We start from the raw sequence: 72089 nt of genomic DNA, 5'->3' as shown, positions 1-72089 counted from the left end.
ACAGAGGCAATAAATAGAATTTAGAAGCATTTCCTGCAAGCCAATATAAGCATTGATTTGCCGTAGAAATAGTCTACATCTCACCAGAATGCCTGTGTAGTGGGTCTCTCTGAGCATCCTTGTTCAATTATTTATAATTTTCTCTGTTTGTAATTGTAAGCGATCTGCAATTCTGGTCACTATCTTATTTCAGTTCTCCATATTTACTATTAGTTTAATGTACCCTGTCAGTTTGCTCTCACACCTCATCTTACCACTGTTAATCAATATTTCTGCCCTCTTTGGCTGAACTCCGAACTGCCCCCAATCCTCAAGCGGCTGCTTTTTTTGGTCTAATTCTGTGCCGATTTTCCCCCACAGGGTTGACCCTTCTTTCCTTATGTCTGTTTATGTCAATCAGGAATGGACATATTGTTGTAGTTCATTCTTTAAATATCATACAGTGCCCATTCACGATCAATCCATTGAATAGTTTGCCAATCAATTGGGTCCTCATAATTTCATTTGTTCAGATTCACACCCTTGATTTCATTCTGTGACTTCACGCAGCATATTAATGAAGAATTCTAATCTGTTATGGTCACTCTCAAACAGCCCATGCAGGACAAAATCGTTTAATTACTCTTTCTCACAGCCACAATACCCACTCCATGATAATTTAGTCTCAATCCAGTCCAGATCCTGTCTCATCTGTTATTTGTCTTAAAAATTGGCATCCATGTGTTCCTCTTCAACAGTATTACTGTTATACGTAAACTTGTGGTGACATTTGCATTGTTCTGAAGCACGTTTCCAATTTCTTCCTGCATTCCATCATTGTGTGTAAAAATGCCATGTTCTCTGCAGTTTTCAAGTGGCATTGATATTCTTACAGACAACGATTGATGAATACCCAGCACAACATTCAGCCGACTGAGGAAAATGTACAGTTGAACATTCACTTTGAACATTCCTGATACAATCATGTTGAGTTGAGAAAGCTCACTAATGCAAATAAATCTGGCAGTTCCCTGTGCACTCTGACAGAATTTTATTGATGCACCATTGACATCATTATATCTGGCCGCATCACAGCCTCTTATGACAACTGCTCTGCACGAGACCACAAGGAAATGCAGTTGTGGACACCCCTCAGCATATCATGGTAACATGCCTCCTCCCTGTGGACTCCTCAGTAAAGCAGCCAGCATAATCCCCTCCGGATGATCTTCCTTCTCTCCTCTCCCACTCAGCAGAAGACACAAACACCTGAAAGCATGTTAAACCATGCTCAACGGTACCTCTGTCCTGCTGTTATCAGGCTCTTGAATGGATCTCTTTTACAGCAAGATGGAGTCTTCACCTCAGAATATAAGTGATTATATTCAGCAGTAGAAGTCAACAATAACTAACCCTACTCCCCATACACAACAGCTATCATTGCTGTAGAGTGAAGGCACTTTGCAAATTATCTCCGTATTGCAGATGCAGGATTGGGTCTCAGTCAGTTGTCGTAAGTGGTAATACATCCAGGCACAGTTTCCGTAGGAATTAATATTTATTCTTTCCCTAAAATTTTGAACTGCTTCTTTGTAGTTGCTTTGCAAGTGGTTCACAAAATCAAATTGGCTCTGAGGCTGGTCTTGATTTTCCCACCAATCTTTCTTGAATCTTGTAATCTGTGTTTCACATCATCTAGGTCAGCGGATTCCAACCTTTTTATGCCATGGTCCAATGCCATTAAGCAAGGGTATTGACCTTTTGCTGTGTGCCTTCACCATGCCCACTGGACTGATATCTAATGTAAAAATCAGAGGCACTATTGTTAGACCTGCTAATTAGTAGCATAGTAGTGATGGGTATGAGTGTATTATTAGAAAGTATTCATATACTTTTTCCTGAATCTCTTGCACTTTAAAATGATAAACCTCTGGAGTTATGTCCTCAAGTTTTGTGAAGTAGTGTCCCATTAGATAATTAAATAGGAAATAAACTCCCAGTCTTTCCAAAAGTTGTAACTAAAAGACTCCAGAGACTGATTTGGTCTGGCTTTACTGGTTGTTAGATTGATTAAGAATGTATGAATGATACAACTTCTGCCAAAAAGAGATGTTAAAATACACCTGATGAAACAGTTCTTTCAGAAAGCAAAATAACCTGGAACACTGTCACCTCTCATTGGCAATTTGAATGAGAAAGATTGTTTTCAACTTTATAGTTGTCGCACACATTGTTTCTATGTTTCCATCTCTGCACAACAGAACACTGGACCTCCATCTCTGCACAGGAGAATATTAGTACAACAGCATTACAGAGTTTGGAGTTCAATCTGGGCATCCCTGTAAGGAATTTTAATGTCATCCCTGTGTAATGAGTCGGTTTTCTCTGGCTGCTCCAATTTCCTCCAAACATCCAAACACACACAAGTTAGTAGGGTAATTGTTCATCGTAAATTGTGCTGTGATTAGGCTAGTGTTAAATTGTGAGTTGCTGGACGGTATGTCACAAAGGGCTGGAAAGGCCTATTCCATGCGGTATTCCTAAATGAAATAGTCTTGAGTCCTGCAGCTTGCCTTCTTGGGTTTTTGAGCACCTTTATTTACTAATCAGTATCTTAACTAGAGTGGTTAAGCCCTTGTGTTTTTGATGTAATTTTGTCAAGTTAATTGTGGCTGGAACAAGTTTCCTGCAGTCTAACTTTATTTAAAGAGGACTCTCAGTTGTGGCTTGGTGGGGACATTGTGTTGGAGACGGTGAATTGTCTCATGGTGTTGCTCAGTTGTCCCTCTGAAGCTCTGATCCAGGTCTAACCTTTTGTTTCCTTCTCCTCCTGGGGATCCAGCTCTCCCTCCACACCTGGTCTAAGTGAATAATCTTTCTGGTCAAATACAGCAATAGAAAATTTGTACTGTGCTCTCCCTGTTTCAATTGCCAGTTGACAAGATAAACTCCAGAAAATCATAACGTTGGCAGCAGCTGGAATGTGTGAATGAGATTCAGTTAAAATTTTCTGCAAGTGTTTAGTGAAAATTGGTGCACTTGTTTATGTTGACAGGAATAATGAATGTGGACATCTGGGCTCCTGTGTTCAGAGAAAGTTGGATGTCCAGCCAGATGATGCTCTTGGTGGGTAACATGGTGCTGGAGAGTGGCAAAATGTGTCTGTGCAACTCTGAAAGGAAACATGAAATATTCCCAATTAGGACTACAACAGCTGGAATCTACAATCATTGCCAGTGGTATTTCCGTAAGCAACATTGTTATAAGATGTTTAAGAAATCTGATCTTCAAAATCAGAAGACTTGTCTGCAGACCACTGGGATAGTGAGTGTAGTTTCCCTTTAAGAAAACACTCCAGCCTGGATGAGTTTCAGGTAACATGTGGCCCTGAGTTTCCAAACCCACCGTCTAATGTTAACAATTTGGAAAATAAAATTGAGAAACTCAGAGCAAGGTTGGAGTACATCAGGGATTGTTGTGTACTGTGCTTCACAGAAACATGGCTCACCTCTGGAACTCTGGACATAGTGTTTCATTCGAAAGACTTCACCTTCCACTGCATAACCGAGACAATGGCATCAGTTAAAGGCAGAGGTGACAGTGTTTGCTTCTGATTAACTGATTGTGGTGTACAGATGTGGTGGTTTTTCTCAGTCCTGCAAACATCAGAAACTATAAACTGTGCAAATACAGGTATAAATAAATAGCAATAAATAATGACCATGAGACAACAATATAACAGTCCTTACATGAGTGTAGTCATCCCCTGTTATTCAAGAGCCTGATGTTTGAGGAGTAGTTACTGTTGTGCTACTGGTCATGCCTCAACTGTGCGTGCCTGTGCTATTGGGGCTAGACTTCCAGAGCCACATTGAAAGTGGCATATGATGGGCCCCTCCCACCACTCACTGTCAGGAATCCTCAGTTTTGTGGGACTTCACCATATATCCCACTACTGACCACACACACACCCACCCACACATCCCACCCAGCACGATGCCGACAGCTGCGCCACTGACACCACTTGCAGCCTCTCCACCCTCAAGATCCCTCCCCCACCGCTGTTCGCCAACCTGACCCCCGACTGTAAACCTGTGGCAACTAAAAGCAGGAGGTACAGTGTGGGGGACAGGGCCTTCATTCAGTCGGAGGTGCAGCGGCTGCTCAGGGAGGGGATCATTGAGCCAAGCACAAGTCCTTGGAGGGCCCAGGTGGTTGTTGTTCGGACCAGGCAGAAAAAATAGGATGGTCGTGGACTATAGCCAGACCTTCAATAGGTTCACGCAGCTTGACGCGTACCCCCTACCCCGCATCGCGGATATGGTCAACCAGATAGCTCAGTACAAGGTGTACTTGACCATAGATCTGAAATCCGTCTACCACCAGCTCCCCATCTGCTCAGAGGACCAACCCTACACCACCTTCGAGGCAGGCGGCAGGCTCTATCACTTCCTGCGCATCCCCTTCAGTGTCACAAATGGTGTTTCTGTCTTCCAGAGGGAAATGGACCGGATGGTGAACCAGTGCCAACTGAAGGCCACATTTCCCTATCTAGATAACATTACCATCTGTGGTCACGACTGGCCGGATCACAACGCCAACCTCCAATGATTGTTCCAAATGGCCAAAGCCCTGAACCTTACGTATAACAGGGGCAGGTGTGTGATCAGAACCACCCGACTCGCTATCCTTGGGTATGTCATGGAGAACGGGGTCATTGGCCCTGATCCCGACCATATGCACCCCCTGTTAGAACTCCCTCTTCCCACCACCCTCAGACGGTGACTGGGCTTCTTTTCCTATTACGCCCAATGGGTCCCCCATTACGCAGACAAGGCCCGCACCCTGGTCAAGTCCACCACATCTCCCCTATCTGCCGAGGCCTGCGCGGCCGTCAGCCGCGTTAAAGGGGACTTTGCCAAAGCAACGATGCATGCGGTGGACGAGACCATTCCCTTCCAAGTAGAGAGTGATGCCTCCGATTTTGCGCTGGCTTCTACCCTCAATCAGGCAGGCAGGCCAGTAGCATTCTTTTCTCATACCCTTCAAGGCCCTGAAATTCGGCACTCCGCGGTGGAGAAAGAAGCCCAGGCCATAGTGGAAGCTATTAGGCACTAGAGGCACTATCTCGCCGGCAAAAGGTTCATCTTGCTGACAGACCAGCGCTCGGTTGCGTTCATGTTCAGCAACCAACAGCGGGGCAAAATGAAAAATGATAAAATTTTGCGGTGGAGAATAGAACTCTCCACCTACAACTATGGTATCCTGTACCGGCCTGGAAGGCTCAATGAGCCCCCTGATGCCCCTATCCCGGGGAGCGTGTGTCAGCACACAGCTCAACCAGCTATACGTCCTCCAGGCAGATCTTTGCCACCCGGGGCTCACCCGATTTTACCATTTCGTGAAAGCCCGGAACCTGCCTTACTCCCTTGAGGACATCAGGATGATGACCAGGGACTGCCAAGTCTGTGCTGAGTGCAAACCGCACTTCTACTGTCCTGAAAAGGCGTAACTTATCAAGGCCACCCGCCCCTTTGTGCGACTGAGTGTTGACTTTAAGGGCCCCCTTCCCTCCACCGACCGCAATGTCTACTTTCTCAACATTATCGACGAGTACTCATGGTTCCCCTTTGCCATCCCCTTCCCCGACACCACTGCCACGTCCGTCATAAAAGCCCTGCGCCAGCTTTTCACTCTGTTTGGATATCCCTGCTATATCCACAGTGATAGAGGGTCCTCCTTTATGAGTGACGAGCTGCGCCAGTACCTGCTGGCTAGGGGCATTGCTACTAGTAGGACCACGAGTTATAATCCCCAGGGAAATGGACAGGTGGAGAGGGTGAATGCCACAGTGTGGAAGGCCACACTTTTAGCCCTTAAGTCAAAAGGGTTGCCAGTCTCTCGATGGCAAGAGGTCCTCCCCGAGGCACTCCACTCTATCCGCTCCCTGTTATGTACATCCACCAATGCCACCCCTCACGAGCGCCTACTTTCTTTTCCCAGGAAGTCTGCCACTGGGACCACCCTACCGACTTGGCTGACATCCCCAGGGATGGTGCTGCTCCGGAAACATGCGAGGTGCAATAAATACTACCCACTGGTCGAGAGGGTTCACCTACTACATGCAAACCCCCAGTATGCCTACGTGGTCTTACCTGATGGGCGGGAGGACACGGTCTCCATCCGCGACCTGGCGCCCGCAGGAGCAGCAGACCACTACCCCGAACACTCCACGGTAACTATGAACCCTGTACCCGAGGTGACACCGCGCACACCGAGCCCTACACAGACTCCTCATGACACTCCTATACTGGGCATCTCGCACACGCATGTACCAGGCGCCTTGCACATGCATGATGGATCACTGATGTCTAGTGGGCTGACACCTCCAGTCAGGCCGGAACCAGCACAACCACCATCTCTGGTGCAATCACCACCGGCACCTGTGCAATCATAGCCAGTGCTACGTAGATCGCTGCAACAGATTCGACCACCTGATAGACTTAACCTATAAATATACTTGTAAGAAACTTCACCCCATGGGGGACTCTCTTTTAAAACAAATTGGGGGTGAATGTGGTGAACTGCATATACCTGTCTGGACACGCACCCCCCCCCCCCCCGCTAACTACTCCTATGGCTCCTCCCACGGACCCCGGTATAAAGGCAATTGGAGACACAGCCCCGGCCTCAGTCTCCAGGATGTAGTGTGGTAGTCAATTGCCGCTTGTTCTTTCTTCCAGCCAATAAAAGCCTATATCTTGCCTCATGTCTCCAAGAGTTATTGATGGTGCATCAGTGCTGCTGCACTTTCTTTGCAGTAATATTCATATGATGGGTCCAAGAAAGGTCTCCTGAGATAGTGACACCCAGGAATTTAAAGTTACCGGCTCTCTCCACCTCAGATCCTTCGATGATTTCTAGCTCATGGACCTCTTGTTTTTCTCTCCTGAAGTTGACAATCAGTTCCCTTGGTCTTACTAACTTTGAATGATTGACAGGAGCTGATGTGCTTCAACACCAGCCTCTCAAAACACTTCATCACTGTGGATGTAAGTGCCACTGGGCGATAGACATTTAGACAGGTTAGCACACTCTTCTTGGGCGGTATGATTGAAGACAGCTTGAAGCAGGTGGTACCACACACTGCTGGAGGGAAAGATTGAAGATAGTCGTGAATACACCCACAAGTCCGATGGCACAAGTCTTCAGTACTTGGACAGGTACACCATGCAGATCGGATGTTTCTTCTTGGATTCACTCTCTTGAAGGCACATGGGGGCGCGTGATGGTTCCTCGCTGTTCTGGTGGTGAAAGTGAGCATAGAAGGCATTGAGCTCATCGGGAAGCAAAGCTCTGCCTTCCCCCGTGATGCAATATTTACCTTTGTTGGAGGTTGTGGCACTCAAACCCTGCCACAGCTGTTGAGCATTCCTCATTGAATCCAGTCTAATTCAGAATCCCCACTTTGCTCAAGAGATGGTTTTCCAGAGGGCTTCTGGAAAACCCGGGACAATATTGTTGCGAGCACACTCATCCACAGCTGTTTTCATAAAGTCTGTAACAAACCTGGTGTAATCATTCAGGTCCTCAGATGAATTCTTGAACAGGGCCCAGTCCATGAATTTAAGATATCCTGCAACCATTCCTCAGCCACCCCAAACCACCACTTAGTTGTCTTGATATCTGGAGTCTTGCCCTTTAGGCTCTGCTTGTAGCAGGAAGTGGGAGTACAGCCAAATGATCCGACTTACGAAAATGCATTCTGGGAAGGAACGATAGGGATTCCTTATCGTAGTGTAGCAGTATGTATTTATCATAGTACCCCAGTGGTCTAGGGTATTGGGACATCTGATGCAACAGGTTTTGTGCAGGGCATAATTAGGAAGATATTTCTTCAAACAGGCCTGGTTAAAGTCACCATCTGTAATTTGAAATGCATTGGGATGTGCCGTTTCTTGTTTACAGACAACATAGAAGGCATTCAGTTTCATGAGTGCTTGCTCATAATCGGCCACTAGTTGTACAGTGGGCAAATTTTCCAAGCATCTCTTCCCTTTAACTTGGTTTAATTATATTCAAATCTTCCCAAATGGCTGTTTCTTTGTTGATTTTGAGATTCTGGCAAGTTGCCAAAGATAGATGTTATTCTAACTAGCACTCCTCACTTCATTATTGGAATGTACCCACAAAAATTGGATTCACTTTCAAGGACACTTCATCTCATGTTCTTCGTATTTATGTATTGTTACTTATTTTCTCCTTTATATTTGCCAAGTTTGTTATCTTCTGCAGTCTGGTTGAACACCCTAGCTGGGTATGTTTCATTAATTATGTAATAATCGTTATTTTAAAGATTTATTGAGTATGCCCACAAGAAAATGAATCTCAGGGATGAATTTGGTGACATACATGTACTTTGACAATAAAATTCACTTTGAACTTAGAACATTGAACGGGAACCGGCCTTTTGCCAGTTCTAAACCGCAGAACTTACACAGTGAACATTAGATCACTGAGGAGCGTGGTAGAACAGAGGAATCTGGGAATACCCATCCATTGTCCATTGTAAGTGCTGTCACAGGTAGATGTGGATGTAAAGAGAGGTTTTGGCACATTGACCTTCATAAATGAAAGCACTGAATTCAGGAGTTGAGATGTTCTGCAGAAATTGTATAAGACGTTGGTCAGGGCTTATTTAGAATATTATGTGCAGTTGTGATCACCTACCAACAGGAACAATATCGATAAAATTGAAAGAGGACAGAGAAAATTTCCAAGTTTTTTGCTGGGTCTTGAAGAACTGAGTTGTAGGGAAATGTTGAGTATGTTTTGACTTTATTCCCTGGAGCATAGGAGAGTTAAGGGAGATTTGATAGAGGTCTATAACAGTACGAGGGGTATAGATAGGGTAAATGCAAGTAGGCCTTTTTCACTGATGATGGGTGAGACTTGAATAAGAGGACATGGGTTAAGGGTGAAAGGTGAAATGTTTAAGGGGAACATGAGGGGGAACTTCTTTACTTTGTCACTCAGAGGCTGGTAAGAATCTACAACAACTAATAACCAGTTGGAGCAACTGAGAGGGTGAAGAACCATCTGTGGAGGCAAAGGGATAGTTGTCATTTCAGACTGAGGCCCTTTATCAGCACTGAGAAAGAGCCAGTATAAAGAGAGGATAGGAGGAATGAGATAGGATTTGGCAGATGTTAGGTGAAACCAGGTGAGGAAGGGGACGGTGGACAGATGGAACAAAATGGGGGAGGTTTTGGGTGGAGCTGGGAGGATAAGTAGAGACAGTTTGAGAAGAGAGGTAACAAAGGGGCAATTGGAGTCCGGTAGTATGGAGTAAGGGTGGGTGTCTAGATTCCTGACTTAGTGGATTGGGATATATCTTTACTTAGTGGTTATGAACAGGCAATGTCCTTTTTACTTAAATAAAGAATTTGTATTTTCCTTTAAGTTTGATGTAAATTAGAATATGTTTCTTGTGCAGCATTCAGAGGTGGTGTGGGTGCCAACATGGCTCTGTCCACAGAAAGGGTTAGTGCTGCCTCTTATAGGAACTCATCAGCTTCACTTACCTGATGTCCATGTCACGGAGGAGGCCACATTGTGACCCGCAAATTCTATGCACGAGTTATGTGGTAGTACAAGGAAATTACAGTTTCACCAAGATAAAGGGATAACTTGAAAGTCAGAATGAGAAGTTGGAATGAATGTTGTTGGAACTGCTGAATGTTATCAAGGCACAGAGAGGAGCTTTAGGAGCTTCTGTGTGCCTTGCCCATGCTAACCATGAAGAACGCATCCAGACTGATCATTTTCACCAGGACTGTCCCTAATTTTCTGTGCCTTGGAATTTTGAGTACCCACAAAACAATAAACCCAAAAGAACCCAATTAAAGAAAAAGAAATAAAAGAGAATCATCCAATGTTCTAGAGAATAAATAACACAAATCGTGAAAACTATTCAGGCGAACGACAACATTCCAAACCAAACTGAGTCCACAGATCCAAATCTCGGAGCAGCCTGGAGTAGACCCAAAGACTCGCTCAGCATATTAGCAGACATGCAGCATAGCAGCAGGGCCTGGCTTCATAGCCTCAGTGCCAGGGAGAGGGGAGTGACCATTGCAGAGAGCGACTGAAATCTGCTCTCACCTTGCATCCCGACAACCTGCCTTTTCAGTCTATCTGGGCCAGCATTAAAATTGACCAAACAATGGAGCACCAAAAGGCTCTGACACCCAGGAAAGAGTGAACATTGAGGCAAATGAACGAAATCAGCTCTCGCCTTCGATCTGAACCAGCATTTAATTTGAGTATACAGTAGATTATAACTCACACTAGAAACTGGCCACAGCGAAGGGCTCGGGCCTAGACCACGCAGACCAGTGACTCACTCCAGTCCCAGAATTTCCCACCCAGTCTGAAACCGCTCTCAAGCTCTTCAAGTCAGCTTGGCGCCCAGAGCGATCCATCCTCACACCGTGGCCATGAGAACTCCACTGCCCCGACTCACCTCTCCGAATGGCTCACTCCATCTACACTGATTCTGTAAAACACCGTCCCAGCACAGTGAGTGACACGTTGAAAGTAGGTCTTTTTGTTATTTTAATATTCATTCTCTAGTGTTACATCTTGTTAACAATGCTGATGAGGGATGGTATATATACAAAATGAAAGTGAATCTTTAGCTATAAGTCTCGTGGAAAAGCAGATGGCTTGTACCTGGAAGAAAAAGGAGAATAACCTCTCTTAAGCATTCTTATGTTCATCGGTACGTTGGGTAAATCAGGATTTCACAGACTTCCTGCATGTGGTGGCATTTTCATATTGAAGGTATTAAATTGGGACTTCCTATTGTTTGCCGATGGAGTAGCAACTTTTTGCAATGGCTCCTATCTTACTTACTTTACTGTTTCCAACCTGTTCTGAAACCTTACTTTTAAGATGATATTGTTTCACTATGACTACAAGGGGTGCCAAAGGTACTAAAAAAGAAGATCCTCCTGCATCTTTGGAATCTATTATGAAGCTGCTTCGAAAGCACAAAAAAGAATCTTCCGCTGAAATTAAACAAATAGATGCAAAATCGGATTCTATTCACAAAACCTTAACTGAACATGATAAATGAATAGAAGAGAATGAAGCAACGCTGACAATTTTAGATGCGAAAATTGACCTGCAAAAGCTTTGTTAAAAACAATCAAAGTCGAATGAAAAATTAAGACAGAAGATTATCAATTTAGAAAATAGAAGCAGAAGAAATAACTTACAAATTCTGGGCCTTGAAGAGTTAATGGAAAGTGATCAGCCTACGGAATTCTTTGCAAGCTTTTTGACAAACTTATTCCTAAAATTTTACTGTCCCTACCTATTATCGATCAAGCTCATAGATTGCCTGTGCCTAGACCAGCTCCAGGAGCAATAATCTGTTTTCATGAATTTTGCAGCTTTTAATCCCCATCTGCTCAGCTCACTATACCTCTCAGCGACAGCTGTAAACTTTAGTCTCTCAGTCACTGTTCCTGCATTTCCCTGAATGCATCCGACTGGGAAAAGTCAGTTCCCAACTGCGGAACTTAAGAATCATGTCATCTATTCAGGGGATATGCTCCTTCATGTAATTTTCGCTTTCCTCACTCCCAATCAGCTCCCTATCCTTAAGTGACTTAGCACCACAGGCCTTGTTTCAAATTATTGTCACATCCTGGGATATCGAACTGAGTGCTCACATACTGTGGGATCATCCCACTCCGTTGGTCTCTGATCCCACTGTAAGGGGTTTCTTCATTTATGTTACTGCTAAGGCTACTAAAATGGCTTCTTTGTTATGTTAACAAATGAGAGAGTGCTTTCTCGCGCAGCTTGTTTAGGTTATAATTACTGATAACCAGTTAATTTACTGATTTACTGATAATTTGTTAACCAATTGGGATAGCTGTTACTCTTTCTAGTGGGTCTGTAAGCTAGTTTTGTGTGATCTTTTGAGGAGAAGGCGCGAGGGGGTTGGAGAGAGAAGGCGCAATGTTGTAAGCTGCTTGACGGAAAGGACCCCAAGTGGGGGTCCAAGGCACAGAGTGTTCAGCAAGAAGAGGAGACGAGGACAGATTCTTGTGGAGCGTCTTGTTGACCACCGTGGTTGGTCCCAGGCGGTGGGCTGAGGAGGTCGGATGGGATCGAATGGTAGGAAGAAGACTTTGTTAACTGATCTCCAATGGTTGTGCGCGACGTGGTTGGACTTCGCTAAGTTTGGTGTCTTTTACTTTTCCTTTTATATTATATCTCTATTAAGTACATAGTTCCAGTAAGATCTATAATGCATAATCATTTAATTGCATATGGTGTACTGTCTGTTATTTGGTGTGGCGGGGACACCACATCACATCACACATCACACAAGCTGATTGGCCAGTTTTGGCAGGGCCAAAGGCTGCTTTCCCCAGATGGAAGTAAGCTGAGCGAGCTTGATGCTTACCAGGGGGCTACACCAGGATCAAGGTAAAGTTCCCAGATCACAAAGTTGGGATCAGATCCAAAATCCTTATGCTGATTGTCCACCAGCACCTTTTCTGGTTCCATGTCCAGAAACAGGTCACATTAAATCTAACTGATCCAAATATCCATGCTAATGTCACTGTCAAATCGCCCAGAATTTGTAAACATTCTGTAAAGTGAAGACGTGACTCACCTCATGATGCTGTGCAGAATTCCAGCTGCACCTCAGATGGCTGGTCAGCTAAGTAACTCTGCAAGGTGTCGTTCTAATTGTTTATATAGTGTCTAGGTGGAGCTAAAATCTACCAAAATATTTGTCTCATTGTGGATCACGAAAGCAAAGCTGAAGAAGCCAGATGTTTTCTCCCTGGAAATTGTTTGTGTCATGAAGAAGTTTCCATGTTGAGCGTCTCAGGGGGCAGAAGTGAGTCTATTTGCTATTACGAAGGAGAAGGTTCTTGGGAAGCTGGGAGTTCTGATGATAGATAAGTCACGAGAACAAGGTGGACTACACTCCCGGGCTATACGAAGCAATAGTGTGGTTTTGCTTGTGGTCTTTTAAGAATCACCAGATTCTGGAATACTTCTGGAGGAGTGGAAAATTGAAAATATCATTGCACTCTTTAAGAATGAAGGGTGGCAAAAGCACAGAAATTATAAGCCAGTTAGCCTGACCTCAGTGGTTGGGAAGATGTTGGAGTCCATTATTAATGCTGACGTTTCGGTGTACTTGGAGGCGCATGATGAAATAGGTCAAAGTCAGCATGGTTTCCTTAAGGGGAAAACTTACTTCACAAGTCTGTTGGAATTCTTTGAAGAAATAACAGGCAGGATAGACAAAATCAGTGTATATTGTTTACTTGATTTTTCAGAAGTCCTTTGACAAGGTACTGCACATGAGGCTGCTTAAAAAGATAAGAAACCATGGTCTTACAGGAAAGATTCTAGCATGGAGATACATAATATTGGCTGACTGGAAAGAGGCAAAGATTGAGAATAAATCAGGCCTTTTCTGGTTGGGTGCCAATGACTAGTGGTGTTCTTTTCACAGAATATGTCAATGATTTGATGACAGAATTGATGGCTTTGTGGCCATGTTTGCAGACAGTCTGGAGATAGGCAGTGGGGCAGATTGTTGTAAGGAAGCAGGGAGCTTGTAGAAGAACTTAGACAGATTGGAAGAATGGACGAAGAAGTAGCAGATGGAATATAGTGTAGGGAAGTTATGGTCATGTATACTATTTTCTAAGTGGGGAGAAATTCAAAAATCTGAGTAGTAAGGGGACTTGGGAGCCCTTGTGTAGGATTCCCTAAAGGTTAACTTGCAGGTTGAGACGGTGGTGAGGAAGGCAGATGCAATGTTAATATTCATTTCAAGGGGACTAAAATGTTAAAGCATGTACTGTACGTAATGCTGATGCTTTTATAAAGCATTGGTCAGACCACACTTGGGGAACTGTGAGCAGTATTCTGCCTTTTATCTATGAAAAGATATTCTGGCATTGGAGAGTCTCCAAAGGAGGTTCATGAGAATCACTCAAGGAATAAAAGGTTAGCGTATGTGGAGCTTTTGATGGCCCTGGGCCTCTACCCTCTGCAGTTTAGTTGATGAGGTAGGGAGAATCTCATTGAAACCTATCGAATACTGAAAGGTCTGGATGGATCGGATGTAGGCGGAAAATTTCCTATAGTAGGGGAGTCACGGACAAGAGGGCACGATTGTGACTGTGATCAAAATGACCAGAGAAACACTGAAGCTAGTGATATAAAAGTCTTTGTTCAGCACTACAAGCTGGAATCATTCTGGAGTCAATCTTGGTAGGGGCTCACAAACCCAAAGATACAGAACATTTTTATACCCTTAAGCTCAAACATAACAGTGGTGTTTCATTACAGTTTCAACAGATACAATTACATCAGTTACTTCAATATTTTGGGTTGACAATGCTTCCTTTGAATTACATATCTGCAGTGGAAAAATTCTGAATGTGCAAATATCTTTGCTAATTGCAACTTTACTTGAGCCTATTTACAATGGGGCAGAGTACTTAACCCATAGTGAGTCATGAAGTGGGGGGGGGTAATCATAAAATGTCTCTGATTGTAAAATCAACTGTTTATTCATTTCCATAGATGCTGCCTGACCTGTTAAATTCCTGTAGCACTTTGTGTGTGCTGACCTGGATTTCCAGCATGTGTGGAGCTCTCATGTGTTTAAGCCCATAGCTGCCTGGATTGTTGCAGGCCAATTAACACAACCCCATTGTTTTAACTTCTGGCTGACGCATATGCAAATGTCTCACAGTCACCATTTTGGAAACCATGTCGCTTTGTCTACAGGCAGCCTATGCTCCACAGAGGGTACAAAGGGTACTTTCATTGTCAATTTACTGCTTTCAATTTGCAGTGCACATGAAGAAATGAAGACTGGTTCTTACATGTGCCTTTTCACTGTAAATTGCATGAAGCTTTAATTCATTAGTATGGCAGGGAAACCAATACAAATGTGCATGTTGCAGAGACTTCACCCTTAATATTTTTGCATACATACTAAAATTTGTTGGAATGGTATTACTGAGAGCAAATAATGTAAAAGTGTAAGAAAAGTTTATAGTAATCAATCACAAATTTAAACTGGAATATAGAACATTCCACGTAATTGGGTCATAATTGTTTGACTTGCAATCAACAGCAGCTTAAATTGGACCCATGGACTGGAAACTTACAGTTGTGTTTGCATGCTAGTGCTACTGATCTAGCCATAGCATCAGATGTACCTGAATAATGTCACTTCAACTCAGGTGGAAACAAGAGAACTGATAGGAGAAGCAAATACTGTAGACTGTATGGTCACAATATTCATCACAAAGCTTTCAGAAGATCACCAATGAGACATGAAGTCAATGTCTTTTGATTGATGTATTGCACATAATATCAGTCAACTGTAATAGTGAGAAATGGTTGAGGAAAGACTTTCCACAGTCAGTGTACCCCCAGATCTGTTTGGGCATCTGGAACCTAAGTAGAAAGGCATAATTCAGAAAGTGCATTGAGATATTCTTCATTACCAGGATCAAATTCCAAGGCCTTTTCAAAACATTCAACAGCCTCATCCTTCTCCCCAGCCAGCTGGTGCACCATCCCAAGAACACCAAAGGCTTTGCTGTTTCTTAGATTCCTCTCAACTTGTTTTCCTAAGTTCTTTCTCAAGTTACTGTTGCAGAGCTTCCATTGCTTACTTACATGATGGATTTTAAGTTCATCCAGAAAATAAATGATGGAGTTTGATTCAGATCTCTTGTGCTGCAGTTCAGATAATCCAACTTATTAAGTTAACGCTTGCTTATCATCTGGAGCAAGATCCTCCAAGCTCAGCAGACACTTGTAGATCCCCTTTGCTCAGTCTGCTTCTCCATTTTCTAAGCAGATTCCTGTAAAATCCAGTTTTGCAAGAAGAAATAATGGTTTGAGTTCAAATGCCTTTTCAAAGTGATATTTGTACTTACTAATCAACAGCTTTCCGTTGAAATACAGATCTGTTAGGATAGTTGATGTCTGCTTTCTTTTTCAGAGTGAATAGATTTCCCCTGTAATATATACTGATTTGGCAGTGTAAGAAAAAACAGGCCTGTTGTGATACTGAAAGCTCTTGTTATTCTGTAAAACTTCACAGTATAGTGAAGCACATATGGCAGATCTGGGTGATCTCACTGCTTCTTCATCTAATCCATTTACTTTATCTGCTTCATTGAACTCTTACAGCTTTAGGGCCAACATAACCATGGCCACCGTGTCATCTGGGTCGAACTCCAGCACTTGTCGCAGATACTTCACTGGCTGATTTCACTCCTGATTCTCTGAAATGCCAGAAATATTTTCTAGATCATAATGAGCAGTCATATAGCCCATAATCCATTCTACACTATCGGAATCTTCCTCCAGAGCCCTCTCAAATCATTCTTTTGCCTTCTCGTAGTATTCAGCAGCAGAGCTCAACAATGACCATCCCTTCTCCCCGTACACCTCGGGTATCATTGCTGTATAGTGAGGGCCATCACTGAGCAGTTTACAGATCATCTCCAGCTTGTTGAGATAGGACTGGGCCTCGGTCAGTTGTCCCATGTGGTAATGCACCCAGGCATAGTTTCCATAGGTGCTGATCTTCTTCTTTCAAATTCATCTTTGTGGTTCTCCCTCAGAATCTTTTCAGTCTCCTTTAAATTTTGAATTGCTTCCTCACAATTCCTTGCAGACAGTTTACAAAAGCAGATTGGTTGTAGGACTGCTCTGCATACTTCAAATTCATATGGTTAGAATCTTGCAATCTGTACATCACATCTTCCAAGTTAATAGTTACTTCTGTGGCCTCCATGTGAAGTGACACTGCAGCTGATCGAGCTTCTCTTTCAATAAATTTCCCGGTGTGTTGCTGCAAGAGAGAAAAAAAGTAATCATGAATTCCATCTCAGATCACTTGATGCAGGTCTGACCTGCAATCCCATAAAAAGCAGATTTACTGACTGTACAGAAGTTGCCTTCTAAAGAATTTTTTAAAATTGTGTTATTGAAAACCTGGAAATGCTCAGCCTGTCCATCAGTAAAATGTTTTATCAGAGAACATGCAAGTCACCTTAGGCTCTGTCAGTGTGCAGGAAGCAGGAGTATAGCCAAGTGATCTGACTAACCAAAATGATAGGAATTCCTTATTCCAGAGCCTTACTATCATGTGGATCCTTGCAAAGGTTTTTGTCAGTCCTCATCTCCAATTTATCATGACACTTTCTTCTATTCATTTGAATCATATTCAACTGTCAGTGCATTACGGAACAGGGTGATGGCATTTGATTTACATCTTCTCTGTTATAATTCAAATGTCCCAAATGTAGACATACTGTATTCTGTGCAAATTTTCAGGATGAATATCATCTAATTTCAAAAGATTACTGTAAGTCTTTTTGTTTTGGAATACTCTACATTTCTTACACTTATAACTGTAGAATCCAGTTGTGGTTCAATAGCTGATATTGGACGATGCGCAAATGCCTTTCCAAAGTGATATTTACATTGATTAAACAACTTTGCTTTCTGGTGAAATGCAGGATTGCAAAACTTTCATAGAAGTTCTGAATGGCTTCTTTATTGTTACCCTGCAGACAATTTATGAAAGCGATTTGGTTGTGACACATCACATGGCTTGATATTTCACACCAAGATTTATAGCATCTCACAGTCTGTACATCACATCTTCCGAGTCAATGGTTCCCTTCTGAGGGTCCCACGTGAAGTGACAGTGAAGCTGATTGAGCTTCTCTTCTAACAAATCTCTTTGAGTGTTGCTGCAAGTGAAGAAAATTCATGAAATTCATCACTTCATACATGATCATTTTTCTTCACATCATTACTTGTAACAAAGCCGAGAGTTACTGTATTCACCAAACTATAAACAGCACATGAATAAATTTCAAGTTGTACATATACCTAGCCCAAATGGAAGTTACTTTTATTTTATATGTACATTATTACATTCATCAAGTTGTACACTCTATTATGTACGCCTGTACACCCGCTCGTTAATGCAAATAGCTGATCGGCCAATTATGAAGCAGCAACTTAATGATGGGCCAAAGGCCTATTTTTGTCTGTATGACGCTGAGATTGTCTGATGTCTGACTCTCACCAGTCTTGGTACTGCTGAGCGTCCAAAATGGTACAGAGAGTGTTGCAGATACTTAACGTCTAAAAAACAACAGAAAGCACTGGATATGCTTTTTTGTGTGAAGTTGTTGAAACAAGTAACTGGGCTGTAATCTGTTTAACTGGGAGATCATTTTTTGCAATGAAAGCTTATTGGCCTGAAATAATAACTCTGCTTTACTTTCGACATAAGCAACCTGATCTGCCTTTAATGATGTGCCTATGAATGCGCAACACCAACATAGTGCACTAAATACAGTTATAGCAATGCATTCAGCATACTTCCATAATCAAGCTTCTGTGCAATGGTTAAAAAATAAATTTAAACACTTAAATTAATAAAATAAATTTAAAAATAAATTTTAATTTACAGTGCTCACTACCTCATTATGTTCTTTAGAAAGAAAATTCCTTGAATGTCTTTCACAGCTTCCGATGGACCTTTAATATCAATGGAGCAGGGTGTCCGATGTTCTGATTTCCTGCTCGAACAGATTGACTGCAACTCCCTGATGCTGAATAGAAACTTATCCTAGAAAATGAAAGCAGTATTTTCCAAGAAGTGATGCCACTGAAACAACAATACAGGCTGATGCAGAGCTGCCTGGATCCAATAACAAGAAAGGCTAGCAGAGCATAAGTAATAAATCACTTCACCCACCACACCCAACCTGATTGGTTGATCTTTTCTCTGCCTACTTAGCATACCTGTCAGTCATTGCAGACTGCCTTTTAACTATTTGTGTTTCCCTGCTTTTCCCCTTCCCAGAGTTCTGTGGAAGGAAGACAGAGACATTAGTAACAGTGATGTTCTCAGAGCCAGCAAGGGCTTCTGGTTTCATGGATACAGCTTTGCAGGTCTCCAAGTTGAAATCTGGACTGAATGAAGAAGGTGGTTGTAGCTTAAACCCCACACAACCCTAAACTATCCTTCCAGGTGAGCCAACACATCACCTGTGATTCTTTTAAGTTTGTTTACTGTGTTGGGTGCTCCCACTGTGGCCACCTGTACATCGGTGAGACCCGACACAGATTGGGAGACTGATTCACTGATTATTACGCTCTGTCTGCCAGAACATGCGGGATCTTCCAGTAGCCAGCCATTTTAATTCCACTTCTCATTCCAATTACCATATGTCTCTACTTTCTAAGAAGGCTGAGCAAAGTCCATCTCCCACCTCCCATCCTCACCACATTCTACAGAGGATGTATCGAGAGCATCCTGAGCAGCTGCATCACTGCCTGGTTTGGGAATTGCACCATCTTGGATCACAATACCCTGCAGCAGATAGTGAGGTCAGCTGAGAAGATCCTCGGAGTCTCTCTTCCTGCTATTACAGACACCTACACCACACGCTGCACCCGCAAAGCTAACAGCATTGTGAAGGACCCCATGCACCCCTCACACAAACTCTTCTCCCTCTTGTCATCTGGCAAAAGGTACCGAAGCGTTCGGGCTCTCACGACCAGACTGTGCAACAGTTTCTTCCCCCAAGCCATCAGACTCCTCAATATCAAGAGTCTAGACTGACATCTACATAACTTATTATTATATTGTAATTTGTCCTCTACTGTGCCTATTGTCTTGTTTATTAATTATTGTACTGCCCTGCACTGTTTTGTGCACTTTATGTAGTCCTGTGCAGGTCTGTAGTCTAGAGGAGTTTTTATGTTGTTTTATGTAGTCTAGTGTCGCCTTGTGCTGTCTCACATAGTCTAGTGTAGTTTTGTGTTGTTTCATGTAGCACCAGGGTCCTGGAGGAACATCACTTTGTTTTTATTGTGTACTGTACCAGCAGTCTGTGGTTGAACTGACAATAAACTTGACTTGACTTGACTTGATGTCCATCCATGGCCTCCTCCGTTGTCGTGATATAGACACACTTAGATTGCAGGAATAACACCTTATATTCTGATTGGGTGGCCTCCATCAATTTCTCAATTTTCTGGTAATTCTCCCCAACATTTCCCCCACTTCTCCATTTCCCATCGCCTTTTCCTTCTCTTACCTCATCTCACCAATCAGCTTCCCAGCTCTTTAATTCATCCCTCCCCTTCCAGGTTTCACCTCCCACCCAGTGGCCTCTCCCCTCCCCCCACCTTTGAAATCTACCCCTCAGGGGCTGGTGTAGACAGATTTTAATTGAGAGGTGCAGAGTGTGATTGATCTTCATCGTCTTGGGGAGCTGTACAGCACCAGGTTTACTTTCTTGAGGACTTTGAAAGGTGCAATGAACTTGTATGCCAAATTTCTAGACTCCTCCCGGAGAGACAAGGCCTGAGTGGACAGCCAGACATTTTGCGCAGGCTGCAAGGTGGTTCCCTGTCTTCTCCTTCAGTTTGCCTTGGATTCCACCTTCCGAGTAGAGACCAGTCAAATCCCTCTTGCCCTGGTTCATTTCTGCTTGCAGAATTGAATGAAATCTTTGGCTCGAGGAACCTCAACTTTGGCCTCCTGTTCTAGAAAGGGTGGTGGGTTATAACCAAATTAGCAGTTGAACAGTGATGTCCCCTGCCCTGAATGCTGTAAGGTGTTTGGGTGACCTCTGCTCACATCAATTGGTCGCATCAGTCGTCAGGTTTTTCTGAGGCCAGGCATCTTAGGGTTTGTTCCAAATCTTGGTTGACCCGTTTAGTCTGGCTATTTTCTAAATGGAGAGCAACTTCAGAAATCAGATGCAAAGGGACTTGGGAATCCTGGTTTGGATATAAAAGCAATGATGTGATGCTGAGTCCTTCTACAGCAACGGTCAGAAGGTATTTGGAGTATTGTGAGCAGTTTGGAACCCCATGTTTAGGAATAGATGTGCTGGCATTGGAGAGTGTTCCAAAGGGATTTATGAGAATGACATAGGGAAAGAGAGGGTTAATATATGATAAGTTTCTAATGGATCAGGGCCTGTACTTGCTGGTGTTTGGTTGAAGGGAGAATCTCACTGAAGACAACTGAGTATTGAAAGGCCTAGAAAATGTGGATCTGGAGGGGATGTTTCCAACAGTAGGAGAGTCTTGGACCAGATGCCATTGTTGCAGAAAAGAAGGATGCCCCCTTAGAACAGAACTGAGGAGGAATTTCTTCAGCCAGAATCTGGTGAATCTATGGAATTGATTATCACAGATGGTGATGGACATCAAGTTATTGTGTGTATTTAAAGTGGAGGTTGATTGGTTCTAAATTACTAAGGGTATCAAATGTTTTGGGGAGAAGACAAGAGAATGGGGTTCAGAGTGATAATGATTCAGCCATGATTGAATGGTAATTCAGGCAGAGTGATGGGCAGAGAGAGAGGAAAGAAAAATGAACAACTAAATATTGTCAGGAATGGGGTAAGAAGGAGAGCAGGGGCATTAACAGAAGTTAGAGAAGTCAATGTTCATCCCATCAGGTTGGAGGCTACCCAGACGGAATATAAGGTGTTGTTCCTCCAACCTGAGTGTGGCTTCATCTTGACAATAGAGGAGGCCATGGATAGACATATCAGAATGGGAATGGGATGTGGAATTAAAATGTATGGCCACTGGGAGATCCTGCTTTCTCTGGCGGACCGAGTGTAGGTGTTCAGCAAAATGGTCTCCCAGTCTTCGTCGGGTCTCACCAATATATAAAAGGCCACACCGGGAGCACCAGACGCAGCATACCACACCAGCCAACTCACAGGTGAAGTGTTGACTCACCTTGAAGGACTGTCTGGGGCCCTGGATGTTGGTAAGGGAAGAAGTGTAAGTGCCAGGAGCACTTGTTCCGTTTACAAGGGTAAGTGCCAGGAGGGAGATCAGTGGGAGGGGATGGGGGGATGAGTAGACCAGGGAGTCGCATAGAGAGCGATCCCTGCGGAAAGCAGAAAGAGGTGGGGGAGGGAAAGATGTGCTTGGTAGTGGGATCCCGTGGAGGTGGCGGAAATTACGGAGAATTATACATTGGACCTGGAGGCTAGTGGGGTGGTAGGTGAGGACAAGGGGAACACTATCCCAAGTGGGGTGGCAGGCAGATGGGGTGAGGGCAGATGTGCGGGAAATGGGAGAGATGCATTTGAGAGCAGAGTTGATGGTGGAAGAAGGGAAGCCCCTTTGTTTAAAAAAGGAAGACATCTCCTTCATGCTGGAATGAAAAGCCTCATCCTAAGAGCAGATGCAGCGGAGACGGAGGAATTGTGAAAAGGGAATAGCATTTTTGCAAGAGACAGGGTGGGAAGAGGAATAGTCCAGGGAGCTGTGAGAGTCTGTAGGCTTATAGTAGATATCAGTAGATAAGCAGTCTCCAGAGATGGAGACATAAAGATCAAGAAAGGGGAGGGTGGTGTCAGAAATGGACCAGGTAAATTTGAGGGCAGGGTGAAAGTTTTGTGGATCTTGGGTAGGAGGTAGAAACAGGAAATGTGAGGTGTGGGAACTATGAGGTTGGTGGCAGTGGATGGGAGATTCTCAGAGCTGATAAGGTTGGTGATGGTATAGGAGACAGTGGCCTGGTGCTCCTTTGTGGGGTCATAATCATGGTGTAAATAAGAGGAGGTATCAGAGACTTGTCGCTGTGCCTTGGCCAGGTAGAGGTCAGTACACCGGACAACAACAGCTCCCCCCCTTATCGGCGGGTTTTATAGTGAGGTTGGGTTTGATGTGGAGGGAGCAGAGAGCAGAGCGTTCAGAAGGAGTGAGGTTGGAATTGGAACAGGGTGTGGTGAAGTCAAGACGGTTGATGTCCCGTCAGCAATTACCAATAAAGAGATCCGTAGCAGGCAGAAGACCAGAGCGGGGTGCCCACGAAGAGGAGGAGGGTTGAAGATGGGAGAAGGGGTGTTCGGTTGGGATAGGACAGACTTTATCAAAGAAGTAAGCCCGGAGACGGAGTGGGCAGAAGACGAGTTCAGCATCATTGCTGAGGTGTGGGTGAAGGGGGACAAAGCTGAGGCCTTTACTGAGGACAGAGCGCTCTGCCTCAGAGAGTTGAAGATCAGAGGGAATGGTAAAGACCCGGCACAGATGAGAGATGGGATCAAAGGGGGAAGGAGGCTGGTAGTGTCTACTGAGGACAAAGCGTGAACAAATGTGTTAGAGAGAAGTGTCAGAGGGATATAAATCTGTTGGGAGAGTTTGGTGTCGGCATCAATTCAATGGGGTGAATGGCCTTCTTCTTCATAAGGAGCTAAACAGAAACATGAAATATGAAACACAACATTTCTAAGTGGTGACTGGCAGAGCACGGTGTGCATTATATTGAAAATGATCAAAGTACGGCTGAGCACTCAGCACTTTCCGATCAGTCCTTGTGTTGCTTGTAAACCGACAACAGCCTGCCCCTTTGTGGAAGTGGAGGCAAGGCAAGGATGGACAGCATGTCCAGGCACAGATAGATTGTAGATAGGCGCAGACAGCTTCGGCAAGAAAGGTAACTGATAATGTAGCTTCCTTTTTCACTGCTGAGAACTGGATCCATTTGGGCTGGCAGAGATGAGGTAGGAATTTAACAGAAGTATTCAAGGAGCACACACCAACTAAGGAATAATTGTGTTAGTAAATTCAAAGTATTGTCAATTGTTAGGTAATATTTTTATTGACTTTCAACTCTGTACTGCGAATGATCACTGATTTTGCAAGTAAGAATATAAACACACACAGCTTCATGAAATCAACACACATAAAATGCTGCAGGAACTCCGCAGGTCAGGCAGCATCCATGGAAATGCATAAACAGTCAATGTTTCTGGCTGAGACCCTTCTTCATGACTGGAAAGGAAAGGGGGAAAAAGCCAGATCATAACCAAGGTTTGGGAGGGAGGGGAAACAGTTAGAAGGTGTTTCGTGAACGTGATACCAGAAAGGTAGAAAAGATAAAGAGCTGGAGAGGAAGGAACCCGATCGGATAGGAGAGTGGACCAGAGGAGAAAGTGGAGGAGGAAGGGACTCAGGGGGAAATGATAGAGAGCTGAGAAGAGGTAAGAGGCCAGAGTGGGGAATAGAAGAAGAGGGAAGTGGGTGGGAATTTTTTCCTCCCCGGATGGAAAAATTGATATTCATGTCATCAGATTGGAGGCTGCCCAGACGGAATATAAGGTGTTTCTCCTCCATCCTGAGGGTGGCCTCAAGAGGAGAACACGGACTGAGATGTCAGAATGAGAATGGGAATCAGAATTAAAACATTTCACCACTAGGAATGGTCAACATCTGTACCTGCTAGTCAATTCTGTATGAAAATGACATTCCTCTGTTCAGACTTCAGAACAGTGTGGTGACAGGAGACACACTCTTCTCCTTGTGCACAAGTAAGTGTAGTTTAAGTTTTATTTTATTTATTTTATTTAGACATACAGCATGGAACAGCCCCTACTGGCCCAATGAGACACACCACCCAACAACACACCTATATAACCCTAGTTTAATATCAGGACATTTTACAATGACAAATCAGCCTGCTAACAGTTTTGACTTTAGAATGCGGGAGGAAAAGCGGAGCATCTGAAGGAAACTCACGTATTCACGAGGAGGAATGGAAAAACTGCTTATACACGGCATCAGAATGAAACTCTGAACTCCGATGCCCCAGCTGTGCTAACCACTATGCTACCGTGGTGACTGAGGAACAAGTATCCAGTTAATTGGCGATGACACCTTCTCTCTTTGTAATTTCAGATGATTGATCTGAGCAGGTAGTCATATGCTCTCTTTTCTCCTTTCTGCATCTCCCTTCTCATTATTCCCTAGCTCTGCAAATTTTATGGGACAATAGCTCACTTAAGCTATAACTAATGTATTGCTCCAGGGCGTTGATTCCTAATGGGGTTTTTTTGAAGTTAATGGTTTTCTTTTCCTAGTTAGATGGGGTTCTTTTTTGTTCCTTCTTTTCCTATATATAATTATTTTTTTCAATTTTTATAATTTAAGATCAATTTTGTTTCTTCAGCTTTATTAATTGTATACATATTAATCTGCTGAAGTTTTGTATCACTTTATAGCTGTTGAAGACTATATATCAATAAAAAGATTCTAAAATGAAATAAGCTATAACTATATCTGATCTCAATCAGCCAAGCCCATGCACATCACAGGAATGTCTTTTGGCTATCACTATACCAACACCATTGGTCAGGTCAAAGGCATGATCCTTGCATGATACCCTTCCATCTTCTTGTTCCATTGGCACACAAGATCTTGTTTGGAGCTTGGCAGATCCTTTGTCCTTGGCTGTTAATAATTATGGGTAAAAACTTAATTCCTTTTTCTCATTGAAAAATTTTTGAAATCCATGAATAATTCACAGATCCCCTCTACTGTAACTTGCCCATCATTCCCCTTCCAGGACACTCCTCCACCACATTCAGCAGGTTGGTATCATGCTGTTAAGAATTTGTTGCTTCTTTTCTTTGATTGTGTCAACACAAGACCAACCTCGGCTTTGAAGCTTTAATTACCAGAGGATATTTTACCAAGATCCTTAAGATTCAGTCATACCCGAAAAATCATTCCAGATTTACACTAATACAACAGAACATATGTGAAAAGTAAAATAAATTCAATGGTTAATAGGTCAAACAAACCAATGTGGAAAAATATTTGATTTCTCATTTAACTCCACTTGCTACAATATCCACATCCCATCCTTCCAAAGTCAAGAGAAGAGCAACTGAATTCAGATTGCTCAGGGTACTTGAGGAATTAGTATTTTTGTAAAAGAAACAGAAAAATTGGGTACAGTTGCAAATCGAACACTAATAAGTAAGAGAAGGTGCTGAGAGAGTACAACTAGTACAGCAACACCCCACCAAACCTATCCTCAGTTCAGATGGAAATGCACCTTTTAAACAAACCAGTGGTGCTCAGATGTGCAATTGAAAAAGAGCACTCACATATTCCTCATTACCAGGATCAAACTCCAAAGCCTTCTCAAAGTATTCAGTTGCTCCACCCATGTTCCCATCCAGCTGATACAGAAATGCTTTGACACCAAGAGCCTTGCTGTCATTTGCATTAACTATTAGTTTCCTATCTGCCCACTCCACCAATTTCTTGCGACATTTTTCCCGTTCTCTTGAGTTATATTCAATTTTCACTCCTTTCAGGAAGAGGCGAACAGCATTTGTTTCAGATTTTTTCTGGTGCAGTTCAAATAACCCAGCTTCCAGACAAATGATCTGTATATTCTCTGGACGAATGTCCACTAACTCCACCAATCTACGGTACGTCTCCTCTGCTCTGGAATACTCCCCATTTTTTATGCAGATGTCTGCAAAGTCCAGTTTAGCTTTAATAAACGACCTTGGACGGTGTTCAAAAGCCTTTTCAAAATGATACTTGCACAGATTAATCAACTCTGGGTTCTGCTGAAATTCAGGATTGTGAGGATATCTGCCACAAGAGTATTTCAGCTTACTTCTGTAGCACAATCCAAGTTGGTGGTGTAAGAAACCAGAGTGTGGAGTTAATTCTAATGCTTTTTTCAAGAGCTCGATTGCTTTCTCCACAGAACTCTTTTGCCTATAATATTTTGCAGCATAGCGAAGCACATATGCAAGATTAGAGTTCTTCTGCAATGCTTGTTCAACTAATTCATTTGCTTCCTCATTTTGCCCTAACCTCTGCAGTTTTAGAGCCAACAGCACCATGGCCACAGTGTCATCTGGATCAAGTTCCAGTACTCGTCGGAAATACTTCACTGACTGACTGATCACGACTCTCTGGGGTTCCAGACATTGATTCCAGGCGAGAAAGTGCGGTTGCATATCCCATTATCCACTCCGTGTTGTCAGGATCTTGCTCCAGAGCCTTTGCAAAGCATTCCTTTGCCTCCTCATAGTATTCACCAGCAGAACCCAACAATGACCATCCCTTCTCCCCGTACACCTCGGGTATCATTGCTGTATAGCGAGGGCCATCACTGAGCGGTTTACAGATCATCTCCAGCTTGTCGAGATAGGACTGGGCCTCGGTCAGTTGTCCCATGTGGTAATGCACCCAGGCAAAGTTTCCATAGGTGATGATGCTTCTTCTTTCAAATTCATCTTTGTGGTTCTCCCTCAGAATCTTTTCAGCTTCCTTTAAATTTTGAATTGCTTCCTCACAATTGCCCTGCAGGCAATTTAAAAAAGCGAGTTGGTTGTAGGACTGCTCTTTATACTTCAAATTCATATCAATAGAATCTTGCAATCTGAATATCACATCTTCCACGTCAATAGTTCCCTTCTGTGGCCTCCATGTGAAGTGACACTGCAGCTGAACGAGCTTCTCTATCAATAAATCTCCCGGTGTGTTGCTGCAAGAGAGAAAAAACGGAATCATGAATTCCATCTCAGATCACTTGATGCAGGTCTGACCTGCAATCCCATAAAACGCAGATTTACTAACTGAATGAAAGCTGTTGTTTAAAGAATCTTTATAACTATGGCCTTGAAACCCTGGAAATGCTCAGCCTGTCAGTCAGCACCTGAGGAAGGAGAATGTTTCAGATCAGTAACCCAATATGAAGAATTGATTCATGTGATGAAGATGGAAATGTGTCTCCTGAACAGCCAAGGCAGCTGATCTGTTGCTTTGTTACACTGATGGTGGACTTGGTGTTATTACCAGACGTCGAGCTCTCCCACTATTGCAGACTTTCGTTTTTTTGCCAGCAGCCTGAGCATAACTCCAGATCTCGGTACAGAGAAGTGGTGCTTTTCCCCAGACAGCCACTAGTACTCAGACTCAATGTCTAGAAGATTGAGAATTTCAATAACATTAGTGAGATAAAGTTGTTTTGTGAAGCCCACTGAAGTCTGGCAATTTATGAGTTACCAGACCAGTTCACAGAACAATTGCATGAGCAACGTCCCCTGATCCTGCTGCACTTTTCTGAAAGAACATAGACCAGCATCAAACATAGAACATGTTGTGCCAAACTTTAACCCCACTCTGAGATCAACTCTGCTTCCTGCTTCCTCCGAAAGGAGATGAATTTTCCGCACCGTGGATGCAGCTCCTCCATTCTGTCCTGAAAGCCGCTAGGGGCTGGAAATTATGACAGTTTAGAGTAGCATGTTCCTCTGGTGTATTACTTCAGTACTGAATGCAGCCCGTAGGCTCCAATGTACTCAAACCTACGCGGCTCTAGTGTATGGCAGAGTTGAATCACCTCCTATTTTTAAAGATTTGAAGATTAAAGATTAGCTTTCTTTGTCACACGTACATCAAGACATACAGTGAAATGCATCGTTTGGCATCATATCAGATCAGAAAGAATTTGGCCGGGCAGGTGACAAGTGTGTCACTATGTTTCCCGCATCAATTTGCATACTCACCCTAACCCGTACATCTTTGGAATATAGGTGGAACATCTCATAAAATTGCGGCAACTACACGACTTGCAGCTGATTCCTGTGAACCCAGAGGAAATTCTCACACACACAGAGAATGTTCACACTCCTTACAAATACCAGTGGAAATCAATCTGTGGTAAAGGGATTACCAAAGGCTCCAAACATGCTCAAACCTACATAGATATAGTGTATGACAGAGCTGAATCAGCTCTTATGTTTAAAGATTGAAGGTTAAAAATTAGCTGCCTTTGTCACATGTACATTAAAACATACAGTGAAATGCATCGTTTGGCATCATATCAGATCAAAAAGAATTGTGCAGGACAGATGACAAGTGTGTCAGCACTTCTCTGACACCAAATACTCACTAACCCTAACCCGTACATCATTGGTATATAGGATGACAGTCAATAATCCAGAGGAATTTCTCACACACACAGAGAATGGCCACATTCCTTACAAATTACCGTGGAAATCAATCCGTGGTAAAGTGATTACGCTGACTGCTAAGTTTACAAATAATGTCATTGTTCTCAGTCGTATTCGACTGAAGACCCCTGTTTGAGGAAGTCAAGCACAGATAAACCGACTTGATCAGACTCCTACTCTCCTACCCCTCTTGCCTCTCCTGCCGTGAGTGAGGATAATTTATGATCCCTTGAACTTACTCGTGGATCTGGTGATCAGAAAGAACAGAAGGCTCTTCAGAAGTCTGGAATCAGATGCAAATCTTGCGTTTAGAGCCATTTTATTGGATGTTAATAACAAAAAATAATAGTAAAGCACTGCAGTTCCCTGCACTGTTTACACCTCAGCAGAGTAACGTAGGGATCACCCGACAGTCTCGTCATTCAACTACCGTGTTAGCCCATGTGTGTTCACTTTGGGTATTTCAAACTTATTGCATTATGATCTGCTATTTTTAATAAACAATCTGCTGTATAATAATCTGTACATAAAGATGGACTGCAAGGAAATATCCTTTACCTCATGATGTTAGTTGGATGGCAGGTCCTTACTCAGGTTGTGCGGTTCTTCTTCTGCTGCGTCCACGATGTTGCGTTGGATGTTCAACCTGACAACCCTTTATACTATCCATTACTTCATCAATGTGAAAAGAAACTGAAATTCAATGTATATAAATAACACTGAAGCAATTAAAAGAATTTAGTAGCATTTCCTGCATGCCAATATAAGCATTGATATATCATAGATATAATCTACACCTCACTAGAATGCCTGTGTAGTGTGACACTCTGAGCATCCTTTTTCAATTATTTATACTTTTTTCTGTGTGTAATTGTAAGCAGTCTGCAATCCTGGTCATTATCCTCTTTCACTTTTCCATATTTACTATTAGTTTAATGTTCCCTGCCTGTTTACTCTCATACTTCATCTTACATCTGTTAATCAATCTTTCTTTCCTCCTTGGCTGAACTCTAATCCCAATTCTCAAAACTGCTGCTTTTTTGGTCTAATTCTGTGCTGAATTTCCTTCACAGGGTTGAATTTTCATTCCTTACGTCTTTTCGTGCCAATCAGGAATGAATCATTGTTGCAGTTCATTCTTTATCATCATACAGTGCCCATTCACGATCAACCCATTGAATAGTTTGCCAATCAAATGGATCCTCATAATTTCATTTGTTCAGATTCGCACCCTTGATTTCATTCTGTGACTTCACCCAGCGTATTAATGAAGAATACTAATCCATTATGGTCACTCCTTAAACAGCACTTGCAGGACAAAATTGTTAATTATTCTTTCTCATTGGCACAATACCCACTCCATGACAATCTAGTCTCAATCCTGTCTAGATCCCGTCTCATCTGTTATTTACCTTAAAAAATTGCATCCACGTATTCCTCTTCCACAGTATTACAGCTGTATGTAACTTATGGTTACATTTGCACTGTTCTGAAACATGGTTTTCAATTTCTCCCTCAATATCATCATTGTGTGTAAGAATGTCATGCTGTCTGCAATTTTCAAGTGGCATTGATATCCTTACAGGCAAATATTGACAAATACCCAACACAACATTCAGCCAACTGAGGATAATTTACAGTGGAACATTCACTTTGTACATTCCTGGTACAATCGTGTTGACACCACAGTCGGGAAAGCTCACTAATGCAAAATAAATCTGGCATATCCCTGTGCACTCTGATCGAATTTTATTGATGCACCATTGACATAATTGTATCTGGCCATATCACAGCCTCTTATGACAACTGCTCTGCACGAGACCACAAGGAAATGCAGTTGTGGACACAGCTCAGCATATCATGGTAACATGCCTCCTCCCTGTGGACTTGGTCTACACTTGTCACTACCTCAGTAAAGTAGCCAGCATAATCCCCTCCGATGATCTTCCTTCTCTCCTCTCCCACTCGACAGAAGACACACACACCTGAAAGCATGTTAAACCATGCTCAATGGTGGCTCATCTATGTGGTTCTTTCTCAGAGCCCCTTTTGCTTTCTCTGAATTTTGAACTGCTTCTTCATAGTTGCTTTGCAAGTAGTTCACAAAATCAAATTGGCTGCGAGGCTGGTCTTGATTTTCCCACCAATCTTTCTTGAATCTTGTAATTTGTGTTTCACACCATCTAGGTCAGCGGATTACAAACTTTTTATGCCATGGTCCAATACCATTAAGCAAGAATATTTAACTTTTGCTGTGTGCTTTCGCCATACCCACCAGACTGATATCAAATGTAGAAATCAGAGGCACTATTGTAAGACCCCCTTAAATAGCAGCATAGCAGTGATGGGGAAAAGTCTATGATTACTAAGTATTCCTATACTTTTTTCCTGAATCTCTTGCACTTCAAAATGTTAAATCTCTGGAGTTATTTCCTCATGTTTTGTGAAGTAATGTCCCATTAGATAATTAAATAGGAAATAAACTCCCAGTCTTTCCAAAAGCTGTAACTAAAACACTCCAGAGATTGATTTGTTCTGCCCTCACTGGTTGTTAGATTGAGTGAGAATGTACGAATGATACAACTTCTACCAAAAAGAGATGTTAAAATACACCTCATGAAACAATTCTTTCAGAAAGGAAAATAACCTAGAACACGGTCACCTCTCATTGGCAATTTGACTGAGAAAGATTGTTTTCAACCTTATAGCTGTCGCATGCATTGTTTCTATGTCTCCTTCTCTGCACAAAATATCATTAGTACGACAGCATTACAAAGTTTGGAGTTCAATCCTGGCGTCCCTGCAAGGACTTTTAACGTCATCCCTGTGTAATGAGTTGGTTTTCTCCAGCTTCTCCAATTTCCTCCAAACATCCAAAGACACACAAGTTAGTAGGGTAATTAGTCATTGTAAATTGTGCTGTGATTAGGCTAGTGTTAAATTACGAGTTGCTGGACAGTGAGACTCAAAGGGCTGGAAAGGCCGATTCCACGCAGTATTCCTAAATGAAATTGTCCTGAGTCCTGCAGGTTGCCTTCCTGGGTTTTCGAGCATCTGTATTTACTAATCAATATCTTAACTAGAGTTGTTAAGCCCTTGTGCTTTTGATTTAATCTTGTCAAGTTAATTGTGGCTGGAACAAGTTTCCTGCAGTCTATCTTTATTTAAAGAGGACTCTCAGTTGTGGCTTAGTGGGGACATTGTGTTGGAGATGGTGAATTGTCTCATGGTGTTGCTCAGTTGTCCCTCTGAAGCTCTGATTCATGTCTAACCTTTTGTTTCCTTCTCCTCCAGGGGATCCAGCTGTCCTTCCACACCTGGTCTAAGTGAATGATCTTTCTGGTCAAATACAGCAATAGAAAATTTGTACTGTGCTCTCCCTGTTTCAATTCCTAGTTGACAAGATAAAATACAGAAAATCTTAACTTTGGCAGCAGCTGGAATGTGTGAATGAGATTCAATAAAAATTTTCTGCAAGTGTTTAGTGAAAATTGGTGTACTTGTTTATGTTGGTAGGAATGATGAATGTGGACATCTGGGCTCCTGTGTTCAGAGAAAGTTGGATGTCCAGCCAGATGATGCTCTTGGTGGGTAACATGGTGCTGGAGAGTGGCAAAATGTGTCTGTGCAGCTCTGAAAGGAAACATGAAATATTCCCAATTAGGACGACTACAGCTGGAATCTACAATCACATCTGGTGGTATTTCCATAAGCAACATTGTTATTAGATGTTTATAAAATCTGATCTTCAAAATCAGAAGACTTGTCTGCAGACCACTGGGATAGTGAGTGTAGTTTCCCTTTAAGAAAACACTCCAGCCTGGATGAGTTTCAGGTAACATGGGGCTCTGAGTACCAAACCCACCATCCTCCTGGCTAATGTTCACAATTTGGAAAATAAGATTAAGAAACTCAGAGCAAGGGTGGAGTACATCAGAGACTGCTGGGTACTGTGCTTCACAGAAAGATGGCTCACTGCTGGCACTCTGGACATGGTCTTTCATTTGAAGGACTTCACCTTCCACTGCATGGCCAAGAGAATGGCATCTGTTAAAGGCAGAGGTGACAGTGTTTGCTTCTGATTAACTGATTGTGATGTACAGATATGGTGGTTTTTCTCAGTCCTGTTCCCCTGCCCTAGAGCATCTGGTGGGTAAGTGTCGTCAGTTCTATCTGTAGAGGGAGTCTTCCATCATCCTGGTTGCAGTAAACATTCCACCCCTGGCCAATGTCAGGCCTGTGTTGGTGGAACATGAGATTGGTGCCCAAGGACAGGAAAGGATGTTAGGATGGGACCAGGATGGGCATACTGGACTCTGGACCAAAAAGGAACATCAGAGATGGGACTGATATTTGGGTAAAGGAGTGTCAGTAAAGGAAGTTGATGGGTGGTGGTGTGATTCATGGCAATTCTCAAATGGCATGTGGTTGGTGTCAATGGTTTTGAGTGACTGTCAGATCTATAATTGGAGTGGGAAGATGGTAAAGAGTCAGGTGGGCAGGACAATGATTGAATGAGGATTGTCAAGTTTTATTTCACCCACCGAGTGCAATAGGAAGCCATGACATCCTGAGTGAGCAAACCATGCATTTTGGACTGTTGTCTGTATTTTTTGTATTTCGCAATAGAGTGAGACTGAGCTACATCCAACCATTTTCACAACCTCACACTACTCTCCATTTGATTGACCATGTTCTCAGTTTATTACCTTAAGCTCATAGGGTATGGGAGATGAATTGGACTGTTCAGCCTGTCCAGTCTACTCTGATGTTTACTCATGGCTGATGTATTACCTCTCTTGTCTCTATTCTCCTGCCTTCTTCCTGCAACCTTTAAAATCCTTACAGATCAAGAAACTATCAAACACTGCTTTAAAAATACCCAATGACAATAGACAATAGGTGCAGAAGTAGACCATTCGGCCCCTCGAGTCTGCTCCGCCATTCTGAGATCATGGCTGATCATTCACTATCAATACCCAGTCCCTGCCTTGTCCCCATATCCCTTGATTCCCCTATCCATCAGATATCTATCTAGCTGCTTCTTGAAAGCTATCTAGCTCCTTCTTGAAATGACTTGGGCTTCACAGCTGTGGCAATAAATTCCTCAGATTTACCACCTTTGTCTTATTATTTTCCTCTTCATCTCAGTTTTAAAGGGAAATCCTTGTATTCTGGGGCTGTGCCCGCCGATCCTAGACTGTCCCACTTTTGAAAACATCCTCTCCACATTCTCTCCTATACTCCTGTCAATATACAACAGATTTTAATGAGAAACCCCCCACCGTACCTCATAACTGCAATGTATACAGGCCAAGCCATAAAACACTCCTCATATGTCAACCCTTTCATTCTCAGCTTCATTGTTACCCATTCCGTATGGAAGTATCTTCCAAGTTTATGAAAATGTGGATTATATGTCTAAAACACCACATTTTGATAGTTCCAGGCTCAGCCTTTCAATGGCATTCCATCTGTCAGGTGCTCCTCAAGACTGTACACAGCACAGGGCCATTTTGCCTGTAAGAGGGTGGCCCCATCCCTCAATATCATTGGTGGCCAGTGAAAACCCTCAAGTAGATCCTCAGTTGTGAAATTTTTCACTCAATGTGACTGGGCGTTGATAATATTGGAGATTGAATCGACAGAGCATTGGAAAATGAATTTGAGGAATTTGGTCTGTTTTGTTCCATTTCCAGTAAGACCAGCACAACTGCATTCCAGCTTGTTTCACTGCAGAATCGCTACATTTAGATCTCTACAAGGTGTTTCATGTCAACACAAGCAAAATTGCAGCTGGTGCCACATCATCGATGAGGGTAAAACAATATAAACAAGCTGTCTTTAATTCCACCAGAAACTCAGTGCAAAATGATTTACCAAACTTTGCAAGAAGATATTTCTATGCACCAGTTTTATTTGACTGCCTCTTTAACTTATAACTATGTCACTACTCAGCTTGTGGAAGCATCTCATCACGTTCCCCCAGGATCCTGAATTTTTAAATAGGGTCTCCGCTCATTCTTCTAAGCACCAAAGAATATTTATTTCCAATTTCTGTTGCCTTTCATGATCAAGCAAATCTTGCATTGCGTGAATTAGCTTATTGAATCTCTTCTGGGCTCCCATCAAGTTTAGTCTAACTTTTCATAAAGATGCCAAGTTGAGTACCACACTCCAGGTGTGACCTCACCCCACTGAAAAGGCAAATGGCATATGCATCTTCATTGCACTGGCTGGTTACCATTATTGTTTCTTACAAGAAATGAGCTAAATTCTGTCACAGCTTCTGAGAAGCCTCCCTGAAGATTGTCTTCCCTCGAAAAGGGCAAACTTGAATAACCCACAGTGTGATAGTTCTCCAACTCATCATGCAAGATGGTGACTAATTGAGGACCAAGGACTGATTCTTGGAGCTTTGCACTAGTTAGGTCTCTTCAGGCTGATAAAGAACAAATCACTCGATCTCTGCCATCTGTTCAATTACTGTTATATAATTCACAACAACAGGTTCCCCAGTATAGTAAGATCTTAATTTGCACACTTGTTGATTAATTTTCAGAATTCAAAGTAATTTTATTGTCAGAGTATGTATATGTTGTCATGTATGACCCTGAGAGTCATTTTCTTGCAGGCATTCACGGTAACAATGAAATCAGTGAAAAGCTACACAAAGACAAGGAAAACAACCAATTTGCCAAAGGGGGCAATTAGTGCAAGTGCTCAGTCATTAAATAAATAGATACATACTGAGAACATGAGTTGTAGAGTCTTTGACTTTGACTGAGTGAGTCCGTAGGTTGTGGAATCAGTTCAGAGTTCAGGTGAATGAAGTTATCCACACTGGTTCAGGAGCCTGATGGTTGAAGGGCAATAACTGTTTTTGAACCTGGTAGTGTGGGACCTAAGGCTCCTGAACCCCCTTCCCGATGGCAGCAGTGAGAAGATTGCATGGCCTGGATGGTGGTGGACCTTGATGGGGGAGGCTACTTTCTTATGGCAGTGGTTTCTGTGGATAAGCTCAGTGGTGGGAAGGTCTTTTCCTGTGATGAACTGAGGAGTATCCATCACAGAACAGTAAACTACACAGTTTACAGACACCACATTGAATACCTTCTGGAAATCTAAATACATTTCCTTTCAATTAACTCTGCTTGTTAATCCTCAGAACTCCGAGGTTCAAAGTAAAATATGTTATCATTGTATGTGCATGTCACCACACACAAACCTGAGGTTCTTTTTCTGCTCTCAGAATTATCAAATCTATAGAACAATCACTGTAAACATCAGCAACTATAAACTGTAAACAATCTGTGCAAATGCCGGTATAAATAAATAGCAATAAATAAAGAGCATGAAACAACAATATAAGAGAGTTCTTAAATGAGTGGAGTTATCCCCTGTTGTTCAAGAGCCTGATGGTTGAGGAGTAGTAACTGTTGTTCAAACTGCTGGTGTGAAACCTAAGGCACTTGTACCTTCTACGTAATGGCAGCAGCAAAAGTCATGGCCTGGGTGTCAGGGTCTTTGATGAAGTGGCTGCTTTTCTACAGTAATGTTTCATGCAGATGCGCTCAATAGCTGGGAAGATTTTACTCAGGGTGTACTGGGCCAAATCCACCACCTTTGTAGTATTTCACACTCAATGGCATCGGTGTTCCCATACCAGGCCATAATGCAGCCAGTCAGCACACTTTCCACCACACATCGATAGAAGTTTCGAAGGTCTTCAAAGACACACCAGACCTCCGCAGACTCCTGTGGAAGTAGAGGTACTGTTTTGCTTTCTTTGCAGTAATATTCATATGATGGGTCCAGGAAAGGTCTCCTGAGATAGTGACACCCAGGAATTTAAAGTTACCAGCTCTCTCCACCTCAGATCCTTCGATAATTTCTAGCTCGTGGACCTCTTGTTTTTCTCTCATGAAGTCAACAATCAGTTCCTTGGTCTTGTTAACTTTGAGTGAGAGACGGGAGCTGAGATGCTTCAACACCAGCCTCTCAAAACACTTCATCACTGTGGATGTAAGTGCCACTGGGCGATAGACATTTAGACAGGTTAGCACACTCTTCTTGGGCAGTATGATTGAAGACTGCTTGAAGCAGATGGTACCACACACTGCTGGAGGGAAAGATTGAAGATAGTCGTGAATACACCCACAAGTCCGATGGCACAAGTCTTCAGTACTCGGACAGGTACACCATGCAGATCGGATGTTTCTTCTTGGATTCACTCTCTTGAAGGCTCTTGGGGGTGCGTGATGGTTCCTCCCTGTTCTGGTGGTGAAAGTGAGCATAGAAGGCATTGAGCTCATCTGGAAGCGAAATTCTGTTGTCCCCCATGATGAAATGTTTAACTTTGTTGGAGGTTGTGGCACTCAAACCCTGCCACAGCTGTTGAGCATTCCTCATTGATTCCAGTCTAGTCCGGAATCCCCACTTTTCCCCAGAGATGGTTTTCCAGAGGGCTTCTGATTGGTGAAAACCTGGGACAATTTTGTGGGAGCACACTCATCCACACCTGTTTTAATAAAGTGTGTAACAACCTTGGTGTAATCATTCAGGTCCTCAGATGAATTCTTGAACAGGGCCCAGTCCATGAATTTAAGATATCCTGCAACCATTCCTCAGCCACCCCAGACCACCACTTAGTTGTCTTGATATCTGGAGTCTTGCCCTTTAGGCTCTGCTTGTAGCAGGAAGTCGGAGTACAGCCAAATGATCCGACTTACGAAAATGCACTCTGGGAAGGAATGATAGGGATTCCTTATCGTAGTGTAGCAGTAGATACAAGTACTGAATTCAGGAGTTGAGATGTTCTGCAGAAGTTCTATAAGACGTTGGTAAGGGCTAATTTAGAATATTATCTACAGTTCTGATCACCTACCAACAGGAACAATATCAATACAATTGTAAGAGGACAGAAAATTTCCAAGGTTTTTGATGCGTCTTGAAGATCTGAGTTATAGGGAAATGTTGAATCTGTTAGGACTTTATTCCCTGGAGCATAGGAAAATGAAGGGAGATTTGATTGAGGTTTATAAAATTATGAGGGGTATAGATGGGGTAAATGCAAGCAGGCTTTTTTCACTGATGATGGGTGAGACTTGAACAAGAGGACATGGGTTAAGGGTGAAAGTGAAATGTTTAAGATGAACATGAGGGGGAACTTCTTCATTTCATCACTCAGAGGCTGGTAAGAATCTACAACAACTAATAACTGGAGCAACTGAGAGGGTGAAGAAACATCTGTGGAGGCAGAGGGATAGTTGTCATTTCAGACTGAGGCCCTTCATCAGCACTGAGAAAGAGCCAGTATAAAGAGGGGAGGGGGAGGGAAGAGATAGGGTTTGGCAGATGTTAGGTGAAACCAGGTGAGGAAGGGGGTAGTGGACAGATGGAACAAAATGGGGGAGGTTTTGGGTGGAGCTGGGAGGATAGGTAGAGACAGTTTGAGAGAGAGGTAACAAAGGGGCATTTGGAGTCTGGTAGTATGGCGAAAGGGTGGGTGTCTAGATTCAAGACTTAGTGGAGTGGGACATATCTTCCCTTATTGGTTATGAACTGGGAGTGTCTTTTTTATTTAAATAAAGAACTTGTATTTTTCTTTAAGTTTGATGTAAATTAGAATGTTTCTCGTGCAGCATTCAGAGGTACTGTGGGTGCCAACTTGGCTCTGTCCACAGAAAGGCTGAGTGCTGCCTCTTATAGGAATTCGTCAGCTTCACGTGCCAGACATTGGTTTCACGGAGGAGGCCACACTGTTTACCCACAAATTCCATGCACGACTTATGCGGTAGTACAAGGAAATTACAGTTTCATCAGGATAAGGGGATAACTTGAAAGTCGGAACTAGAAGTTGAAGTGAACGTAGTTGGAACTGCTGAATGTTATCAAGGCACAGAGAAGAGTTTGAGGAGCTTCTGTGTATCTTGTCCATGCTAACCATAAAGTACGCATCCACATTGATCATTTCACAAGCACTGTCCCTAATTTTCTCAGCCTTGGAATTTCGAGTACCGACAAAACAATAAACCCAAAAGAACCCAATTAAAGAAAATGAAATAAAAGAGGAACATCCAATGTGCTAGAGAATAAATAACACAAATCGTGAAAACAATTGAAGCAAACAACAACATTCCAAACCGAACTGAGTCCTCAGATCCAAACCCCGGAGCAGCCTGGTGTAGGCCCGAAGCCTCGTTCAGCATATTAGCAGACATGCAGCATAGCAGCAGGGCCTGGCTTCATAGCCTCATTGCCATGGAGAGGGGAGTGACCATTGCCAGAGAGCAACTGAAATCTGCTCTCACCTTGCATCCCGACAACCTGCCTTTTCAGTCCATCTGGGCCAGCAGTAAAACTGACCAAACAATGGAGCACCAAAAGGCTCTGACACCCTGGAGAGAGTGAATATCGAGGAGAATGAGCGAAATCAGCTCTCGCCTTCTATCTGAACCAGCATTTACATTGAATATACAGTAGATTATAACTCACACTAGAAACTGGCCACAGCAAAGGGCTCGGGCCTAGACCACGCAGACCAGTGACTCACCCCAGTCCCAGATTTTCCCACCCAGTCTGAAACTGCTCTCAAGCTCTTCAAATCAGCTTGGCGCCCAGAGCGATCCATCCTCGCGCCGAGGCCATGAGAACTCCACTGCCCCAACTCACCTCTCCGAATGGCTCACTCCATCTACACTGATTCTGTAAAACACCGTCCCAGCACAGTGAATGACACGTTGAAAGTAGGTCTTTTTGTTATTTTAATATTCATTCTCTGGTGTTACTTCTTGTTAACAATGCTGATGAGGGAAGGTATATATACAAAATGAAAGTGTATCTTTAGCTGTAAGTCCCTTGGAAAACGCAGATAGCTTTTACCTGGAAGAAAAAGGAGAATAACCTGTCTTTAAGTGTTCTTCTGTTCATCAGTATGTTGGGCAAATCGGGGTTTCACTGACTTTCTGCATATGGTGGCATTTTCATATTGAATACATTAAACAAAAGCTATTTCAGTTGAAGTAGTAACAACAGATATTACAAAAAGTTTCAGAAAATCAAGAGAAATCAGTGTTCAAAGTGGAGAGTTTTTGTTGATACAATATGATGAAACATAACACAAAATATATATTTATTTATTGAGATACCATGAGGAATAGGCCCTTCTGGCCATTTAAGCCACACTGCCCTGTGTCTCCCGATTTAACACTAGCCTAATCGGGGACAACGTACAATGACCGTTTAACCTACCAACCGGTACGTCTTTAGAGAGCAGGAGAGAACCGAAGCACTCGGAAGAAACAGACTCAGCAAAAGGGAAAGCGTACAAACTCATTACACACTGCAGTAGTTACTGAACCTGGGCCACCTATACTATGAAGGGTTGTGCTGACCACAACACTACTGTGTCACCCTCTTTTGTTACAGTCCAATTGAGAAAAAGAGATGCTGTTGAGTTCCGCTGCTGTTGGGAATTTACATGTATTCAAATACTTCTAAAGCATTATATTTTCAATGAGGTCATGTATTCATAGGTATGATAGACCAGAATCTGCTGTGAATCGGATGAAATTGGATTAGTTATCATCTCCATATGATAGGGGCTTTTCTTTGTTTTCACATATATATCATAAATACTCAAGAATTGATTATTTTTTGCTGGACATGCAATTGGGGCCTTTTGTTGCCGATTGCATGTATGATGTCATCACATTGGCGGACCACGCACCCATGAAATTAACATTTAGATTTCCTGATTACATTTTAAATTCTTCTCAGTGGAGATTTAATACTACTTTATTACAGGACTTAGCTTTTGTAAGCTTTATTAAAGAACAAATTTCTTTATTTATTGTATCAAATACAATGGAGGGAATATCAAATTTGATTACTTGGGATACAATGAAATCTTTTCTCAGGGGACAGATAATTTCATATTCAGTAGGTTTAAGAAGGAAAATCAAAGCAGAACTTTTAATGATTACTAACAGGATTAAAGAAATAGAAAAAAGTTTATACAGTAACACCTAATGAAGATCTCTGTAAAGAAAGGGTGGAACTTCAACCACAGCATGATTTGCTTTTGACCTATCCCATTGAGCAGCAACTTCTCAAATCTGAAAGTTTATTTTACATACTTGGTGGTAAGTCAGGAAATTGTTGGTTGATCAATTAAAAGCAGATATGGCTAGAAACAGATTGTGAAAATACGAAGAGCTGATAGAATTGAAACTTCAGATGGTCAGGAAATTAATAAGGTATTTCTGGATTTTTACTTTACAAAAGCTGCATATACCTAAAATTTCTTCTCAAGATATGAATACATTAGATGCACCTATTAAACAAGAGGAAATAACAAGGGCTATATCATCTCTTCAATCAGGTAAGGCTCTGGGACCAGATAGATATACAGTGGAATTTTAAAGACTTTTACTGAGATACTTACACCTCATTTATATTAAGTTTTCACTGATTCTATATCCTCTGGGACTCACCTGAAAACTTTTTGAGACATTAATTTCACTAATTCCTAAAAAAGGAAAAGACTTATCTGAATGTGACTCTTATAGACCAAACACCAGGAAATCTGCAGATGCTGGAAATTCAAACAATAATTTAAAATTTTATTGTATTTACTTCGATTTATACTTCACGGAGTGCAAAGCACAGAAACAACTATCACTGATGATTGTACGCTCTAGTATCAATTGTTTGGTGAAAATAAAGTATTTGTGTTATGGCTGCGGTTATAACTAACAATCAAAAATCTCCCTATTTTAGACTGTACAGAGGTACCCGGCAGAGCTATCCTCGTAGTCCTTTGTTATTTAACTTGGCTGTAGAACTTCTTGCTATTGCTCTTCAGAATTCCAATAGTATTCGGGATATTAAGAAATGGGATAAATGCATAAGGTTTCGTTGTATGCAGATAACTTGTTCATCTACATTTCAGATCCTAAGAAATCTATTCCTTCTGTGTTATCCATAGTCTCTGAAGTTAGTAATTTTTCTGGATATAAGTTAAATTTATACAATAGTGAGTTATTTCATATTAATTATCATTTGGATCAGTATGAGGAATTACATTTTAGTATCGCTAAAATTCAATTTACTTATCTTGGTATTAAAGTTAATAAGAATTTTAAAGATATGTATAAATATAATTTTCTCCCATTAATTGATTATATCCAACAATCACTTTCTAAATGGTCTCCTATGACGCTATCATTATTTGGTCGAATTAATGCTATTAAAATGATAGTTCTACCAAAATTCTTTTATATATATAATTTCAAGCAGTTCCTTCATTTGTTCCTAAATGGTTTTTGACTGGATAGACTCTATAATTTTATCCTGTATTTGGAACAATAAAAATCCTAGATTCTGTAAACCTTTATTGCAGAAATTAAAAAAAGATGGTGGTATGATTTTGCCAAATCTTTGACTGTACTAGTGGGCAATTAATATTCAATATATTACCTGTTGGATTCATTATTCAGACATATGTGACTGTCCTTTATGGGTGGAATTGGAGAAAAACTCAGTGAAGGTGTATTCATCGGCCTGTTTACTGGGAGTTCTTCTTCCTTTTCTGCTCTCTAAGATTGGTAGACAAGACCTTAATCCTATTATTAAACATACATTAAGAATTTGGTTTCAGTTTCATAGATTTTTTGAAATAAATCATTTTGTCCTTTCTAGTAAAATATATCATAACTATTTTTGTTAAACCATCAATTTTAGATCAGGGTTTTTTAATTTGGAAAACCAAAAGTATAATAACTTTTTTGGATTTGTTTATAGGGGATTGTTTAATGTTTTTTACTCAGCTACCAGATAAATTTGATTTATCCAATATACACTTTTTAAGATATTTACCAATTAGAAATTTTTTATGTACTTTGCTTCCAAATTATCTCTCCGCTAATCCATCTAATATAATAGATATCCTCTTCCAGGTTAAAGCACTCCAAAAAAGATGAATAGCTACAATTTATAAATGGTTATTCAATTTACAAATGATATCTAACAATAAAATTATAGCTGCCTCAGAATTGGAATTTCAAGAGTTACTTTTAGATAATCAATGGAGTAAAACTTTCCATCTGGTATACAGTTCATCTATTTGTGCCCATCATTCCTTGATACAGTTCAGGGTAGTGCATTGGGCACATATGTCGAAGGATAAAGCAGCCCTTATTTTTCCCAATATTAATCTTATTTGTAATAGATGTAATATTCAGGTGGCCACTTTAATTCATATATTTTGGTCTTGCATAAAGTTGGAGAATATTTGGAAAGATGTTTTTAAAACCTTATCTAAAGTGCTGAATCTGGATTTACAACCAAACTTATTTACAGCTATTATTGGGATTATTCCATCGGAAGCAAGATATACTCCTGCTCCCGCTCAGCAGATCAGAGCCTTTGCAACCTTATTGGCTAGGAAAGCCATTTTACTTAAATGGAAGGACCCTAACCCTCCTACCGCCTTTTATTGGCTTTCCTCTATCAGGTCCTCTTTAAGTCTAGAGCAAATAAGAAGTCGGACATTGGATACATCCTTTAAATCTGAAGAAATCTGGCAAATGTTTATTCAATATTTTCATGTGATCTGATTTTTGTACTGATTCACTTGCAGCTGTTTTTTATTCAGAACCTTGGATTTGATCAGAGAGTCTCTCTTCTCTTGGTTTCTCTCTCAGGATGGACTGCCCAGTCCTTTTTTTCTGTTTAAAATAGTGTTTTTTTTTCTTTTTTTCATTTATATAAGAATTTCTAATAGTCCTTCCTTCGTAAATTGTTAAGAGGAGAATTAAACATTCTATATCAAATCTATACTTTGTAGATCGACACCATGAATGATTCCGATAATGTTTATTTTACCTTCTGTATGTACTGCTATTGACATATATACCAGAGATATACTCCTCTTGTTTGTATATACATTTTTTTCATAAATCAGTAAAAAGATTGATAAAAGAAAGAAAGACAATAGCAATATTGTTGTATCAACATTTCCCTGTTCTCTGTAAAACTTCTCTGCATAGTCAACTCTAATAGTGAGAAGTGGGTGGGGAAAGACCTTTCCACAGGCACAGTACACCTGGATCTGTTTGGATATCTAGAGCCCAGTAGAACGGTGTAATTCAGAAAGAGAATTGAGATACTCTTCATTGCCAGGATCAGATTCCAAGGCCTTTTCAAATGATTCAGTAGCCTCAACCTTCTCGCCAGCCAGCTGGTGCACCATCCCAAGAATACCAAAGGCATTGCTGTTTCTTGAATTCCTCTGCCTTTCAAAGTGATATTTGAACTGACTGATCAACTCAGTTCTGTTGAAATACAGCTCTGTCAGGACAGTCATTGTCCATTCTGGGTATTTCAAAGGTATTGCGCTATGATTCACTAATTTTCATAAACCAACTACTCTATAATAATCTGTACATAAAGATAAACTGCAAGGAAACGTCCTTTACCTCATGATGTTCGTTGGATGGAAAGCAATTTGTGCTCTTTCTCAGTTTGTGCGGTTCTTCTTCTGCTGAGTCTCCGTTGTTGCGTCTGATGTTCGACCTGACACCCGCTTATACTGTCCATTACTTCCTGATTATCACTAGAAACTCAAATTCAAAGTCCATTGATAACACCGAGGCAATGAAAAACAATTTGGAAACATTTCCTGAATAAGCATTGCTCAACCATTGAAATAATTTGTGTTAGCAAAACGCCAGTTGTTCTGTTGTTCTGAGCATTCTCTTTCAACTAATTATAATTTTCCCTGTTTCTGATTGTAAACTATCTACTACAATTCTGATTACTATCTTATTTTACTTCTCCATATCTACCATCAATTTTATGTCCCCTGCCGGTTTACTCTCACAATTCATTTTACCACTTTGAATCAATCTTTCTGCCCACCTTGGCTGAAGTCTAAACTGCTCCAATCCCCAAGCTGCTGCTTTTTTTTGGTCTGATACTGTGTTGAATTTCCCTCACACGGTTCACCCTTCTGTTCTAACGTATTTTTGTTCCAATCACAAGTGAAATATTGTTGCAGTTCATTCCTCAAACATCATACACTGCCCACTCACGATCAACTCATTGAATCATTTGCCAATCAATTGGGTCCTCATAATTTTATTTGTTCAGATTCACACCCTTGATTTCATTCTGTGATTTCACGCAACATATTAATGAAGAATTCTAATCTGTTATGACTACACTCTAAACAGCCCAAACAGGAAAAAACAATTACTTATTTTTTCTCATTGCCACAATGCCCAGTCCAGGAAGATCTAGTCTAGGTCTCGTCTCACTTGTTCACTGTCTTAAAAAATTGACATCTACATTCCTCTTGCACGGTGTTACTGCAAGGAGCCTGATGGTTGAAGGGCAATAACTGTTTTTGAACCTGGTAGTGTGGGACCTACGGCTCCTGTACCCCCTTCCCGATGGCAGCAGTGAAAAGCATTGGGATGGCCATTTTTTGTAAACAGACAACATCGTGCAGTTTTGTGATTGCTTGTACATAATCAGCCACTAGTTGTATGGTAGGCAAATTTGCCAAACATATATTTCCTTCTGACTTGGCTTTGTTGCATTACAGCTTTCCCAAATGACCATTTCTTCGTTGAGTTTGGGGTTCTGGCATATTGCCAAAAACAGATGGTAATCTAACCAGCCTTTGTTGCCCAGTTAATCTTTTGAGAAAACAGGAATGTTACAGGATTTAGACAGATTAGGAGAATAGGCAAGGAGGTGGCAAATGAAATACAATATTGCAAAATACAGTGTCATGCACTTTGGTAGAAGAAATAAAAGTGCAGACTATATCCTAAATGAGGAGAAGATCCAAAAATCTGGGATGCAAAAGGATCTGTGCAAAACACCCTTAAGGTTAACATGCAGGTTGAGTTGGTGGTGAGGAAGGCAAATACATTACTGGCATTCATTTAATGAGATACAGAATATACGAGTAGCGATGTGAAGCAGAGGCTTTGTAAAGCGTGAATGTGGCCTCACCTTGAACATACTGAACAGTTTTGTCTCCTTATCTAAGAGAAGATGTGCTGGCATTGAAGAGGGTTCAGAGGAGGTTTACAAGGATAATTCTGGGAATGAAAGGGTTATCATATGAGGAACAGTTGATGGCTCAGAGCCTGTAATCCCTGGAATTTAGAAGGATGGGTGGTATCTGATTGAAAACTTTTGAATGTTGGAAGGCCTGAACAGAATAGACATAGAAAGGGTTTTCCTCATGATGGAGGAGTCTAGGACAAGCAGGCACAGCCTCAGGATAGAGGGACTTTAATTTAAAACAGAGATGTGGAGTAAATTCTTTAGCCAGAGGGTAGTGAGTTTGTGGAAATTGTTACCACAGACAACTGTGGAGACCAGGTCGTTGGGTGGAAAAAGGCAGCAACCATAATTGAATGACGGAGCAGACTTGATGGGTCAAATGGCCTAATTCTGTTCCTATGTTTTATGGTTTTATGGTCTTATCGGCTCATCTCACAACCATATATCCCTTCCCAACAGCTGTAAACTTTATTATATCAGTCACTGTTCGCTGAATGAAACCGGCTGGGAAAAGTTAGTTCCCCACAGCGAAACTCAGAAATCATGTCATCTGTTCGGAGGACAAACCCCTTCTTGTAATTCTCGCTTTCCTCACTCCCAATCAGCTCCCTATTCTTAAATCACTGGGCACCACAGAATTTGATTCCAGTTATTATCACATCCTGGGATATCAAACTGAGTGCTCACATACTGTGGGATCATCCCACTCCAGTGGTCTCTGATCCCAGGATCAAGGTAAAGTTCCCAGATCGCAAACCTGGGATCAGATCCAAAGTCCGTATGCCACATGATCACAGTAGCCTTTTCCAGTTGTCTGAAAGTCTGGAAACAGATCACATTCAATTTAACGGATCCAGTTATCTGTGCTCGCATCACTGCGATCCCTCAATCTCAAGTAAGTGAGGCTCCCTTCACTCTGCCCTCATTCATTCACCTCCACACTCGTAATGTAAATCATCTCTCCAGCCACTGGCAAAGCTGGATCAGTTATTCACTGGTAACCCAGTGCCCACAGGCATATCTCATTGCTAGTATACAAAGAAACCTTGTGTACATCCGTGTGTACAAAGCTTGTGTACATCCGTGGGTGACCAGTATTAACAATAGATGTTGCCACCAAAGAAGGCACTGCTGCTTGTTTTTGTGGGTGACTTTCACATATTTCTCTTATGCCCCTGGTAGGCCATAGCTGTAACATACTGTGACATCACCTTTACCAATCTATGTCTAATTGGCACTCCCTTGCCAGGTGCCCTATTTGCTGGCACAGAAAGCATGTCAACTGTGTCTTCAATAAATCTACATCAACTACAGCCACTTAACAACCTCTCTTCCTCCTCCTCTGATTTATCTCTTGGGTGGAATTGTTTGATCCCACAACTGTCCCCAAAACTAAAATTTCGTAGTGGCTTGAGCTCAGGCCTTCATTCTGCATTTTTCATGTGGACTGGATCAGCAATCCCTAGATTTTCCAACCGGAGTGTTCCTCATATGCTTGATATTTATGCTCTGCATAATCGATAGCAGGCTCATCAGCTCTCTGAACCACGGGCATTATCATTCCCCAGTTACTCTCACCTCCCCCTGTCACTGCCTCACTTCTACCTTAAAGCATCAATATCTCTCCTCGTAACTGACATTCCCACCAGGTGTCCGTCTACCATCCTGCTCTCCCTGGGCTATTCTGTCCCACTGATTCCTCAGGCATTTCACTTTTATGACACCTTTTATATTTTAGGTGACCTGGTGAACCTCAATCATTTCTCAAGGTTGTGCGAGAAAATTCTGAATTTCTGCAAGCAATTTGAAGTGAGGTCAGTGCATACAAAATGCTCCGTTATTCCCCTTGATGAAAGACTTGTGAATGATAGTAACCGGGGTCAAGGTCTGGCTCGTCAGGATTCTGGCAGGTCAAGGTCAGGATTCTCAACCTGTCATTGTCTGACTTCAACATGTTCCATCCCAACCTGGTGTAACCTCTCCCTCAAAAATCTCCAAACTAATTCCCATATGAATCAGAATATGTGGAATGGATAAAAATTAAACTGTACATACTTAAAAACATATGGTATGTACTCTGCAATCTTCCACTTCTGTGCCACTGAAATTACGATGCCTATTGTATAAAAGTGTGTTACATTAAAGATTCAAACTTAATCTTAAATAACACAAACACACTTACAAACACTATACGTTCTCTCAAACAAGTACACACACATCCTATTGTCTCCTGAATGGTCAGTAAGCGCCTTTCACTTCTGCACTCTCCATAACACCACCGACCTTCGTGTCACCTGCAGTGAAGGAATCTCATACGAAGACTCATCGTGATTTTCAGAGTTGATTTCTTTAGACTTAAATCCCTGAAACCCACTTTTTTTTCTGAATACTGGAGTGAGTAATCTTCAATGAAGCTCATGGAATGGGACTCAGAATAACAAAGTTTCTATTACAAAATCAGACATTCATAAATGTTTGCTATGGTAGTGCACAGGTTGTGTGACACTATTACAGTTCGGGCCGTTTGAAGTTCGGATTCAATTCTGGCAGCACCTGTAAGGAGTTTGTATATTCTCTCCGAGTTTCCTCCTGGTGCTCCAGTTTTCTCCCACTGTCCAAAGACGCACAGTTCATGGGTTAATTGGTCTTTTTAAGTTGCTCTGTGATTTGGTCTGTTTTAAATCAGTGTTTGTTGGGCAGTGTGGCTCATTTCCTGGAAGGGCCTGTTTTGCACTGTATCTTGAAATAAATGAAACCCTGTTTGTGCGTACTTTTCTAGAAACATGACTGGTTAGCCTCTCACTAACAAGCCAATGTATTCAACAGTGAGAAAACCACTTCTCTCCAACTCCATACATCTAGGACTTGGGTCCCACCAGACTGGGAGAGCCAGGATGCAGAGATCACCCACACCCCAACCTGAGAGTATACTGTGTAAATACTGTCCCAATGCACTTCGCCATTGGCAATAAGTAACAGATTGTACACTAAGTATATTGTAAAGAAAGTATATTTACAAATTTCAGGTTTATTGAACATTTAGGAAAGATTTACTGGATGAATATCATCGAATTTCAAAAGATTACTGTAGATCTCCTTCACGTTGGAATACTCTCCATTTCTTACACTTTTAACTGCAAAACCCCCTTGTGGTTCAATAGCTGATATTGGATGATGCTCAAATGCCTTTCCAAAGTGATATTTACATTGATTAAACAACTTTGCTTTCTGGCAAAATACAGGATGGCGGGAGTTTCATTGAAGTTCCGAATGGCTTCTTTATTGTCTCCCTGCAGACAACTTATGAAAGTGATTTAGTTGTGATACGTGGCTTGATATTTCACACCGAGATTTCTAGCATCTTGCAATCTGTACATCACATCTTCCAAGTCAATGGTTCCCTTCTGAGGGCCCCACGAGCAGTGACAGTGCAGCTGATCGAGCTTCTCTTTCAACAAATCTCTTTGTGTGTTGCTGCAAGTGAAGAAAATTCACGAAATTCATCACTTCATACATGATCATTTTTTTCACATCATTACTTGTAGTAAAGCCGAGAGTCCACCAAACTTTAAACAACACATGAATAAATTTCAAGTTGTGCATATACAGACCCCAAATGGAAGTTACTTTTATTTTATATTTACATTATTACCCTATACATCAAGCTGTACACTTGCTCGTTAATGCAAATATGCGATCAGCCAATCACGTGACAGCAACTCAATGATGAGCGAAAGGCCTATTTTTGCCTGTGTGGTGCTGAGATTGTCTGATGTCTGACTCTCACCAGTAGGTATTGCCAAGCATCCAAAATGGTACAGAAAATGTTAAAGACACCAGACATCTAAATAACAGCAGTAAATACTGGATATGCTTATTTTATCTGAAGTTGTTGAAACAAGTGACTGGGCTATAATCTGTTTAAATGAGAAATAATTTCTGGCAATTAAGACTTATTGGCCTGAAATAATAACTCTGCTTTGCTTTCGACACGCACAGCCTGATCTGCCTTTAATGATGTGCCTATGAATGCACAACACCAACACTGTGCTCCAGGTACAGTTACAGCAATGCATTCAGCATTCAGCATGTTTACATAATCATGTTTCCTTGCATGGTTAAAAAATAAATTTAAATACAGAAATGAATAAAAATATTTAAAAATACAATTCAATTTACAGTGTTCTGTAACACATTATGTTCTTCAGAAAGAATGTTCTTTGAATTTCTTTCACTTTTAATGCTGAGTTGATGGAGAAGGGTGCCCTACATTCTGATTTCCTGCTCTAACAGATTATCTGCACCTTCCTGATGGTGAATCGAAACTTAGCCTAGAACAGGGGTCAGCAACCTTTACCACTGAAAGAGCCACTTGGACCCGTTTCCCACAGAAAAGAAAACACTGGGAGCCGCAAAACCCGTTTGACATTTAAAATGAAATAACACTGCATACAACGTTTTGTTTTGCCTTTATGCTATGTATAAACAAACTATAATGTGTTGCATTTATGAAATTGATGAACTCCTGCAGAGAAAACAAAATTACATTTCTGCATGCAACAAAAACATTTTGAACTCCGAAAAAAAGACGTTGGGTTGAAGGTTACTTTTAAGTAAAATACTCAACGTCTATTTGAGTCCTTCTTGTATTTATGAAAAACGCCAAACTTAAATTTGCAGCCAGCAGCAAACCAAAAATAACGTCAGCCAGCTGTCAACCTGAAAAATAAAAGGACTATTTCACTAGAAATATGAAAACATATGAATATACGTAAAATAATAGGCAATTCAAATATTTATCATACTTGGTCAGCTTGACTCACACCTGACAATGCAGTCGTATTCAGTAGGGATGGATCGATGCTTAGGGGAGTGACCGGGAAGGATAATGTGTTTTTTTCCTCTCTGAACTCACAGAAGCGTTTCCCAAACGATGTTTGCATTGCGATGATTGCAGAATGTAAATACTCCGAATTTATCATGTCGTGACCTTGTTTGAACTCTCTCAAATTGGGGAAGTGAGACAATGTGCCTTTCTGTAAATCTCTGGCAAGCACTGTCAACTTGCGCTCGAATGCCAAAACATCCTCCAACATGTGCAGGGCTGTACGTCCTTACCCCTGAAGAGCTGTGTTCAGCGTGTTCAGGTGCGCTGTCATGTCTACCATGAAGTGTAGCTTTTCCAGCCACTCTGGCTGTTCCAGCTCAGGAAAGGTGGGCCGTTTGCTGCCCAGGAAAGTTTTCACTTCTTCCAGACACGCGACAAAGCGTTTCAGCACCTTCCCTCTGGACAGCCAGCGATAAAAACACGTTGTAGCGGTGTGCTACACGCAGTCAGTAAACTGCAGTCAAAGATAGCTTTATTCGAACTAAACGGCCTTGCTTTTAAGCCTCCCTCAACCCGCCCCCCATGGGCGCGGATGCTGCAAAAGACACGTACTCACAAACCCCCGTAGGCTATCTCCCTTAGCCTGAACGCTGGCTAATTGTGAGCCGGTTCGGATGTGTCAGGAAATGGGTCGCCACAACGTCTTAATTAGATTGTACAAGATCACCATAATCTTCAAATTTAGAATTACATTTCAAAAACTAACAAACTAACATAAAATACATTTTAATTAAATACTGACCAATTATTTCCCAAAGCAACAGGGAGCCGTAGCACAGACGTAAAAGAGCCACATGTGGCTCCGGAGCCGCGGGTTGCCGACCCCCGGCCTAGAACATGAAACCGGCTTTTTCAAACAAATTATGTCATTGAAACAACAATGAAGACTGATGCAGAGCTCTCAGTATCCAACAACAAAGGCAGGGTGGGATAACAACAGAAATAAATAACTGGGCCTAGCAGACACAACCTGATTGGCTGATCTAAGTTGAAATCTGGACTGGATGAACGAGATTGTTCTACATTAAACCGCACACACCCCATCACCCCAGAGGGTAGTGTAGCGACCCCTAGAGGACAGTGTAGTGAGGTGACAGATGCAGTCCATAGTACCTCAACACAGTGCAGTAAGACCTACAGTGACCTCATGAGTGTAGTTAATGTGTGACAAACAGCAGTTCTGAGAAAACTTGGCTTGTCTCTATCATTCATGTGCCTAGAAATTCCATTGCATAGCACAATGCTTTTAAGGTTATGAAATAAAATTGATTTAACCTGGAATAAATCATATTTGTCCTCAAATAATTCCACTGCATGAATGAATAACGGCACTGCACAACTGAATTTTGTTGCCTTTGGGGACCAGAGACTACAGTGTGTGCTGATGCAGCAGCTTCTGGATCCAGAGATTCGTTTGTGAGTACATGCTGCACGTCTGCACTTACCCCATTGTCCTGACACCCTACCAGAGATTCGCCACCTCCAACGTGATCCCACCACCAAGCACATCTTTCCCTCCAGTCACCTTTCTCTTTCCGCAGGGATCACTCCCTACGCGAATCCCTTGTCTATTCGTCCCTCCCCACTGGTCTCCTTCCTGGCACTTAACCTTGCAAGTGCTACACCTGCACCTGCACCTCCTCACTCACTACCATTCAGTGCCCTTGTCAGGTACACACAACCCTGTCAAAGTATCAGCAGCAATAGAACACAGCTGGAGTCTGGTTTTGCTGTTAACAAAACACTATTTTATTAGTGACTACGTCATATAGTAACTTAAACCAGGTAAATCAAGAGTTAAAGGTATTATACATCAATAGGTTTAAAAAATAAAGTTTCCAAGCTTATTCAAGCTCAGGCTGCAATAGTTCCACTCTTACGATGGTATGTTAGAAAAGTTCCGTTCAGATGCACAGGTTAATTAATGCGAGATGTTTGCAATCCAAAGGCGAGTGTTGTGAGAAAGCAATTACATTATTCCACAGATTCCACGACAGCAATACTAAATAACAATTGCAGTGGGTTTTCTCTCCAAAGTTGTTCCACTCCACACACGAAGTATCACCGACGGTGATGTTCAATGAAAATACTTTCAAACCAAGTGGTACCACACCCGATACAGCTACGGGACATCTCAAAGTGGTGGTCACAGCATACTCAAACAGGATTCACGTATGTATTATCACCAACAGTAACTTATCATAAAGGGGACCATCTTCAAGGGAGCCACCACCCAGGCAAGGGCCGACACACCAGTAAATTCCACAAAGTTACCCCAATCACACACAACGTGATAGCCACTTATCCAGTTCCAGGACATACAAAATTACTCCAACAATGATTTGCTACTTGTGCCTTCCATTGACCGAATCCATCTTGACTCTAGCTATGTGTCTGTGTGTGTGTGTGTGTGTGTCTTTGTGTCCTTGTAATTGTTAATCAAATAACTCCACATCTCTCTCTCTCTCTCTCTCTCTCTCTCCCTCTCTCTCTCTCTCTCTCTCTCAAGCAGCTCAAACAATGTCCAAAAGTCAGTCACATGCTCCCGGCAGCTTAAAGTCACAGTCCACTGAAAATATGAACCCTAGGGGTACATAACATCCTAAAGAATCCATCCAGGTGAGCCGAAACTTCACCAGGTGAGTCTATTGAGGTTGTTTTCTGTGTCTGGTGTTCACAGTGCTGCCTCCTGTACATCGGTGAGCCCCGAAGTAGATTGGGGGACGCTTTGCCAAGCAGCTACGCTCCACCTGCCAGAACAAGTGGGATCTCCCAGTGGCTACTTCCCATTCCAATTTTCATATGTTCATCCATGGCCTCCTCCACTGTCGTGATAAGACCACACTTAAGTTGGAAGAATAACACCTTGTATTCAATTTTGGTAGCCTCTAATCTGATGCTGTGAACATTGAGTTCTCTAACTCTTTTCTCTTGACAATGCCCCCCAACAATGCCCCACCCTCACCTCCTTCTCCATTTCCCATCCCCTTTTCCCTTTTATTTATACTTCATCTCAGCAATCAGCTTCCCAGCTCTTTACTTCATCCCTTCCCTTCCAAGTTTCACCTCTCACCCGGTGGCCTTCTCTCCCCTGCCCCTACCTTTTAAATCTACTCCTTCGGGGCTGGTGCAGACAGGTTTTAATTTAGAGATGTGGAAAGTGTGACTGATCTTCATGGTCTTGGGGAGCTGTACAGCAGCAGGTTTACTTCCTTGAGGATGTTGAAATGTGCAGTGAACTTGGGTGCCAAATTTCTAGATTCCTAGATTTCTATAAGTCCTCCGTAGACAGCCAGACATTTTGCCCACACTGCAAAGCAGGACCGTCTTCTCTTACAGTTTGCCTTGGATTCCACCTTCCGGGTAGAGAACAGCCAAGTCTCTCTGGCCCTGGTCCATTTCTGCTTGCAGTGTTGGATGAGATCTTTGGCCCCAGGAACCCCAACTTCAGCCTCCTGTTCCAGAAAGAGTGGCGGAGTATAACCAAACTAGTAGTTGAACAGTGATGTCCCCTGCCCTGAATGTTGTAAGGTGTTTGGGTGACCTCTGCTCACATCAAGTGGTTGCACCACTTGTCAGGTTTTTCTGAGACCAGGATTCTTAGGGTTTTTTCCAAATCTTGGTTGAACTGCTTAGTCTGTCTATTTTCCAAGTGGGACTTCAGAAATCAGAAATCGGATTCAATGGGACTTGGGAATCCTAGTTTGGATATAAAAGCAATGATGTGATGCAGAGTCTTTCTAGGGCAATGGTCAGAATGGTCAGAGTAGACCAGAGGAGAATGGGGAGTAGGAAGAGACCCAGGAGGAAGTGATAGAGAGGTGAGAAGTGGTAAGAGGCCAGAGTGGATAATAGAAGAAGAGGGAAGGGGGTGGGAATTTTTTCTCCCAAAAGGAGAAATTGATATTCATGCCATCAGTTTGGAGGCTGCCCAGACGGAATGTAAGCTGTTGCTCCTCCATTCTGAGGGTGGCCTCAATAGGAGAACATGGACTGAGATGTCAGAATGAGAATGGGAATCAGAATTAAAACGTTTCACCACCGGGAATGGTCAACATCTGTACCTGCCAGTCAATTCTGTATAAAAATGACATTCCTCTGTTCAGACGTCAGAACAGTGTGGTGACAGGAGACACACTCCTCTCCTTGTGCACAAGTAAATGAAGTATAATTATATTTTATTTAGACATACAGCATGGAACAGCCCCTACTGGCCCAATGAGTCACACCACCCAACAACACACCTATATAACCTTACTGTGATATCAGGACATTTTACAATGACAAATCAGCCTGCTATCAGGTTTGACTTTAGAATGCGGGAGGAAAAGCGGAGCATCCAGAGGAAACTCACGTATTCACGAGGAGGAATGGAAAAACTGCTTATACACGGAATCAGAATGAAACTCTGAACTCTGATACCCCAGCTGTGCTAACCACTATGCTACCGTGGTGACTGAGGAACAAGTGTCCAGTTAATTGGTGACGACACCTTCTCTCTTTGAAATTTCAGAGGATGGATCCCGAGCTGATGGTCATATGCTCTCTTTTCTCTTTTCTGCATCTTCCTTCTCATTCTTCCCCACCCCTGATAACTTTATGGGACAATAGCTCACTTAATCTATAACCATATCTGATTTCCATTGTCTACTTACAGGGTTATCTCCTTATCAGCAGCCAAGCCCATGCACATGACAGGAATGTCTTCTGGCTATCACTATATCAGAGGCATGATCCTTGAACTATACCATTCCATCTTTTCATTCCATTGTCACACACAATCTTGTTTGGAGTTTTGCAGTTACATTGTCCTTGGTTGATTATTATGAATGACAAATCTAATCCTTTTTTTGTTGAAAATATTATCTTTTTGAATTTCCATGAACTATTCCCAAACCCCTCCACTGCCACTCGCCAGTCATTCCACCTTCCAAGCAATTCCTCCACCACACTCAGCAGCTTGGAATCGTGCTGTTAAGGATTTGTTGCTAGCGTTCCTTTGATTGTGTCAAGACAGGACCCAACATTGGCTTTGAAGGTTTAATTAATAGACATAGCTTAAGAGTATATTTTATAATGATTCATAAGATACAATCGCACTTGAAAAATCATTCCAGAATTACAATTATGCATCAGAATACGTGAAAATGAAAATACATTCAATGGTTAATAGGTCAAACAAACCAATGAGGAAAAATGCTTGATTTCTCATTTGACACCACTTGCTGCAGTTTCCCAAATCCCATCTTTCCAGAGTCCAGAGAAGCACAATTGAATTTGGTTTGCTCAGGGTACTTGAGGAAATAATATTTTTAAAAGAAACACAATAATATTAAAGCAACAGCCCACTAAACCTATCCTGAGATCAGATGAAAATATATCTTTTAAAGAAACCAGTGGTGCTCAGATGTGTAATTGAGAAAGAGCACTCACATATTCCTCATTGCCAGGATCAAACTCCAAGGCCTTCTCAAAGTATTCAGTCGCTTTATCCGTGTTCCCATCCAACTGATACAGAAATGCTTTGACACCAAGAGCCTTGCTGTCATTTGCATTAACTCTAAGTTTACTACCTGCCCACTTCTCCAGATTCATGCGACATTTTTCCCGTTCTTCTGAGTTATATTCAATTTTCACTCCTTTCAGGAAGAGGCGAACAGCATTTGTTTCAGATTTTTTCTGGTACAGTTCAAATAACCCAGCTTCCAGGCAAATGCTCTGCATATTCTCTGGACGAATGTCCACTAACTCCACCAATCTACGGTAAGTCTCCTCTGCTCTGGAATATTCCCCATTTGTTCTGCAGATGTCTGCAAAGTCCAGTTGTGCTTTAATAAATGACCTTCGACGGTGATCAAAAGCCTTTTCAAGATGATACTTGCACAGATTGATCATCACTGGGTTCTGCTGAAATTCAGGATTGCGAGGATATCTGCAACGAGTGTAGTTCAGCTTACTTCTGTAGCACAATCCAAGTTGGTGGTGTAAGAAACCAGAGTGTGGAGTTAATTCTAATGCTTGTTTCAAGAGCTTGATTGCTTTCGCCACAGAACTCTTTTTTCTATAATATTTTGCAGCATAGCGAAGCACATATGGAAGATTAGAGTTCCTCTGCAATGCTTGTTCAACTAATACATTTGCTTCCTCATTTTGCCCTAACCTCTGCAGTTTTAGAGCCAACAGCACCATGGCCACAGCATCATCTGGATCAAGCTCCAGTACTCGTCGGAAATACTTCACTGACCGACTCTGATCACGACTCTCTGGGGTTCCAGAAAGTGATTCCAGACGAGAAAGTGCGGTTGCATATCCCATTATCCACTCAGTGTTGTCAGGATCTTGCTCCAGAGCCTTTGCAAAGCATTCCTTTGCCTCCTCATAGTATTCACCAGCAGAACCCAACAATGACCATCCCTTCTCCCCGTACACCTCGGGTATCATTGCTGTATAGCGAGGGCCATCACTGAGCAGTTTACAGATCATCTCCAGCTTGTCGAGATAGGACTGGGCCTCGGTCAGCTGTCCCATGTGGTAATGCACCCAGGCAAAGTTTCCATAGGTGATGATGCTTCTTCTTTCATATTCATCTTTGTGGTTCTCCATCAGAATCTTTTCAGCCTCCTTTAAATTTTGAATTGCTTCCTCATAATTGCCCTGCAGAGAGTTTAAAAAAGCAAGTTGGTTGTAGGATTGCGCTTTATACTTCATATTCATATTGATAGAATCTTGCAATTTGAGCTTCACATCTTCCACATCAACAGTTTCCTTCTGTGGCCTCCATGTGAAGTGACACTGCAGCTGATCGAGCTTCTCTTTCAATAAATCTCCCGGTGTGTTGCTGCAAGAGAGAAAAAACGGAATCATGAATTCCATCTCAGATCACTTGATGCAGGTCTGACCTGCAATCCCGTGAATAGCAGACTTACTAACTGTGTGAAAACTGCCTTTTGATGAAGTTTTTTTTATAATTATGATATTGAAAACCTGAAATGCTCAGCCTGTCAGTCTGCACCTGAGGAAGGAGAATGTTTCAGATCAGTAACCCAATATGAAGAATTGATTCATGTGATGAAGATGGAAATGTGTCTCCTGAACAGCCAAGGCAGCTGATCTGTTGCTTTGTTACACTGATGCTGGACTTGGTTTTATTACCAGACGTTGAGCTCTCCCACTATTGCAGACTTTTGTTTTTTTGCCAGCAGCCTGAGCGTAGCTCCAAATCTCAGTACAGAGAAGTGGTGCTTTCCCCCAGACAGCCACCAGTACTCAGAGTCAATGTCTAGAAGATTGAGAACTTCAATAACATTAGTGAGATAAAGCTGTATTGTGAAGCTCACTGAAGTCTGGCAATTTACGAGTTACCAGATCAGATCACAGAGCAATTGCATGAGCAACGTACCCCGATCCTGCTGAACATTTCTGAAAGAGCATAGACCAACATAGAACATAGAACATGTTGTGCCGACCTTTAACCCTACTCTGAGATCAACTCTGCTTACTGCTTCCTCCCAAAGGAGATGAATTTGCCGCACCGTGGATGCAGCTCCTCCATTCTGTCCTGAAAGCCACTAGGGGCTGGAAATTATGACAGTTTAGAGTAGCATGTTCCTCTGGTGTATTACCTCAGTACTGAATGCACCCCGTAGGCTCCAACGTGCTCAAATCTACATAGATATAGTGTATGGCAGAACTGAATCACCTCCTACGTTTAAAGATTCGAAGATTAAAGATTAGCTGTCTTTGTCACACGTACATCAAAACAAACAGTGAAATGCATCATTTGGCATCATATCAGATCAGAAAGAATTTATCAGGGCAGGTGACAAGTGTGTCCCACATCAACGTGCACACTCACCCTAACCCGTACATCATTGGAATTTAGGAGGAACATCTCATAAATTTGCTGCAACTACATGACTTGCAGCTGATTCCTGTGAACCCAAAGGAAATTCTCATACATAGAGAGAATGTTAAGGAGTTAAGGAATACCGTGTGTAAGGATTATTTATGATCACTTGAACTTACTCTTGGATCTGGTGATCAGACAGAACAGAAGGCTCTTCAAAAATCAGGAATCCAATGCAAATCTTGTGTTTAGAGCCATTGTATTGGATGTTAATAACAAAAAATAATAGTAAAGCACTGCAGAGTAACGTAGGGATCACCCTACTACAGTCTCATCATTCAACTACCCTGTTAGCCAGTGTATGTTCACTTTGGGTATTTCAAAGTTATTGCATTATGATCCACTATTTTTGATAAACAACCTGCTGTATAATAATCTGTACATAAAGATGGACTGCAAGGAAATATTCTTTACCTCATGATGTTAGCTGGATTGAAAGCACTTTGCGCTCCTCACTCAGTTTGTGCAGTTCTTCTTCTGCTGCGCCTACGATGTTGCGTTGGATGTTCAACCTGACAACCCTTTATACTATCCATTACTTCATCAATGTGAATAGAAACTGGAATTCAATGTCTATAAATAACACTGAAGCAATTAAAAGAATTTAGAAGTATTTCCTGCATGCCAATATAAGCATTGATTTGTCATAGAAATAGTCTACACCTCACCAGAATGCCTGTGTAGTGTGTCACTCTGAGCATCCTTGTTCAATTATTTATAATTTTTTCTTTGTGTAATTGTATGCAGTCTGCAATCCTGGTCATTATCCTCTTTCACTTTTCCATATTTACTATTAGTTTAATGTTTCCTGCCTGTTTACTCTCATACTACATCTTACATCTGTTAATCAATCTTTCTTTCCTCCTTGGCTGAACTCTAATCCCAATTCTCAAAACTGCTGCTTTTTGTGGGTCTAATTCTGTGCTGAATTTCCTTCACAGGGTTGACCCTTCATTCCTTACGTCTTTTCGTGCCAATCAGGAATGAATCATTGTTGCAGTTCATTCTTTATCATCATACAGTGCCCATTCATGATCAACCCATTGAATAGTTTGCCAATCAATTGGGTCCTCATAATTTCATTTGTTCAGATTCACACCCTTGATTTCATACTGTGACTTCACCCAGCATATAAATGATGAATACTAATCTGTTATGGCCACTCCTTAAACAGCCCATACAGGACAGAATTGTTAATTATTCTTTCTCATTGGCACAATACCCACTACATGACAATCTAGTCTCAATCCTGTCTAGATCCCATCTCATCTGTTATTTGCCTTAAAAAAATTGCATCCATGTATTCCTTATCCACAGTATTACTGCTGTATATAACTTGTGGTTACATTTGCACTGTTCTGAAACATGGTTTCCAATTTCTCCCTGCATATCATCATTGTGTGTAAAAATGTCATGCTGTCTGCAATTTTCAAGTGGCATTGATATCCTTACAGGTAAATGTTGACGAATACCCAACACAACATTCAGCCAACTGAGGATAATTTACAGTGGAACATTCACTTTGTACATTCCTGGTACAATCATGTTGACACCACACTTGAGAAAGCTCACAAGTGCAAAATAAATCTGGCACTCTGACTGAATTTTATTGATGTACCATTGACATCATTGTATCGGGCCATATCACAGCCTCTTCTGGCAACTGCTCTGCACGAGACCACAAGGAAATGCAGTTCTGGACACAGCTCAGCATATCATGTTAACATGCCTCCTCCTTGTGGACTTGGTCTACACTTGTCACTACCTCAGTAAAGCAGCCAGCATAATCCCCTCCGGATGATCTTCCTTCTCTCCTCTCCCTCTCGGCAGAAGACACAAACACCTGAAAGCATGTTAAACCATGCTCAACGGTAGCTCTATCCTGCTGTTATCAGGCTCTTGAATGGATCCCTCGTACAGTAAGATGGAGTGTTGACCTTACAATATAAGTGGTTATGTTTAGCAGTAGAAGTCAACAATGACAATCCCATTTCCCCTGCACATCAGCTATCATTGCTGTAGAGTGAAAGCGCTTTGCAAATTATCTCCAGAGTGTAGATGCAGGATTGGGTCTCAGTCAGTTGTCCTAAGTGGTAATACATCCAGGCATAGTCTCCATAGGAATTAATATTTATTCTTTCCCATCCATCTATGTGGTTCTTTCTCAGAGCCTCTTTTGCTTTCTCTAAATGTTGAACTGCTTCTTCATAGTTGCTTTGCAAGTAGTTCACAAAATCAAATTGGCTGCGAGGCTGGTCTTGATTTTCCCATCAATCTTTCTTGAATCTTGTAATCTGTATTTCACATCATCTAGGTCAGCGGATTCCAAACTTTTTATGCCATGGTCCAGTACCATTAAGCAAGGGTATTTACCTTTTGCTGTGTGCTTTCGCCATACCCACTGGACTGATATCTAATGTAGAAATCAGAGGCACTATTGTAAGACCCCCTTAAATAGCAGCATAGCAGTAATGGGTAAAAGTCTATGATTACTAAGTATTCCTATACTTTTTTTCCTGAATCTCTTGCACTTCAAAATGTTAAATCTCTGGAGTTATTTCCTGAAGATTTGTGAAGTAGTATCCCATTAGACTAATTAAATAGAAAATAAACTCCCAGTCTTTCCAAAAGCTGTAACTAAAACACTCCAGAGAATGATTTGTTCTGGCCTCACTGGTTGTTAGATTGAGTGAGAATGTATGAATGATACAACTTGTACCAAAAAGAGATGTTAAAATCACCTGATGAAACAGTTCTTTCAGAAAGCAAAATAACCTGGAACACTGTTACCTCTCATTGGCAATTTGAATGAGAAAGATTGTTTTCAACCTTATAGTTGTCGCACACTTTGTTTCTGTGTCTCCATTTCTGCACAACAGAATGCTGGACCTCCATCTCTGCACAAAATATCATTAGTACGACAGCATTACAAAGTTTGGAGTTCAATCCTGGCGTCCCTGTAAGGACTTTTAACGTCATCCCTGTGTAATGAGTCGGTTTTCTCCGGCTGCTCCAATTTCCTCCAAACATCCAAAGACACACAAGTTAGTAGGGTAATTGTTCATTGTAAATTGTGCTGTGATTAGGCTAGTGTTAAATTGTGAGCTGCTGGACAGTGAGACTCAAAGGGCTGGAAAGGCCGATTCCACGCAGTATTCCTAAATGAAATTGTCCTGAGTCCTGCAGGTTGCCTTCCTGGGTTTTCGAGCATCTGTATTTACTAATCAATATCTTAACTAGAGCTGTTAAGCCCTTGTGCTTTTGATTTAATTTTGTCAAGTTAATTGTGGCTGGAAAAAGTTTCCTGCAGTCTATCTTTATTTAAAGAGGACTCTCACTTGTGGCTTAGTGGGGACATTGTGTTGGAGACGGTGAATTGTCTCACGGTGTTGCTCAGTTGTCCCTCTGAAGCTCTGATCCAGGTCTAACCTTTTGTTTCCTTCTCCTCCAGGGGATCCAGCTGTCCCTCCACACCTGGTCTCAGTGAATGATCTTTCTGGTCAAATACAGCAATAGCAAATTTCTACTGTGCTCTCCCTGTTTCAATTGCCAGTTGACCAGATAAAATTCAGAAAATCATAACGTTGGCAGCAGCTGGAATGTATGAATGAGATTCAGTTAAAATTTTCTGCAAGTGTTTAGTGAAAAGTGGTGCACTTGTTTATGTTGACAGGAATGATGAATGTGGACATCTGGGCTCCTGTGTTCAGACAAAGTTGGATGTCCAGCCAGATGATGCTCTTGGTTGGTAACATGGTGCTGGAGAGTGGCAAAATGTGTCTGTGCAGCTCTGTATGGAACATGAAATATTCCCAATTAGGACTACCACAGCTGGAATCTACAATCACATCTGGTGGTATTTCCATAAGCAACATTCTTATTAGAGGTTTGTAAAATCTGATCTTCAAAATCAGAAGGCTTGTCTGCAGACCACTGGGATAGTGAGTGTAGTTTCCCTTTAAGAAAACACTCCAGCCTGGATGAGTTTCAGGTAACATGGGGCCCTACCAAACCCACCATCCTCCTGGCTAATGTTCACAATTTGGAAAATAAGATTGAGAAACTCAGAGCAAGGTTGGAGTACATCAGAGACTGCTGTGTACTGTGCTTCACAGAAAGATGGCTCACCTCTGGCACTCTGGACATGGTCTTTCATTCGAAGGACTTCACCTTCCACTGCATGTCCGAGACAATGGCATCAGTTAAAGGCAGAGGTGACAGTGTTTGCTTCTGAATAACTGATTGTAGTGTACAGATGTGGTGGATTTTCTCTGTCCTGTTCCCTGCCCTAGAGCATCTGGTGGGTAAGTGTTGTCAGTTCTATCTGTAGAGGGAGTCTTCCATCATCCTGGTTGAAGTAGACATTCCACCCCTGGCCAATGTCAGGCCTGTGTTGATGGAACATGAGACAGCACACATTGGGCAGGACCTCAGCATTCAATGCTCATATATGTTTGAAAGACACAATTCACTGAGTTTCATGGGAGGGCTTGCAGTGAAAGGAGATTGGTCAGATAGTAGTCTGAATCCTGCTCAGATTAAAGGGGTGGGCAGAAATTGCAGGCTGTGAGTTTGAAGAATCTGACCCAATGGCATCTGTTCAGGTGTGCATAAATTCTGATGTATGACATTCAAATGAAAGGCTTACATTGTAACGACCGGTAGCAATGCCTCAAGGAGAATGTCCAGGGTGGGGAGAGATACAATTGTTAGAGGAGTTCAGATTGTTTGGAGGTTGGTGGCCAAGGACACGAAAGGATGTTAGGATGGGACCAGGATGGGTATACTGGACTCTGGACGAAAAAGGAACATCAGAGATGGGACTGATATTTGGGTAAAGGAGTGTCAGTACAGGAAGTTGATGGGTGGTGGTGTGATTCATGGCAATTCTCAAATGGCATGTGGTTGGTGTCAACGGCTTTGAGTGACTGTCAGATCTATAATTGGAGTGGGAAGATGGTGAAGAGTCAGGTTGGCAGAACAATGATGGAATGAGGATTGTCAAGTTTTATTTCACCCACCGAGTGCAATAGGAAACCATGACATCCTGAGTGAGCAAACCATGCATTTTGGACTGTTGTCCGTAGTTTTTGTATTTCCCAATAGACTGAGACTGAGCTACAGCCAACCATTTTCACAACCTCACACTACTCTCCGTTTCATTGACCATGTTTTCAGTTCATTACCTTAAGATCATAGGGTATGGGAGATGAATTGGACTGTTCTGCCTGTCCAGTCTACTCTGATGTTTACTCATGGCTGATGTATTACCTCTCTTGTCTCTATTCTCCTGCCTTCTTCCTGCAACCTTTAAAATCCTTACTGAAAAAGAAACTATCAAACACTGCTTTAAAAATACCCAATGACTTGGGCTTCACAGCTGCGGCAATGAATTCCTCAGATTTACCAACTTTGTCTTATTATATTCCTCTTCATCTCAGTTTTAAAGGGAAATCCTTGTATTCTGGGGCTGTGCCCTCCGATCCTAGACTGTCCCACTTTTGAAAACATCCTCTCCACATTCTCTCCTATACTCCTGTCAATATACAATAGATTTTAATGAGAAACCCCCCCCCCCCCCGTACCTCATAACTGCAATGTATACAGGCCAAGCTATAAAATGCTCCTCATATGTCAACCCTTTCATTCTCAGCTTCATGGTTACCCATTCTGTATGGAAGTATCTTCCAAGTTTATGAAAATGTGGATTATATGTCTAAAACACCACATTTTGATAGTTCTAAACTCAGCCATTCAATGGCATTCCATCTGTCAGGTGCTCCTCAAGACCGTACACTGCACAGGGCCATTTTACCTGTAAGAGGGTGGCCCCATCCCTCAATATCATTGCTGGCCAGTGAAAACCCTCAAGTAGATCCTCAGTTGTGAAATTGTTCACTCAATGTGACTGGGCGTTGATAATATTGGAGATTGAATCGACAGAGCATTGGAAAATGAATTTGAGGAATTTGGTCTGTTTTGTTCCATTTCCAGTAAGACCAGCACAACTGCATTCCAGCTTGTTTCACTGCAGAATTGCTACATTTAGATCTCTACAAGGTGTTTCATGTCAACACAAGCAAAATTGCAGCTGGTGCCACATCATCGATGAGGGTAAAACAATGTAAACAAGCTGTCTTTAATTCCCCCAGAAACTCAGTGCAAGATGATTTACCAAACTTTGCAAGAAGATATTTCTATGCACTGGTTTTATTTGACTGCCTCTTTAACTTATAACTATGTCACTACTCAGCTTGTGGAAGCATCTCATCACGTTCCCCCAGGATCCTGGATTTTTAAATAGGGTCTCCGCCCATTCTTCTAAGCACCAAAGAATATTTATTTCCAATTTCTGTTGCCTTTCATGATCAAGCAAATCTTGCATTGCGTGAATTAGCTTATTGAATCTCTTCTGGGCTCCCATCAAGTTTAGTCTAACTTTTCATAAAGATGCCAAGTTGAGTACCACACTCCAGGTGTGACCTCACCCCACTGAAAAGGCAAATGGCATATGCATCTTCATTGCGCTGGCTGGTTACCATTATTGTTTCTTACAAGAAATGAGCTAAATTCTGTCACAGCTTCTGAGAAGCCTCCCTGAAGATTGTCTTCCCTCGAAAAGGGCAAACTTGAATAACCCACAGTGTGATAGTCCTCCAACTCATCATGCAAGATGGTGACTAATTGAGGACCAAGGACTGATTCTTGGAGCTTTGCACTAGTTCGGTCTCTTCAGGCTGATAAAGAACAAATCACTCGATCTCTGCCATCTGTTCAATTACTGTTATATAATTCACAACAACAGGTTCCCCAGTATAGTAAGATCTTAATTTGCACACTTGTTGATTAATTTTCAAAATTCAAAGTAATTTTATTGTCAGAGTATGTATATGTTGTCATGTACGACCCTGAGAGTCATTTTCTTGCAGGCATTCACGGTAACAATGAAATCAATGAAAAGCTACACAAAGACAAGGAAAACAACCAATTTGCCAAAGGGGGCAATTAGTGCAAGTGCTCAGTCATTAAATAAATAGATACATACTGAGAACATGAGTTGTAGAGTCTTTGACTTTGACTGAGTGAGTCCGTAGGTTGTGGAATCAGTTCAGAGTTCAGGTGAATGAAGTTATCCACACTGGTTCAGGAGCCTGATGGTTGAAGGGCAATAACTGTTTTTGAACCTGGTAGTGTGGGACCTAAGGCTCCTGTACCCCCTTCCCGATGGCAGCAGTGAGAAGATTGCATGGCTTGGATGGTGGTGGACCTTGATGGGGGAGGCTACTTTCTTATGGCAGTGGTTTCTGTGGATAAGCTCATTGGTGGGGAGGTCTTTTCCTGTGATGAACTGAGGAGTATCCATCACAGAACAGTAAACTACACAGTTTACAGACACCACATTGAATACCTTCTGGAAATCTAAATACATTTCCTTTCAATTAACTCTGCTTGTTAATCCTCAGAACTCCGAGGTTCAAAGTAAAATATATTATCATTGTATGTACATGTCACCACACACAAACCTGAGGTTCTTTTTCTGCTCTCAGAATTATCAAATCTATAGAACAATCACTGTAAACATCAGCAACTATAAACTGTGCAAATGCCGGTATAAATAAATAGCAATAAATAAAGAGCATGAAACAACAATATAACAGAGTTCTTAAATGAGTGGAGTTATCCTCTGTTGTTCAAGAGCCTGATGGTTGAGGAGTAGTAACTGTTGTTCAAACTGCTGGTGTGAAACCCGAGGCACTTGTACCTTCTACGTAATGGCAGCAGCAAAAGTCATGGCCAGGGTGTCAGGGTCTTTGATGAAGTTGGCTGCTTTTCTACAGTAATGTTTCATGCAGATGCGCTCAATAGCTGGGAAGATTTTACTCAGGGTGTACTGGGCCAAATCCACCACCTTTGTAGTATTTCACACTCAATGGCATCGGTGTTCCCATACCAGGCCATAATGCAGCCAGTCAGCACACTTTCCACCACACATCGATAGAAGTTTCGAAGGTCTTCAAAGACACACCAGACCTCCGCAGACTCCTGTGGAAGTAGAGGTACTGTTGTGCTTTCTTTGCAGTAATATTCATATGATGGGTCCAGGAAAGATCTCCTGAGATAGTGACACCCAGGAATTTAAAGTTACCAGCTCTCTCCAACTCAAATCCTTCGATAATTTCTAGCTCATGGACCTCTTGTTTTTCTCTCCTGAAGTTGACAATCAGTTTCTTGGACTTATTAACTTTGAGTGAGAGACAGGAGCTGAGATGCTTCAACACCAGCCGCTGGTCTGTGTGCTAGGCCCAAGCCCTTTGCTGTGGCCAGTTTCTAGTGTGAGTTATAATCTACTGTATATTCAATTTGAATGCTGGTTCAGATAGAAGGCTGATTTCACTCATTCTCCTCGATATTCACTCTCTCCAGGGTGTCAGAGCCTTTTGGTGCTCCATTGTTTGCTCAATTTTATTGCTGGCCCGGATGGACTGAAAAGGCAGGTTGTTGGGATGCAAGGTGAGAGCAGATTTCAGTTGCTCTCTGGCAATGGTCACTCCCCTCTCCATGGCAATGAGGCTATGAAGCCAGGCCCTGCTGCTATGCTGCGTGTCTGCTAATATGCTGAGCGAGGCTTCGGGCCTACACCAGGCTGCTCCAGTGTTTGGATCTGAGGACTCAGTTCGGTTTGGAATGTTGTTGTTTGCTTCAATTGTTTTCACGATTTGTGTTATTTATTCTCTAGCACATTGGATGCTCCTCTTTTATTTCATTTTCTTTAATTGGGTTCTTTTGGGTTTATTGTTTTGTCGGTACTCGAAATTCCAAGGCAGAGAAAATTAGGGACAGTGCTTGTGAAATGATCAATGTGGATGCGTACTTTAAGGTTAGCATGGACAAGATACACAGAAGCTCCTCAAACTCTTCTCTGTGCCTTGATAACATTCAGCAGTTCCAACTACGTTCACTTCAACTTCTAGTTCCGACTTTCAAGTTATCCCCTTATCCTGGTGAAACTAATTTCCTTGTACTACTGCACAGTGTGGCCTCCTCCGTGAAACCAATGTCTGGCACGTGAAGCTGACGAATTTCTATAAGAGGCAGCCCTCACCCTTTCTGTGGATAGAGCCAAGTTGGCACCCACGGTACCTCTGAATGCTGCATGAGAAACATTCTAATTTACATCAACTTAAAGGAAAATACAAGTTCTTTATTTAAATAAAAAAGACACTCCTGGTTCATAACCAATAAGGGAAGATATGTCCCACTCCACTAAGTCTTGAATCTAGACACCCACCCTTTCTCCATACTACTGGACTCCAATTGCCCCTTTGTTACCTCTCTCTCAAACTGTCTCTACCTATCCTCCCAGCTCCACCCAAGACCTCCTGCATTTTGTTCCATCTGTCCACTACCCCCTTCCTCACCTGGTTTCACCTAACATCTGCCAAACCCTATCTCTCTACTCCCCCTCCCCTCTTTATACTGGCTCTTTCTCAGTGCTGATAAAGGGCCTCAGTTTGAAATGACAACTATCCCTCTGCCTCCACAGATGTTTCTTCACCCTCTCAGTTGCTCCAACTGGTTATTAGTTGTTGTAGATTCTTACCAGCCTCTGAGTGATGAAATGAAGAATTTCCCCCTCATGTTCCCCTTAAACATTTCACCTTTCACCCTTAACCCATGTCCTCTTGTTCAAGTCTCACCCATCATCAGTGAAAAAAGCCTGCTTGCATTTACCCCATCTATATCCCTCATAATTTTTTAAACCTCTATCAAATCTCCCTTAATTTTCCAATGCTCCAGGGAATAAAGTCCTAACCGATTCAATATTTCCCTATAACTCAGATCTTCAAGACGCATCAAAATTTTCTCTGTCCTCTTACAATTGTATTGATATTGTTCCTGTTGGTAGGTGATCAGAACTGCAGATAATATTCTAAATTAGCCCTTACCAACGTCTTATAGAACTTCTACAGAACATCTCAACTCCTGAATTCAGTACTTGTATCTCCTGTTACACTATGATAAGGAATCCCTATCATTCCTTCCCAGAATGCATTTTCATAAGTCGGATCATTTGGCTGTACTCCAACTTCCGGCTACAAGCAGAGCCTAAAGGGCAAGACTCCAGATATCAAGACAACTAAGTGGTTGTCTAGGGTGGCTGAGGAATGGTTGCAGGATATCTTAAATTCATGGACTGGGCCCCGTTCAAGAATTCATCTGAGGACCTGAATGATTACACCAAGGTTGTTACACACTTTATTATAGCAGGTGTGGATGAGTGTGCCCCCACAAAATTTTTCTGGGTTTTCACCAATCAGAAGCCCTCTGCAAAACCATCTCTGGGGAAAAGTGGGGATTCCAGACTAGACTGGAATCAATGAGGAATGCTCAACAGCTGTGGCAGGGTTTGAGTGCCACAACCTCCAACAAAGTTAAACATTTCATCATGGGGGACAACAGAGTTTCGCTTCCAGATTAGCTCAATGCCTTCTATGCTCACTTTCACCACCAGAACAGCGAGGAACCATCACACACCCCCAAGAGCCTTCAAGAGAGTGAATCCAGGAAGAAACATCCGATCTGCATGGTGTACCTGTCCAAGTACTGAAGACTTGTGCCATCGGACTTGTGGGTGTATTCACGACTATCTTCAATCTTTCCCTCCAGCAGTGTGTGGTACCACCTGCTTCAAGCAGTCTTCAATCATACCGCCCAAGAAGAGTGTGCTAACCTGTCTAAATGTCTATCTCCCAGTGGCACTTACATTCACAGTGATGAAGTGTTTTGAGAGGCTCACTCCAGTCCCAGATTTTCTCACCCAGTCTGAAACCGCTCTCAAGCTCTTCAAATCAGCTTGGCGCCCAGAGCGATCCAGCCTCGCACCGAGGCCATGAGAACTCCACTGCCCCGACTCATGTCTCTGAATTGCTCACTCCATCTGCACTGATTCTGTAAAGCACCATCCCAGCACAGTGAATGAAACGTTGTAAGTAGGTCTTTTTGTTATTCTCTGGTGTTACATCTTGTTAACAATGCTGATGAGGGAAGGTATATATACAAAATGAAAGTGAATCTTTAGCTGTAAGTCCCTTGGAAAAAGCAGATGGCTTGTACCTGGAAGATAAAGGAGAATAACCTCTCATTAAGTGTTCTTCTGTTCATCGGTACGTTGGGCAAATCGGGGTTTCACTGACTTTCTGCATGTGGTGGCATTTTCATATTGAATACATTAAACAAAGGCTGTTTCAGTTGAAGTATTAACAACAGATATTACAAAAAGTTCCAGAAAATCAAGAGAAATCGGTGTTCAAAGTGGAGAGTTTTTGTTGATACAATATGATGAAACATAACACAAAATATTTATTTATTTATTGAGATACCATGAGGAATAGGCCCTTCTGGCCATTTAAGCCACACTGCCCTGTGTCTCCTGATTTAACACTAGCCTAATCGGGGACAACGTACAATGACCGTTTAACCTACCAACCGGTACGTCTTTAGAGAGCAGGAGAGAACCGAAGCACTCGGAAGAAACACACTCAGCAAAAGGGAAAGCGTACAAACTCGTTACACACTGCAGTAGTTACTGAACCTGGGCCACCTATACTATGAAGGGTTGTGCTGACCACTACACTACTGTGTCACCCTCTTTTGTTACAGTCCAATTGAGAAAAAGAGATGCTGTTGAGTCCCACTGCTGTTAGGAATTTACATGTATTCAAATACTTCTAAAGCATTATATTTTCAATGAGGTCATGTATTCATAGGTATGATAGACCAGAATCTGCTGTGAATCGGATGAAATTGGATTAGTTATCATCTCCATATGATAGGGGCTTTTCTTTGTTTTCACATATATATCATAAATACTCAAGAATTGATTATTTTTTGCTAGACATGCAATTGGGGCCTTTTGTTGCCGATTGCATGTATGATGTCATCACATTGTCGGACCACGCTCCCATGAAGTTAACATTTAGATTTCCTGATTACATTTTAAATTCTTCTCAGTGGAGATTTAATACTACTTTATTACAGGACTTAGCTTTTGTAAGCTTTATTAAAGAACAAATTTCTTTATTTATTGAATTAAATACAATGGATGGAGTATCAAATTTGATTACTTGGGATACAAGGAAATCTTTTCTCAGGGGACAGATAATTTCATATTCAGTAGGTTTAAGAAGGAAAACCGAAGCAGAACTGTTAATGATTACTAACAGGATTAAAGAAATAGAAAAAAGTTTATACAGTAACACCTAATGAAGATCTCTGTAAAGAAAGGGTGGAATTTCAACCACAGCATGATTTGCTTTTGACCTATCCCATTGAGCAGCAACTTCTCAAATCTGAAAGTTGATTTTACATACTTGGTGGTAAGTCAGGAAATTGTTGGTTGATCAATTAAAAGCAGATATGGCTAGAAACAGATTGTGAAAATACGAAGAGCTGATAGAATTGAAACTTCAGATGGTCAGGAAATTAATAAGGTATTTCTGGATTTTTACTTTACAAAAGCTGAATATACCTAAAATTTCTACTCAAGATATGAATACATTAGCTGCACCTATTAAACAAGAGGAAATAACAAGGGCTATATCCTCTCTTCAAGGCTCTGGGACCAGATGGATATACAGTGGAATTTTTAAAGACTTTTACTGAGATACTTACACCTCATTTATATTAAGTTTTCACTGATTCTATATCCTCTGTGACTCTCCTGAAAACTTTTTATGAGGCAGTAATTTCACTAATTCCTAAAAAAGTAAAAGATTTATCTGAATGTGACTCTTATAGACCAAACACGAGGAAATCTGCAGATGCTGGAAATTCAAACAACAACACACACAAAATGCTGGTAGAACACAGCAGGCTAGGCAGCATTTATAGGGAGAAGTGATGTCGACGTTTCGAGCCGAGACCCTAGATCAATTTCTTTACTAAATATGGATTCCAAAATTCTTTCTAAAATTCTGGCTATTAGGATTGAGAATTTTTATTTAAAATTATATCTAATGATCAAACTAGATTTATTAAGAATACATATTCATACTTTAATATTCTGAGATTATTGAATATTATTTTTCCTCTCCATCCAAAGAACCTGAATGTGTTGTTTACCTTGTCACAGAGAAAGCCTTTGATAGAGTGGAGTGATTTTATTTATTTGAAACTAGAAAGATTTAATTCTGGTCCGGCTTTCATTTCCTGGTTTAAATTGATCTATCAAGCTCCACCAGAGCCTTTACTTCCTGAGAAAGTTGAAGAAATTTGTCCTTACTTTCCCTTTTCTATTTTTTAATTATGATTTATAATTTAA

The 72089-nt window shown here is 41.8% G+C and overlaps 2 protein-coding genes and 1 pseudogene across 2 annotated transcripts in view; all 3 read right to left on the bottom strand.

Annotated features, from left to right (window-relative positions):
• Positions 1-6162, bottom strand: part of LOC132379832 (interferon-induced protein with tetratricopeptide repeats 1-like) — a 9266-nt gene extending 3104 nt beyond the window's left edge. The window contains exon 1 of the mRNA XM_059948110.1: positions 6135-6162. Coding sequence (XP_059804093.1) covers positions 6135-6162 — 28 coding nt within the window. The remainder of the gene's footprint in view (positions 1-6134) is intronic.
• A 19823-nt stretch (positions 6163-25985) lies between these two features.
• LOC132379831 (interferon-induced protein with tetratricopeptide repeats 1-like) lies at positions 25986-46847 on the bottom strand (annotated as a pseudogene).
• Positions 46848-56001: 9154 nt separating this feature from the next.
• On the bottom strand, positions 56002-59280 carry LOC132379757 (interferon-induced protein with tetratricopeptide repeats 1-like). Its single transcript, XM_059948041.1, has 2 exons — positions 59183-59280; positions 56002-57700 (listed from the first exon to the last, which is right to left on the bottom strand). The coding sequence occupies exons 1-2, from the start codon at positions 59185-59187 to the stop codon at positions 56266-56268; spliced, it is 1440 nt and encodes a 479-aa protein (XP_059804024.1). The 5' UTR covers positions 59188-59280; the 3' UTR covers positions 56002-56265.
• Between the last annotated feature and the right edge of the window lie 12809 nt (positions 59281-72089).

Source organism: Hypanus sabinus, chromosome 22 (genome assembly GCF_030144855.1).
Source record: "Hypanus sabinus isolate sHypSab1 chromosome 22, sHypSab1.hap1, whole genome shotgun sequence".
Classification (NCBI taxonomy): domain Eukaryota; kingdom Metazoa; phylum Chordata; class Chondrichthyes; order Myliobatiformes; family Dasyatidae; genus Hypanus; species Hypanus sabinus.
The sequence above is the reverse complement of the archived record's forward strand: the minus strand, read 5'-3'. Positions and strand labels throughout refer to the sequence as shown.